This window comes from Gallinula chloropus (genome assembly GCF_964237585.1).
Source record: "Gallinula chloropus genome assembly, chromosome: 19".
In the NCBI taxonomy this organism is placed as follows: domain Eukaryota; kingdom Metazoa; phylum Chordata; class Aves; order Gruiformes; family Rallidae; genus Gallinula; species Gallinula chloropus.
This window is the reverse complement of record NC_140104.1, coordinates 4,312,802-4,384,159: the sequence shown is the minus strand read 5'-3', so window position 1 is coordinate 4,384,159 and position 71,358 is coordinate 4,312,802. Positions and strand designations below refer to the sequence as shown.

Here is a 71,358-nt window from a genome sequence, read left to right as displayed (position 1 = left end):
CTAGGGCAGAGGGGGGGTTGGAGACAGAGCAGAAAATCCAGACCCACACTGTGTCCCCCCCTCCCAGCTGTGCCTGGAAGTACTGTCAGGAAAAAACTTCTGGGGATGAAAGAGGAAAATTTTGGGGGGTGAAAGCCTGCCTTGCTCCCTGCCTTTCCCACCCCAGCGCAGGAGCTGCGCATGCGCAGCCCTTTGCATCCCTACTCGGGCTCTCCATTGGATATCCCACATGTACATGGAGGCCAGGGGTGGAAAGGACCCACCCAAGCCCCCCTGATGGACCGGAAAGCAAAACATCTCATCTGTTAAACACCCCAACTGAAAGGAGCATTAAAATGCTGCTCTGTTATGAGTACCGGGGCTGGAGCATAAGTTTAAAGCTCAGCAGTTTATAGAAGGCTGTCTGTGTTGCATCTTTAGGGGTGTTAGGTTTATCTTGGAGGTGATACCTGGAACAGAAGTGGTCAGTGCCATGGCATGGCCCAGGGATCAGGCTGAGCTGTGTAGTTGGGGCAGCCGGGTCTTCCAACCACATCGGTAGCATTCAAGCCACTGTCCTGCTGTCTCCTTACCACGGCTGCTGCGATGCTGCTGGGTCAGGTGGTACTTAGGAAAGAGTTTCTTCTAAATCTTCAAACCAAGGAGTTTTCTCGGTACTCCTCCCCTCTGCCTTCCCTTCGAGCTGGCAGCGAGGCTTTTGCCAGGATTTTTAGAAGCCAGAACATCCCAGAAGAAATGAATACAGAATATCTCACCTCCAAATTGTATGACCCACCGTGCCGGCTCCTCCTACCACCCTCCCAACACAAACTGGGAGCAATCCAAAGAAATTAGTGACATTACCCTCCAGTAGCCCTGTGACACTTATGTTCCAATCTTCAGAAAAGTGACTGCAAACCTGTGGATGTGTCTGCCCAGCGCTGCAAAAGTCATTTTAGAAAACTAGCTGCTGCATGTTATGGGCAATACTTTGAGAGCCATATGTGTCAGCGACCCGCTGCTGCGTCCTCTGACAGAGCTGCAGAGCACTTCATTCGTCTTGCACTTCCAGCCACAGCACTGCCAAGACAAGAGTCTGAAATTTTACTTCTTATTTAAACCTTTTTTCCCCATTTTTCCTTCTTTTTTTAAATACTTATTTCCTCTGTGACATCTCTGTCTGTCCTATCTGGGGACAGCCAAAACGTATAACCCACCTCTGCCCCAGCACTGCTGCCTCTCCACATCCTGATCTAGGATCCTGATCTAGGAACCCGTGGCTGCACGGGCTGGAGCAGAACTTCATGATTTCCTGGAAAAAAGCCATAGTTTCCCCTTTAGTTCATCCGAGAGGATGGCGTGTGTGCTTGGTGCTCACCAGGGAAGGGCCGGGCATCCCACAGTGCTGGCCACCAGAAAACAACTATTTACAACTCAAAACTTTTCTTGTTCATTAAAGACATAGCAGAGGACCGAGCTGCTCAAGGAGTTAAATGTATTAAGCAATTTACAATTAATATAGAACTCATTCCAGAGATATCTACTAGAGAGTACAACAGGGCAATTAACCCACTAATACACTAGGCTATTACATCGCTATGTCTCTTATTTTAGCCTGAGGTGATTTGAAACGCATTGGATTAAAGGATATTACAGGAGATAGCATGAAAAATAGCTTAATGTAATGAGCCATCCCGTGATGTCTGCTATTAAAGATGATTTGCAGTTGAAAACTACAACATACAGTAGTTCAGCCATTTAGAAACACGAGTATATTTAACCCTTTTCTAGCCCCTGTACCTTAGATGAATCGATGCGAAGAGTTTCCACCTCTCCTCCTAACCCCCCCCCCCCACCCCACAACGCCTTTATATGAGGATTATCAAGTGCACCTTATTAAAGCACAATAGTATCTTTGGGAGATCAGTGCCCGAGGTTGATAGAAAATCAGTAATCTGCTAATAACTTTTAAAAATAGATCCCTGAGAGAGTAAATAGGCTCAGGTGGAGGGGAGGCTGTTTGATGGGCGACACATTTGCAGAATGGGAACTTGTAAGAGATTTCTGTTCCAGCCCGAGGCCTGTCGTATCAGTTTCAAATGGGAACTTGGAACGGGGAAACAAAAAGCACCTTATCTTAAAATCTATAACTGTACAGCTAAAGCAGCACCCAGGGAGAGGAGGGCTGAGTGGCTGGAGAAGTTCCTGCCTGCGGAGCAGCCATGCCATGGAGAGCTCTTGGATAGCTTGGGCATGTTCACTGATGGGTTTGTACCACTGGTCATCGGCTCCTCTGCCCTGGTTTAGTCTGGCTTTGGTCAGGAAACCAGCACCAGCAAGTCTGGGCATGGAATAAAGGCACCTTGTTCCTGAAGAAAGAGAAAAATCCCACCCCACGCCCGGGTGAGTGCCATGCTCTAAGTGCATGGTTTTTGCTGTGGGCCACCATTGTCCTCACCAGCAAGGCTGGAGCTGTGCCACCGACCCGTGAGGTGGCCGGCAAGCTGGCCGAGGGGCAGCTGAACAGGTCCTGCCCACACAAGAGCCCTGGATCCACCCTGCTGCCGAGGTCCATCCCCGGGTGGCTTTAGCACAGCTATGTCCTAGCAGCACGCTCTGCCAAGTCACAGGGTGGGAACTCACCAGCCAAACCCAGATCTCCTCCACAGATGACAGATGAGGAGGGTAAGGAAAAGCTTCATGGTGCTCCTGCAGAAAGTCACTGACTGAGGGATGATCCGGCTGCTCAAGGCCCTTCTGATGAATTTTAATACTCACCAGGGATGAAGATTCCCTCCCACCAGTTCTCATCGCCATCATTTAACCCATGTATTTCTTACATCCAATTGGAATTGTATTTGACATCTCATCTTCTTTCCTTTTAAGACCAGGTAGGGAGACCTACAGAAGATCCCTCCAGCCACTATGTCTACTGAACTTGGAAGAAATCAAGTATTCAGCAGGAACAAATGAACTCAGAGTGGAACCATCCCACGGCCTCTCCCAGAGCATCAACCTTCTCTGCAGACCCACTCAAGCCAACAGCCTCTGCTCGCCTGGACCAAGCCAAGGAAGCAAATCCCAAACCTGTCCAGGCTCAGATCGCCCACGGAGGAGTTACAGAAAACAGAGGAGAGGGAGCCTGTCCCTTGGTTTGTTGCTAGTAACTTTTTGTGAGTGCTTTCTGGACCTAACACAGGCTTTATTATTTATACCTGTGCATATGTTGGCTCAGCTTGCTGCCTGTGAACCGGCATCCTTCCAGTTTCCACCTGGATAATGTGCATTTTCCTCTCTGGCTCAGGATGCAGAACAATCATTGAATCTGTGCTCTCAGTTGCGACGCTTTTCACCTGTGGAACAGGTAAGATGCAGGAATGTGTCCTGAATCCAGCATCCCTATGGACATCTGCTCACACCAGCATCGCTGAGGGATTCGGGCTGCCAGTGCAGGTTCCTGCTGATGGTGAAGTGCTCCGGCCTTCCTGGGGAAACATCATCTCCTGAAAGCCAAATTAAAATACATGGTTATAAAACAAGATGTTTTAGAAGGATTAAATGAGGGGGGTTGTGTTTGCACAAAAGCAGAGGAAACACTTTGCAGTGCAAACCAGACCGGACTGTTGGCACATCTGATCCCACACCTTAGCAAGATCCTCTTTCCACAGGGGATAACTCCACCCGTGGCCATTCCTTTGGATTGTTAACCCGTGCCCTGGGATTCAAAAGGTGCACCCTGATTTGCGCTGAAGTTCCGAGGAGGATGGGTGGAATCGTTATGGCTCCTCCTTTGAAAAAAATCATGAGGAACAAGGAAAAGAAAGAGAAAACAACAAAAGACAAGAAAAAGGCCCCAAGCTGAGACATTTCTGCACCAAAACGGGAACAGAAGGCAAAAAAAAAAAGCCTTTTCCCCAGCCAAAGCCCCCAGGTAGCAGCGTTCAGCAGGGATTTTAGGCAAGGGGTGGTGTTTTCCACAAACAGGGTGGGAAGGAGGAGGTGGTGGGGACCTCTTTCTAATCAAAGAACTTGTCACTGTCGCTTTGGTGTTAGCAGATGCCACGAACAATAAGCAGGACCCTGTGCCTCTGAAAGGCGTTATTAACAGGCTGCATTCATCACTACCCACCCCTACCCCGACCGGCTTCCCTTTTTGTTTCACTCCGGGCTGCCTGCATCCCAAGCGGCACAGGGACCTGTCATTTCTCATTTCCATCCAGAGGAACGAGTGATTTGGGAGAAGGGGAGAGGATGACCAGGGCTTTCTGACCTTTTCTCCTTCAATTTCATTCCTCTCCTCGGCGAGGAGAAAATGGCAATCACGCTAGGTGGAACCGACAAACTCATCTCTGTGTCACTCCCTTACGCGTACAATAGCTGTGTCACTTGGTATCAGGGACGAGGAGGCGGTGACGGGATTACGGGCCCATGATGGCCCTAATCTGTGAGCAGATTTAAGCCTTCCCGCTGTTCTCTTAGCACCAGTTTGTGGTTGGGTTATTTAATTGGGAGCGTGGTTACATGAAGCACACCAAAAACCTCAGTGCTCTGTCCACATCTCCTTTCCAGCTGGGGTTGGTGTCACCCTTCACTTGCAAAATTCCTCCTCTCCGCATCACTTTCCACATTAAGTTGAAGCTATCTCAGGTTTACTATAGCGATAGGGAAACTGAGGCACTGACAAGTAATAGGGCTGCCCCAAAGTTGTGCCATGAGGGTGCCATGCACTCAGGTCGCTGCACCACTCCCTCCAGGTCAGTACCACAGCCAGACAGGGATGAACAGCATGGGAAGGCAGCCGGATACCCAGCAACAACCCCTTCTCTGCGATGCCCGCCCTGTACCACTCCCAAAACTGCTCCCTCCACCTCTGACAGCAGTTAACTCACAGGGTGAAGATGAGACACATCTACAGTCCCCTCAAAGTCATCCCCAAAGCCTCATGGTTACAGCACGAAAGAGAGGAGGGCCTGGAGCATCGCAGCCGCATCCGGAGAGCCAGCCCAAACGCGCTGCCAGCGTGTTGATCAGCAGAGCAATAAATTAATAAAAAGGACAGCAGGAAGAATAGCCAGAGAAGAGAACACTGTGCCAGGACTGCCACCTCTTCACCAGGGCTTTGCAGGCCACGTCTGAGCCCTGCTTGTCAGCTCTCCTCCGTCTTCAGAGCGCAGCCCTGGCACACACCAGGTGGTATAATTTATCTGGCTGTTCTGGTATCGACACACAATGATTTGCCATGGGAGAGCAGCCGGCTGTGCCTACGGAAGGCAATGCCTCTTGGGTGCTGAGCGCCGAAGGCAATGCCATTTGGGTGCTGAGCACCAGAGCTGCCGCAGCCCCAGCACCATCCTGGCTCAGCCCTGGCACCATCCTGGCGAAGGCAGCAGAGCCACTGCCAAGGTTTACCTGAACCATCAGCCCTTCCTCTTCGCTGGGGACTGACAATTCACGTTTCATCCTCACACCTCAGGGTGCATGTGGGAATGGTTTATGGTAAAGCAGAGATACCGTGTTCAAGGGGGTTCCTCTAAACCATTCTTTGCCTGGAAAGAACAGAGCCTGACACAAACCCGTGAGGGACAAGAACAAAGAGCATCTCCAGCATCATTTTAGGCAGTTGTAACTAGTTGTAGATGAGAGGTGGTGTCGCAGGACTATATATCCCTGGTCGGTGCGATGCAAACCGGCTGATTACTCCTCAAGCTTGAACGGAAAAGCACAGGAAGGCAAGGGGGGGGGAGTGGAGCAGGGGAGGAGGTTTTGTACTGAGAGATCTTCTACAAGCAAACTCCCTTTTTGGAGGGTAGGAGGGATATTAGTTGGTAACAGCAAGAGCATAGATTTGTGCACTCCTATAAATCATTATTACTGGAATGTCCCTGAGGGGATGAGAAGGATGAATCGGTTGCACGCGTGTGCGCACAGACACACACACAAGCACAGAGCCAAACTTTTAGATGGAGAAAGGAAAAAAGAGAAAGAAGAGGGGGAAAAAAAAAAAAAGAGAATTGGAGGGAGAAAAAAAGAAGACAAAAAGAGAGAAGACTGAAGAGAGGGGGAAAAGAGAAAGAAGTGGGGAAAAAGGGAAAGAACAAATGAAAATAAGAGAGAAAGAGAAAAAAGTGGAAGAGACAAAGGCAGGAGAAAGGGAAGAAGAGAGGGAGAACAAAAGGAGAAGGAGGAAAAGAAAGGGAAGAGCGAGAAGAAGGGAATGAATGAACTTTGGAAGCAATTTATAATTCCTTTCACCTACATCGTGAATTGAACATGCAAGGGAAAAAAAAAAAGAAGGGAAGGGAAGGAGGGAAAATATTCCGCCCAGCATGCAGATTATCATTTGAAAAGATTCTGTTGCTATGTTTTTGTCCCTGGGTGATGAAAATGAAATTGTCTGATGTGTGCGCCGTGTTAGATTTACCTTTGCAGGGTTCACCCACAATCAGTAGAGAGGGGTCATGCCACAATATGTCATCTCACAGCTCCATCACACCAACTCCAATTTATACGAGGAGGTATTATGCATTTCAAAGGAACCCCCTGCGCGTGGCTCTTGTTACTGATCTATATCACAGCTCAGCTGAGGGAAGATTAGTTCTGCTGCAAGGGCAACGAGACTTATTTGTTTATGATTATATTCTCCTTAAAGATGCACTATTCCTTCTCTTTTTTTTTTAACGTCTAATTTAAAGCGTGCATTAAAGGGGTTGGGGAAGGGGGGTGGGATGTAAAAGGTGAGAGAATTCTCCACTCTCCCACAAGGAAATCTAATAGTCTTAGTCTCCCATGCATCCTGCTCATTAAAACAAAAAAAAAAAAAAAAAAAAAAGAGTAAAAAAAAAAATCTCCATTTAAATGCAAATTTGAGTTTTAGCTGGGGACTCCCCCAAAAGCTTCTCTTGGAAGCACCAGGGAAATAGGATTCAGAAACCTAAAATGGCTGACAGCAGTCGCATGCCCGCAGAAAACACTTCCCATCCAAATACCCTTGTCCTTCCCCCCCTTTCTGCAGCCCGATGCCCCCGGGTCCCCGCGTCGCGTCCTCGTACAGCCCGGCTGGCTCAGGCGCAGCATCACTTATCACCGCTCTCCGCCGCGAGATTGTTTTACCTCAGGCAAACACCACCCCAGCGAGCTAAAACTGATAATATTAGCCTTTCAACTCCTGCTCGCTGTTGCTTTAATCAACGTTTTCCCAGAAAGTCGACGGTTTTGTCCCTGATAAAGGCTCGGAAGGATTTAATGAGGCCGCTGAGCGCTGCAGCCCCCAGGAAGCCCCGTGCCGCTCGGCACAGCGCCTGCATGACCCTTTAATTTTGGGGGGGTTCCAGATGACAGTGGGCACCCAGGATGCTGCCAGGCAGCTGATGTAGATCTGGTGCAGTCCAAGTTTTGGGGGGTTGGCCAGGTAATCCCCAGCATTGAAAAGCTATTGAGTCCTGGGAAGTTTTTACAGCGGAAAAGGTGGTTGTTCATGGGGGAAAGGAGAGGGCGGTTAGACCTTGTGGGTCTGTGTACGGCGGGGGGATGTTCAAAGCTGCTAGGGAAACCCCATAGTCACTACTGAACCTGCACCCTCCTCCAAAAAAGCCAAATGTTAAAACAGAGTCAGGGTTTTCTAGAGGAAAAAAAAAAGGAAAGATGTGGGAAAAGGGAGGTGAGGATGCCTGTGACCACTCTCGCAGAGGAAGAGCACTTGCCTTCACAGCCAGAGCGGGGCAGGATTCGTGCTGAGCTCACACGCAGAGACACTTTTGCATATCCTCACTGGGTCCATTTCCGACTCCTCCACCCACGATTAACATATCACTGGTCGTAATAAATAGGCCCATTCCCATCTAGGAAATAAACGGGTCCAGTGGGGACCCATCGAGATGCTGCTCTCTGGCCCCATCTCTCGACACTTCCCAGCCCCTCCATGGAGCAGCCAGTGGGGTTTACCAGGGGGGCTGTGGGGTTGCCAGGCCACCTCAAGCTTGTTCTTACTGTTTTGCTGAAAGATTCTGCCTAAGTTTGCCAAATCAGCACAGAATCGGGAGCATCGAAGCTGCTGTCACCTTGGCTCCAAACTACCATCAGCCACGTCGATTAGATGCTCACGACCAAAAGCAATGCCTGTCTCCTTCCACGGTGCCACTGGCACACTGGAATGATAGAGGAACAGATAAGTGTATATAGAAGAAAACGAGCATGTTAATTAAGGGTGGAATTGGGTCCTATTTCACTTGAAGCATACCCTTATGTACACGTGGCATTCCCCTCACCCAGGGTTTGAGCACTTGGTGGGGTGGCGGGGTGACTGCGGTACCCATGGGGATCCCACCCCAAAGAGCTGCCGGTCCTACAGCACACCCCTCACACCATGGGGGCCTGATCCTGCTTATCCACCGCTGGGAACACCCAGGGAACCCCCCAGTGTTACTGTACCCCTGTGCATCCACATGAAGGGCCGTGCTGGGGAAGGAGCGCTGCCAGCAGCTCAGCGTTAAATATTTTCTGCTTAAGTGCAAAATCTTTACAGTACGGCTCATTGAGCCTCTCCCTACACCAGACCTTCACTGCAGAAGGAGAACCAGAGAGGCCAAGGGCCAGTCGTAGGTCCCCAAAAATCCAGGTTTATCAAAAAATAAACCAGGGCTCTGACATGAGCAAACAGCCCATCTGCACTGGGGATGGCATCACTCACCACCCCCCAGGTGAGAAGCTGAAAACCTTGGAGAGGCGGGGAGGTATCCATCCTCAGTCTTCCAGGAGGTCCTGCTGGGAAAGGAGCCAGCCTTCCCTCTCCCGGCCATTTCCTCCCTCGTTCTTTGTAAAAACCACACTCATTTCACTACTTTGAAAGCTCATAATATGATGGGTGAAAACAATTAAATGGAATAGACTGGTAATACCCATGGGAAAACATTTTTAGATATGATATTACAATCTTGTTTCAAAATTGGATTTTGCCAAGAGGAAATACAGTTTATTATAAAACACATTTTCTTTTAATTTAATTATATAATCTTTGGCTTCAGAGAAGGGATGCTTAAATCAGACCCATTTAATTTTCAAGTGTATTCACCCATCACCTAGGGCAAATTGGTTTAAATTAGCAGGTGACTATATAAGTTCTAGATATGTGTCAGACAAAAATTTATCTGCGAACTCCGTATAAAAGCCCATCTAACATCAGCAGCAGAAATTACAGGGGAGGAACAGACAAGCATCCGAAGAGGAGCACTTGCTCTGATTTCAATGATACCTGCTACAAAACCCGATCCAGGATTAATTTATATATAATATATATATATTTTTTATCTTTGCTAATGTTTTGCCTGATCAGTTCATCACACCGCACGTCTGCACTATGCCAATAAAAACTGATGACCTGCAGTTAGTTTCTACCAGGTGCATTAAATTCCCATAACACCAACAGATCTTGCTAAGTCTACCATAGCCTCTTCCTTTGCGGAGATTACATTTCCAACCTCATGACAGGAGCGGTTTGTTCAGGTGCTGCAGTCACCCAACTCTTCCTCTGATCCATCAGGGTGACCCGGCAGGCACCGAGATCTCACAGACCAGCTCTGAACGGACAACACTCTGAGTTGGATCACCGCGGTTCCCTTCCCATCCCACCCTTCCCCATCGCTGGGTTGAGCCCGCGCGTGGTTCGCCGGTGCCCGGCGTTGTAAAGCAGCCCAAGGAAACCCCTCCAAACCTGGTGGCGACGCAGGCAAAGCTGGGTGAAGCGCGCAAGCTGCATGTTTACAGCACCCGGAGCTTAAAATCCGTGCTTGGCTGCTGCGGGATAATCACTCGCGCAGGCAAGAGAGGAAATTCTGCAGTGCAGTCAGGGCTGACTCGGGGAGAACAGCATGGTAATAGTAAATAATAATACGGGGGGGGGGTGTCACAAGGTGTTTGTCATCACAGGTATCGAAGCACTGGCTGGGGGAGGACAAGCCGCTCCGGTGCTGTGTGCCAGCCTGGTTTGAGCATCCTTGTACCTGGCTGGAGAGGGTCACACACATTTCAGAATTCTCCTGGGTTCTTGAACCCACCTGAGCCCCTGGCTGGGCTCATTCCCTACCAGCCCTGACCCATTTCCACTCTTCTTCCCAGCAAACACGTCCAGCTTTGTATCCGCCAGAAGAACTATCGAGGTGATGGCACCATCAACAAGTACAACCACCCCACCGTTAAATGAACCACGAAGCACAGAGGCTTCTGCCTCTGCTCAGTGCCAGGAGCCCAGCCAGCGTAGGGGGACGGGAACCTAACGCAACACCCAGGCGCAGACGTGTTCTCGTGGCTTTTGCCGGGCTGGTTTGGTGGTGGCAGAGGACAACAAAGCAAACATCATCGTGCCAGGCAGCGAGTATGGGCCCCTATAAGCGATGAAGCCTGCAGAGGCTCCCGCTGCTGTGGCACCAGCAGCAAATAGACATTAAAATGTATATAAATATATATATACACATATATAATTATAAATATATACATGTATCAGTGTAGGGAAGCTCTGGAACAGCAATGCAAATAAAAGCATGGCTTAAAGGCAAAGAGTAAAGTCCATTGAAACATTATTGGCAGGAAGAGCTTATTTTAAGACACAAATCCCAACTCCAAGGTCCAACCCCATTAGACGCAACTGCAGCATCTTCTCATCAGCACAGCCCTCGCCCTGCGGCACGGCCAGGGTGGAATATGGCAGGTGCTGGCTCTGCACCCACTGGCAGCCCCAGCACTGCCTGGTGCATCTTCTCTGGGGAAGTGCTGCATCTGCAGCTCTGGGGAGCATCGTGCTTCACCTGGCTTTACTACTATACATGTACATGGATGAATGTGTGATCCTACTAATCCAGGTAAGCCACGAATAAATACACGTGATTGTTTCAACAGGTGTTGGACATCCACCTCCCTCTGGGTCTTCAATGCTCTCACCCTCAGCTACCCAATTTGGAGAGGGACCTGCTCCATCCCACAAAGCCCAACCCCCTGAGCAGACCGAAATGCAGATGTACTTCTGAGTGTTACGAAAACATACGATCTCAGCCACGTCTGGCAAATAAACATTACAAGGGGCTGTTTCAAATCTTTGTAGTAGCAAATCTCAGCACTTAACTAGTAATGCAATAAGTCCTATCAAGAGCACGCTGAAAGGTGGAATAAATTTCCCAGAGAACAATGTGGGTGATGTATGCATATGACCAACGCACAATAAAACTGTAGAATGGGAGGAAAAAAATGCATACAGTCAATACAATAAAATCACCACAAATAGAGACCATGTAAGCAAATAAATCTAACAATCCAAATATTTTACAACACGCTCCCACGCAAAACACTTCCCCCCCACACACACCCCCCAGAAATCTTTGGGTGAAGGGGGAGAAAAAAGGAAAAAAAAATTAAAAAAAAAAAAAGAAAAAAAAATTAGGCTGTTTTGCATCTCGGTGTATTGTAAAGGCATCAGCGGCTGTCTGCACAAATTACCATTCATCTAGGCGTTGTTGTGGAAATTTTCAAGGGATTTGCAGTAATTATATGACAAAATGCTTGCAAATCTCACTCATTGCTGAATAGAAACACACGGGTCAAAGATTGAACACTCTCAGCTTGGTAATTTGTAAATGTCAATCAGACGGGGGGCCGCGGGAGGCACACAGGCGTAAGCAGTGAAAGGCAGAGTGATTCCGTAGCAACCAGAAAAAGCCTTTTCAATACAGATTATAAAAGGCACGGGATAGTTTTACTTTTCCAGAGCTTCCCCCCCCCCCCCTTTTTTTTTTTAAACAAACTGATCACCTTGCACCAAGAGGAGGAGGGAAAAAAGGATGAGGGGGGGGTCGAATAGGAGGAGGGAAGTAAAGAAAGGAAGGAAAAACAGTTTAAATAAAACTGGTGAGATTAAATTAACTGATACATACATTCACAGAGGTAGATCGTTTGCTCTGTAATAAATATGGACTCCTATCTTCCCTTCTCCGAGACAGCAAGGAAAGCAAAATAAAATTAAAAGATATAACAATAAAAATTATAAATGCATTGCAGTCCTGCAGACCAAGGGCTTGTAATGAAGGCTGCTGCGGAGTTGGGTAGCACGTTATCTCTTGGGATCGTAAATAGGTAGAGGGAGGCAAGGTGAGAGGGTCCGACATTCCCCTCCCAAACTGCACCCCCCCGGGCCCCAGCCTCCCGTGGGGACACAGACCTTCTTTGAGAAGTCATGTCCATCTTCTCCCCTCTTCCCACAGAGCGGGATTCAAAATTAAATTGTTTTAAACTGTAAGTGAGAAATAATCCCAACCTCTCCCGCTCCACAGGGGAGATATGTTGAAGCGACCTGATTCGCCTCCAGAGAGGAGCATCGCTCCTCCATGAGACACAATCCCAGGTTCCTCAGGCACCCAGAACTCATGGCACTTGCCCTTGAGGGCGCCTGGCTTTCCCGCAGCTTGCCCTCTATTTCAGTGCTAACAAAAATGATGGGTTTTGTTTAAAAACGGCGATGCTTGGGGGCTCCTGAGGTTGGTTGTCTTTGTTTTCTAAAAAACCCAAACAGGAATAGCACCTAGAATGAGAAGATGCTTCTGGTTTTGTCCCAGAGGCTGCAACTTGAGGGCTGAGAACCCCAATCTGGGAGAGCTGCAAACATCCAGGGGAGCCATTGCTGCTGGTGCTGGGTGCCCCAGGGTCTGGCTGCTGATGGGGCAGGGGCAGAGCTTTCTTTCACCTTACTCTTGCCACACCACTGTGAAACTGGGCAGCCCAGGCTACTCCAACCCAGGCTCCACATGCAATTTCACCCACTCTGAGCGGCACACAGATTTTTCTTAAGTTTAGCATCACTTTGGGCAAGTTTCAAGCACAGAACCCCAGTCTGATGTGGGTGGGAAGGAACCTTAAACCCCTCCCAGACAACCCTCAGCCCAGGGTGCCTCAAGCCCCATCCAGCCTGGCCTTGATCCCTGCCAGGGATCCCAGGGCAGCCCCAGCTTCTCCAGGCACCCTGTGCCAGGGCCTCCGCCTCCCCAGGAAGAATTCCTGCCTCCCAGCCCCTCTCCCGCAGCTGAAGGCTGTTCCCCTGGGCCTGTCACCCCCAGCTTCTCATCAACCAATGCCCCCAGGCTCTTCTCCTTGGAAGGAAGCACCGAAGCTGACAAGCTGCAGGGAGGACTCCTCTGTGCACAGGGTCCCTGTGACTGCAGCGAGATGCCACCCCGCGCCAGGCAGGGCTGTGTCAGCAAAACAGCAAGAGGAGGATTTAATGCCCTCAGAGCTTCCAAAGGTCACCACTGCTACACGGCGCCCACCAAACCAGAGAGCTTGTGATAAACGGAGTGCAGCAGGGCCTGCAGCCAAGGGTTAACATAGGAATGGGAGAAATTCTACAGTACTTAGGCAATGCAGAAGCCCAAGCTGTCAAAATACCCTTTGGTTTTACACATGAGGCTTCCCTGCCCCATGGTTGTGGGAGGGAGTGACGGGTTTATCACTGTAATCCCACCATGGAAGGGGCATACCCATGGAACGAAGATGCTGAGCAGCACAAGAAACATCATCTGACTGCCTCCTTGCCCACCCAGCACATCCATCCTGCCCAAAGCCCAGGAGGGACCCCACAGGGTGGCTGCAATGGGCCAGGGTCCCTCCTGCACTTGGGATACCAGGGAACCAGGACATTCCACTAACAAATATTGAGGCATCACCATGTGCTCCACACTGGGCAGTGACTGCTCCCCCAAGAAAACGGGGTCATCTGCACCAACAGAATAACCACAAGCAGGTGACAGCTCCCAGCCCTGCCTCTGACTGGCAGCGCTTGGGTGTCCATCATACCTGCTCCCTGCTTTTCCCTCTTCCAACTGTGTCCCTGCCACATGTGATATGAACTGACCCTGGAGCCACCCCCTGCTCTTTGTGGGGGGGGTTACAGACTGCTCCGTGGCACTGGGAACACACTACCTGCTCTGCCATTAGCTCCACCCTCAACTAGATTTAATGAATCTGAGAAAAATTATGAAGTACCATAAAGCCACAAGTATCATAAAAAGTATAATAAAATTGAGAAAAGCTATTAAGTTATAAATACAACCAATACATGCAACATCACTCAGGTGGCAGAAACTAGCTATAAAATAAAGTCATTTTAAGCCATCATTCTACAAGTTACCAAGTCTCTTAATTCACAAGTCACACGTCCCTTTATGGCATCCGATCCTATTGTCTGTATCTGGAGCTGTGTAACAGAGATCTGCCCACACCGGTCACACACGTGCCAGTGTATAGAAGGAAGGACAAAGGATGCCAGCCAGGGCTGTGGGACCTCTCCCAGCCTCCCAGGGAGATCTCTGCTTTGTCCCTACGGGACGTCTTATTTAACCAACTCCCTAAACAGCTGGTGGGTGCAGAAAACACCTTCGAAATCATTGCACCGAGCGAGGATGCTGTGGAAAGAGGGTTTGAGAGAGACACTCCTTCAGCCCAAACCCCAAAACCCCAACCCAAACCTGGTGGTTTTACAGGCATAAGTCATGCTGCCTGCAGCACCGTGACACAGTAGCAGGATCTCCCTCCTATTAAAATCCAGCGTGAGGATCCCTCTCCTATTAAATCCAGCGTCAGGATCCCCCACCTATTTAAAGCTAAAGTTTTCCCAGACGTAACCAGCACCCTCTGAAAGCAAACAACTCTCTAATAAGCTGCTCAGTAAGAGGTGTATTAATTTCTTAAATATATATATAGTTATGTATAGAGCATCCATGCAGCTGAGGGGGTGCTGTGCAGGGGTAGTTCATTCTGCTCGCTGATTTAAAGCCCAGGCTCAGCTTATCAACCTCCAGATCGCCCTGAAACAATTTCTCCTCTTTATTTACTCCAAAGGTCCTGGGTGTTATGAATATTCATTGGAATAATTAAACACCCTGCTCACAGCTTATTGTGTTTACTGCCAGCCCGATAAAACCCGAGCAGGTTAATGATGATCTTTAATACGGGGATTTAATATCGCTTCACCTATATATCGGCTAAAAGTTTAGCTTCCCCTTTAAGCCTCATCAATTCACTGAAAATAAGCAACCACCATAAAAAGGCGCTGTGGATGGAAGGTAGAGGCTCGTGCCTCTATATATTTGTCTTCTGAGCTTTGCTTTGCTGAATTTCTTGTTGTGGTTTTGGCTACAGGACTAGAGAAGGAAAAAGCAGGGTGTGATTCCACCCCCTTCCCCCAGAATTCTTCACGTGATGGGGAGTTTGGTGCCATTGGCATGAGATGCAGGTGGAACTGGGGCACAGCAGGGGAAACCCCCATCTCGTCGGGATCCTGCACTCATTAGGAAAATCTATTTACCAAAGATCACATCTGAGTGAGGAAGCCAGAGAAAGAAACCCGTGGCTAAGCTTCTCCCCTGGGATGGAGCAGCCACGGGAGCATCCCGGGCTCCCCGGGGAAGGGCCACCCCAACCAGGGCTGGGACATGCTCATTAACCTCCTCCGCTGAGACCTGACAGCTCCCCATTAGCTGTTTAGAACAGGCTGTCAGAGACACACAGTGAGAACTGAAAGGGCCGGCACAAATCAGGAGAGTTTACGAGGATAACTTACATTAATTTTATCCTTTATAGGCAATAAACCTTTGCTGGTTCATTACTGGCCACTGTTAAGTTTTAAAGGAGTTTTTTAATGCATAGGGGAGGTGCTGCCCGTCCCTGTGGGTGCTGCAGGGAGGAGGAGAGGTGGGTTTTGGGGGCTCGCTGATGGCACTGGGGAGGACATGCTGCTGGTCTCACCTCCCAGCATGGGGGGGGCTATCACCCACCCCCAGGGAGGACTTGCTGCCCTGGTCTTGTCACTGCTGGGGGTGCCCAGGACATGGTACCCCGCACCAAACCGGGTAGGGTCCCAGCTCAGCACCCCTGAAATCTGGTCTCTGCTTTTGGGGAGGCCTAATTAACCCTTTCCTTTCTGCTTCCAACAAGACCTGGGCTAGCACCAGCAGCCCAGAGATGCCACTGCATGCCCAAATCCCAGTGACCAGGGATTATACCGTGATAGAGGCGCAAACACTGGGGCTTCCCATTCCTTTTCCCCTCCCCACGCTGAGTGTGGCTGTCAGGAGATGAGCAACACCAGACATAATCAGAAACACATCCCAGAGGGCCAGGCTGGGGGGAGCCCATCTCCTCCTCCTCCTTGCCAGGCATCCCCAGCTTGTTACCATCGTGCAGCAACACCAACCCTCACCCTGCTTTAGCTGCTGCTTACCTTGCTGGGCTTAAACACCCAGTAAAAGCCAGTGCCATTGGGTCAGAAAGAAATTACAGCGCAAGATCTCAGTCTGTAAGCAAAAATGATACTAAAGGTGTAAAGCTGGGGAATAAAATGGGGAAGGGAGGGGGGGCAAAGCTGAACACACCAGCACTGCCTCGGCTCTCGCTCCTTGGCGACTGAACAGTGTTGGCTGGACTGGAGACTCTTCCTGGGCCTTGAGCATTAGAGAAATACTCTTCTCTCAGAGCTACCTGAAGTTTTATTTGATGCAATAAAAGCTCATTTTTGCTAGGAATTAGCCCTGAAATAGATGACTATTAAGAAATGCTGGGTGATGCCCAGGTCAGTCCTCAGAACTGATGAGCTCCCAAACACTTTGTGGTGAAGCACAGGGGATGGGGGCTATGATGCTTTTCTGTCAGAGAGGTGGCTACCAGAACAAACAATTAAGAAAACATCTAATTTAGCACAGAAATTAACAGAGGTGGCAGCAGTTACACCAGTTAAGCAGCTGTTTCTCCACCAGATCTTCAGGGCTTTCACCGACCGAGCCTAAGCAAAGTTCCTTCCCAAACTGTCCAAAGACAAGAAGAAACTAAACCCAAAGCAAAAAACAGCCCCCACCCCAGAAAAAAAATATACAGAGCAAGAGGAAACCAAAGGTATGACCTCTCTTATGGGTTTTACAGGGTGTTTTCTATTAATAGAATTATCAGCATCATTTAATGAGTTTATTCCCAGGGTCCCCTCCAGCCTTAACCAAAGGTGGCTACTGCTAATTTTAAAAAAATGACATCAGCTGATTTTTCAGCTTATTTCCTCCCAATTCTTAGCACCCATTTAATAAAGTGAAGGAATTCAGAGCAAACAGAGAAGAGGGGCTAGAGCTGGGCTCTCAGAGGTACCCCTCACATCTCCCAAAAAGTTCCTCTTTGCCAGAAGAGAACAGGGAAAAATCAGTAAAACAAACCCAGCAGCAAAGCAACCAGCCCCAAGCCCAGCAAAGGCACCAACAAACCTCTGATTCCCTTTGGAAAGATCCAAGCTGAGGAGAGGAAATAAAATCACTCCAGGAAATAATCTGGATTTTAGGCATTCATCATCCTCAGTGATCCTTGTGTGGAACTGAGTGGAGGGGGGATTGAGGCTCCCAAGGAAAAGCTCCACGGATGGCTAACTGGGAGCACCTGAGTGCTTCCTCCACAGCCAGCACTGACAAATTAAGGGAGAAGTTCATTTAGAAATCAGTTGTTTCTCTGTAATCTATTTAACCCTGCACACACCCACCTCAGCAGCAGCCAGGGCAGCACTGTAACGAGCTCCCTCAAATCTTTGTCTGTATAAGAGGAAAATTAACCCCATTTCTAGGAGGAAGAGGGTACAAGGGGAAAAAGAGAGTCAGTGCCCCCCCTTCCCCCTTCATGTGGAGCTTCACTTTTGGGTAGTTTGACCCAGAATCAGTGTGTTTGGCACTGGGGCTGCCCAGAGCATCCCTTCCCACCCTGGCTCTGATCTATGGGGGCCAAGTGAAAATTTGGAGATCCAATTTAGATGACGGAAAGCAGCCAGGTCCAGACACAGGAAGGCAGCTCCTGCCCAAGGGGTGAAGGCTGTAGCTTGTCCTTTTTAGCTGCCTATATAAATAAAAAGGCTCCTCCTTGTCTCCATTTCTCCCGCCGAGCAGCTCGTGCTCAGTGTAGCAGGAAATGGAGTTCTTTAAGAAGGTGTACGGGAGCGACGCCGGCGGACACCATAGATCACAGGGTAACACAACACAGTGCGAATGCAGGGCCTGATCCTGCTCCCCAGGGCTGCAGGAAGCTCTGGGAACCCACAAAAGCAGCCGTGCAGGCAGGGATGTGCCATTGGCACCTGCATCACCACCAAACCTGGTGCCGAGAGCCCAGAGCTCGGAGAAGCCCAGTGGTGCTGGTGAAACACAATAGTGACAGAGTTAAGTGTGCCTGGGAGCCAGGACGCTGCCCAGCCAAGCTGTGCCCAACCAAGCTCTGCCCTCTCTCCAGATTCCCTCTGCTGCTGTGTTTCCATTCCCACAAAACAAGGCCGGGGGCTAAGCAAGGGCTGCTGCTCAAAATAAATTCATATGGAAAAGCGTGCTGCAAGGCATTGGGACTGGAGTGGCAGGTACAGGGGGTACCTCCACCCAGCACAACAGCATCCTGTCCTGACACACACGAGTGCAAAGAAAGAACTGACCCTTGAGGAGCAAACCTGCTCCTGCAGCTGGAGGGGAACAGCACTGGCCTCACACAGCCACATCCCTTGTGGAATCCCATGCGGCATTCCACACAGCATCCTATGCAGGATCCCACATGGCATTCCTCATGATACCCCATGCAGGATCCCACATAGCATTTCTCATGGTATCCCTTGCAGCATCCTTTGCAGCATCCCACGCAGGATCCCATGCAGGATCCCACATGGCATCCCTCATGGCATCCCTCGCAGCATCCCTCGCAGCAGCCCTTGCAGCATCCCTCACAGCATCCCTCGCCCAGCAACCGCCTCTCCCTGTCTCCCCGGTGCCAGGGATTTTGGCTGGGCAGTGTCTCTGCCCTGTTGCATTCATGTTTCCTGCGCACAGGGCTGCAAAGCAAGAAACCACCAACGTTCTTTCCAAACTCTGGGATGAAGCCAGATGTGTATTCACTCCTGGATGTGGAGGTTTGCAGCAGGATGACGCTGGGGGCACCCCGGGGTGCCCCTGCCCAGCGTTACCCTCACACCCCGCACAGCAATCCCCCCACCCCCTTGGCCATGGGCAAGCAGAGGTTTTGTGGTGAGATTTAAAATGCCCCTTGGAACATCCCACATGTTAAGGTAAAGCCATCTGGAGCATGCTGCTGCCATTAATACACTCTCCTTTATGACAAATAATAACGTGTATTTATAAACATCTGTTGCTGCACAAATAAAAATAGTTCTAAAATAAAGAAACCCAGCATAAAATGAAATGACTTTTTAACTTCAGGAATTCAGGTGTGATCATGAGAAACAACCCATTCCAGGCAGTAACAGGAATTTCTGTCTTTTTTTAAACACCAGCCAAGCACCACCAACCCAACGGAGCCAAAACCAGGAGATCCTTGAAAAGACATGCAGAAGGGGAGGGGGATGTGCTTTAAAATTCCTCTCTTCTCTTGTGAGAGCTGAGCAGAGAGGAGCAAACGGCCTGAGCTGGAGATAATGACGAGCCTGGCTCCTCTTGCTGGGACTGTTCCCAGCTCAGACATTTCCTTTAGGAAACTGGGAGCTGCAGATTTTCAGACTGGCTAGTTTGAGAAAGAGGAGAATCCCCCCCAGAGCTGGAAACCCAGCTAACCTAAGCACATATGGATATTTTTTCATATATTTATATATAGAGATAGATAAATAGATAGATATAAATATATATTATATATATATATTAAAATATAAATACATTTTATATATATTTCTACCTATCTATACTGTAATTATAGTAATCAGCAACGGAAGATACAGATATCTATAATTTAGGTATCTATTTGTTACTCTAATTAGGGTGTATGTATAACCACCAGAAAGGTGGCTTTGTCCCTCTGCCAAGCCCCAGCACGTATCTCAGCACAGCCCTGTTCCAGCCCTGTCCCCCATGAGAGGGACGTGCCAGCAGCCACGGAGGAGATGGGCAGAGCTGGACCACGCTGGGACCTTCCAAACCCAGACTGGCTGCATCCTGCACCCCAGCCCTGCCCCAGCCGCTCTCAGCCAGCATCCCTCAGGTGCTGCAGCCCTTCACCAGGGCGTGCTGAGTCCTCTCACACTCATCACCCTGCAGCAGGAGAAAGTGCAAAGCCCCTTTCCCACTGCGCTCCCCGGGTAACGCCGGCTGCCCCTGGACCTCGGCGCTTGGGGTTTCCCCTCCTGCTCACCATCATTTTGTCCTTTGGGGAGACCGCAGGGCCCCGGGGCTCACCCGTGGGTGGCGGGTGGGTGCCCACGCGTGCCCATTGCCTAATATCAGAGCTCCACCTAGCGCTGCGCAGCCCCTCCCGCCGCCCAGGGAAGGGAGAAAAGGGGGGGTGGGAGGAGGAGGGGGAAAAAAAAAAATTAAAACATATTAAAGGTGTTAATAAGCGACTTATTTAAAGGGAGTATCACATATTGAACATTAATCACCTTGCAGTAAAAGTGTAATTAAGGAGTCACTCTGCCTTCTGGGGAAGGCTCGCTTGGAAGCCGGGAGAAAATGGTCTCTTTATTAACACAAATTATTTTATTTGGCTAAAGGTAATAATTCTAAGTGAGGTCAACGGGACTCGCGCACACGCGAGCGGCGCCGGGTCCCGGCCAGCGTTTCCATGGCGACTGAGCCAAGTTCATCCTCCGCGGTAATGGCTTTGCTCTCCCACCACCGCTCGGGAGTGTTTCTTGGGGAAAGCAGCCCTGGGTCTGACGGCAGCATCTCCTCGCCACACCCCGATGGGGACCACGCAGGATAACCACACACACACACACACACACACACACCCTTTTCTGTAGGCCTTTCGGGGTGGCTTTCTGCAGAAGCGCTGTGTTTAAAGGGGGGCAGCACCGTCCCCACCAGCTGCTCGATGCTGGGGGGATGTGGGATGGCACCCACTAAATGGTCCCGGAATGGGGATGCTGGCCCTGTCTGGGATAATCACTACAGCCCGAGGTGGCTGTAGGACAGTGGCAGCATCAAATCCATCCCAGCCATGGCAACACTGTTTTTTCCCCACCGCCTTCCCCAGGGTGTTATGGGGGCTGCAGCTTCCCAGGGAACTGCAGCAAACTGTGGACCCACCAGGAAAGCTGTGCCAGGGATGTGCTCCCATATGTTTTCCAGGCAGAAATACATTTTCCTCCCCATTTTGGCACAGCTCTAAGTAATGCCTTTGGCATCTCAATGGGCAGCAGGTTACAGCGAAGTCCTTTACCTGCAAGGCTCTCACAGTAGCACCCAGCATCCACAACAAGCAAGGAACAGCATATTTTAAAATACATCTAATTTCATAAAGCTGAACTCTTAACAAATGTACCAGTAAAAAGCCAGAGAGGGTTTGGGCTGTAAAACCCCCTTTTTCCCAAGCACATTCCTATGCTCACAGAACTCATGTGTTATTCTGTCTCCCGCAGATTATTGTCTGAACGCAGCAGTGATTTATCTGTCTCCCATGTCATGTCATCCGTTTATGTACAGTATTATATGTAGAGTGCGGCATTAACATTTTACTATTATTCTTACCTTTCAATGCAAAAAGATAAGAGTGTAAATCTGGGAGACAAGGGATGTGTCAACAGAGCTGAGCCGGCGTGTGCGGGGGCTCATCCTCCTCCCTCCGCGCGCCCAGCCTCGGCACTGGGGATGTTGTCAGCACCAAAAAGTGGCTGGAGATACCCCACCCCCTTAAAACAACCCCCCCCCACCCTAAACAGGAGCATCCCTTCTCCACACAAAGCATCCTCCTGTGAGGATGCCACGCCAGACGGAGCAACAAACAGCCTGTTCGCAACTTACGGCTTGGGCCCTCGTAACTTATTAACACCTAGTCAAGATTAATCAAGCAGGGGAAGCTAAAGCAGGTCCCTAATTAGTTGCTGATGATAACTATATTTGTCATCCTCTCCCAATTAGTCTACTGTACATTTTGGAGTTTAATTGCACCTTGTTCTTCATTTAAATGTCATCACGTGCATATATTCTCCTCGTTCTTTAGTAAATTTGAGGGGAAAAAATTGACATTAAATATAGATTATCTTTAGATTTTCATAATTAACACAACTGAACTGTCTTCAGCCTAAATACATCTCCTTACGCTATAAATCTGGCTGTCCCCTTGGAAGCGGGTATCTCTGGGGGGGCTACAGAGCCTGGTCTGTGGCCCTGTGGCACTGGGGCCAGGCACTGGTGGCACTGGTGGCCATGGTCAGGCTGTGACCTCGCAGGCCACCCCAAAAGGAAAGGACAGGGCAATCCTAGGGGTTTCTCTCTTCCTGATTTTCTCCCTTTGTTGTCATAGCTGACGACATTCCCTGGACACTGGTTTGCAGATGGTGGGGCGGATTATATCTGGGGAATGCTGGAGGGGAGGGACTGTGTCACCTCCCTCCATCCCGCTGCCAGACCTGCCCTGGGTACCGTGGGGATGGGCAGTCCTGCTCAGCCCCACACAGTTCCACACAGCCCCACTTGGCCCTGCACAGCCCCACCCAGCCCCCCCCATCTAGCATCACCCTTAGGAGAAGATACATCTGCTGCTCTACATAGGTCACACCCAGTTCCTGATATTCAATGTATTGACACACAAAGTAAACTCTGGCCAAAGCTGCTGCATGGTGACCTGCACCTCTGCATCCCGCTGCCTTTAACCTGCACCTCTGCATCCCGCTGCCTTTAACCTGCACCTCTGCATCCCACTGACTTTAACCTGCAGCTGCTCCCAGAGCTCTCTGGCTGGGCTCGACCTCCATCCTGCCTGTGCCTGGCTCCGTGCCGGTTTTCTGCCCCAGCTTCCAGCCCAGGAGCCGTGTGTGCTGCGGCAGCTTGGAGGGAGCCAGACATGAGGGACAGCTGCTGATGAGCCCTTCCTTCTCATCGCCACGTGTGAGCACGGAGCCTCCCTCCTGCCACGGCCACCAGCCCCAGCTGGGCCCTACCACGTCCCCCCATGAGCTCCCCTGAGCTCCCCACCCTGTCTGGGGCCAGACCAAGCCCCGCTGCAGAGGAATCAAACCAACGTGATGGCCCAAAGCACTTGAGCTCAAGGGCTGGGGCACAATAGGATGGAGCAGCATCAAGGTCGGCTGACGTGCCAGCCCCCCGTGTCCAGTGGGGTGTCCCTGAGTGATGCTGGTGTCCGAGGACACAGGCATCCAGCAAGGCATCGGCACACAGGAGCTGCTCCAGAGCTCATGCTCATCAGTGGGGGAGACTGAGGCTGGCAGGAGCCCCCCCAGCACAGCTGGATTTGGCCCAAGGGGCAGCTGCCACCACGTCCAAGCACCCAGCAAGCTGGAGGAGATGCTGGTGGCCAGCAGCTCTGCTCACAGCCCCTGCCACCACAACACTGGCATGGAAAACAAAGGTCAGGCTTACAAAAAAAGAAGAGGAAAAGCAATGAAGGAAGCTGTACGGTCCTACCTGTGCCTTCGGAAGAGGCTCAGCACACAGATCATCGCTACCACCTATTAGGAGTGAAAAAAGAAGGAAGAAAACCCAACCCCACTCCAGGATCTGCATTTCATAACTGCTCTTCATGGGGCTCGGTGTGTCCAGCGTGGGGACTGCAGCCGCCCGCTTCCCTGGGAGGAGGCAGCTGCTGTGTGAGAGGATGGGGAAGGAGAGGAGGAAGGAAAAGTGGGGGGAAAAAAAATAAAAAATAAAAAAAAAAGAAATCAAGGAGTAGTCAAAAAGTGTATTAGAAGCAAATTTGGAAAGAAATCAATGGCATGTAATTAGATTTGATTTTTCTTCGCGTTTTGTTTGTCTGGGGGTTATGTATAGACTCTATACGAGCGGAGTGGAGAGATTAAAGCACGGAGAACAGGTGCTGGCTCATGAGCCGGTGGCCACCAAAGCATGACAGCTCCATCACTGCTGTCAGGAGCCGTGGAAAATAAACATATAAATAAATAAAGGGGAAACCATGCAGGGAGGAGACGGGCTTATTTGCTATTTTAGCTGCTGCTCCCCCAAGCTGCCTGCACACAAACCGTCCCGTCAGCAGGAAAGGGGCTGTGCAGGGAACTGGGGATGGTCCCAGTGCCTGCCCGCTGACCCGGTCCTGCAGAGCCCCCCCACCCCAGGCTAAACCCCCCTGACGGGTGCCATGGGGGACTGAGGTGAGTCCTGCCCTGTACAGAGGGGCACACACAAGATAGTGATGTGCCAAAAACCACATGGAAGGACCTCATGTCCCCACTGGCAAGGATCCTCTCACATCCCCCATCCTTCTCCATCCTGCTGCGGGCATCAGTGTGAGCCCAGAGCATCGGGAAAAGAGAAGAGCCCCCACTTGTGCCAGTTCACCCCGTGTCTCTAGGCAGCAGTGACACACACCCTTGAAACCACAGTTGATTCTCTTGGAGGTTTTTATTTCCCCTCCTCTAAACGGGAGCGACCTGCACTGTGCTCGGAAAGCGAAGCCGGACCCCTGCACACCGCGGCGTGGGCTGCACACCCATCGTTACTCCTTAGCCAAATACGTGGCTGAAAATCAGCTGGACTGGATAAACCCAAACCAGTGGTGATGGTGAAGCTCAGCCCCCACCCCCACCCCATACCAGCAGCGCCAAGAAAAAGCAGCATGTAGGAAAACTCTATTTTCTTTGGCATTAAACCTGCTGCCAAGGAAACTTCACACAGCCAGAGGGAGAGTCCCATTGCACACAGCAGCGCTTTTCCAGCCAAAACTTGGGAAAAGGGAAAAACGTCTACACACACAGAGGCTTGGATGCAGGATGAGTGTGTGTATGTCACCCCCATATATATATATATATACACACACACTACATCTATCTCCCCAGCAGAGTTTTCCTCAGTGAGTTGCCAACCGTCACCCCTTGCCCCCCAAAGTTGTGAGCTGGTTTGGTTTGGGTTTTGTTTTGGGGTTGTTTTTTTTTTTTTACCCTTTAACCTTGAAAATTAACCTAAAACACAGGGCGCAGTACACATGACTTCCTCAAATAAATTGCATCCTTAATTATGAACACCCTCCGCTCCTGTGTGCTCCAGGCCACGCTGCCCCAGCGGACACCCCCCTCCTGATGAGTGGTTATTGAACACGCGAACAACAATCAACACTAATTAAATACTCAGCTGTTGAGAGGGGACAATGTTTATCAAAAAATGCAAGAGGAGGGGAGCGCATCTTCTGTTTTCTATAATTAGTTAGCGATATTCCCCAGGCAGTCGTGGAAATCGAACTCGGGTTTGCTCACATCTGTTTGGCACAGGCAGAAGACAAAGGCCACCATGGCCCTGGCTCTCCCCCACCCCCCGTCTGTCTGTCTGTCTGTCCGTCCATCCCCAGACCTACACCCCAACGCAGTGCCCACACGGTGCCACCGCAGCATCCCTGGCCGGCGGAGGAAGGCCACCCACCCTCCTCACTTCCTCTGTGGGTGTCACAGATGGGTATTAGGATATTCAAGGAGGTTGAAGAGGCAGTGGAGTGGCTGCGGAGATCCCATCCCAGGGAACCTCAGGGACTTGAGCAGGGGAGGCACCCCAGCACCACAGGATCTCTGTCCCCACAGGAGATGCTGTGGGCTCAGGGAGGGTAGCAAGTGAAGGGTGAGGGCACGAGGTGTTTGCACCTCCCCTCACACCCCGCTGAAAATGAACTCCTAGTTCAGCAGGAAATAATTTGAATGCAAATTTAAACCTTTTTAATTCCTTAATTCCTGCGCAGTTTTCAGCTGGGGAAGGGGCAGGACGAGGCTGTTCCTTCCCCTCTGCCTAACGTTATTACCGGCTTAAAGATCTACTCAGCAGCAGAGGACAAGAGTTAAAATTTCCCCGAAGGAGGGGAAGTAAGGCGATTAGCCATCGCCGTGGGCTGCACGCTGAAGCCTGGGAAGGGCTCCAGATAAGAAAACGCTGGTTTCATACCTCGTACATGAATGAGGAACAACAGGAACAAGAACTCCTCTCCATCATACTCCACGCTCGGGTATTTACCCAGTCGCTGCCCTGTAGAGCCACCCTCATGTCACCCATCTCTCTACGCCGACCCTACAGCCAGCCCCGAGTGAAGCCGCGTTGGCCCAGAACAACAGAACCCCGATCTCAGGCAATGCTCCAGAGTTACTACATGAGTAAGTCCTTTGCATCCAGCCCTATGGGAGCTGCCAGGCTGTACAACACGCCTCCCGCCCTCGCCGCAGGCATCCCCCCAAGCAGGCTGTGCCCAGACCCACCCAGGTCCCTTCCTGAGGTCTATTCCGCTCCATTAACAGTTCAGCTTTCCGTGGTCTCTACATAATTCGATAGGAACAAACATTGTCCATGCAGCACCATCCCCAGCCCAACCCCGCAGCAAGGCGGGGCTGCCACAGCCCCGCTCCTGGAGGGGATGCTGGGGTGATGTTGGCTGCCAGTCCAGCGGCAGCACGAGCCCTGGGGATGCCACTTTCACCTCCCACTCCCTGCCAGCAGCCGTTGCTTCCCAGCCTCGGCCCCCTGCTCAATCCATCAATACCAGGCAGAGTGTGTGGGAAGGGCAAGCGCAGCCCTGGCCCCGGCTCCTATCGAGTCCAGGGATGAGAGCCCATCCTGCAGCACGGCCAGGTCACACTCCTGGGCTTCTTCATCCATTGCTCCTGATGCTGCTCATCACACACAGCCTTGGGTTGTAAAATACACCAGGAATGCTAAAGTTCAGCACAGCTCAGGGCCCATGTCCTGCACACATACGGGTGATGGGGGCTTCACCCCCTTCTCAGGCCATCTTGCTCCAGTCATCAAGAGCGAAGGCCGGCTAGGCATCAGCATGTGGCTTCTCTGGGTGAGTTTGGAGCTCACCATGAACAGCAAACGATGCTTTCACAGTACTTTCCATCTTATTGGCAGCAGGAATTAATCCTTGCTGCCTCCCTACAAGACTGAGGACCACTACCCTCACAGAATCACATCTGGAAGGGACCTCGAAAGCTCATCCAGTCCAACCCCCCTGCCAGAGCAGGGTCACCCAGACTAAATCCCACAGGAACACATCCAGGCAGGTTTGAATGTCTCCAGAGGAGACTCTCCAACCTCTCTGGGCAGCCTGTTCCAGTGCTCCATCACCCTCAAAGATTCTCCTTATGTTCCCATGGAACCTCCTGTGCTCCAGCTTGCACCTGCTGCCCTTTGTCCTATCGCTGCCATCCCTGAGAAGAGCCTGGTTCCAGCCTCCTGACTCTCACCCTTCACATACTTACGGACATTAATAAGGTCACCCCCTCATAGATGGGGCAGCACTGCAGATGGGGCAGGGGATGTCACCAGTGGGAAGAGCTGGGAGGAGCCAGGACACTGGCACAGCCTCTGCCACTGTGGAGGATGTGCTTTCTGACTCGCTTAGCTCAGTGGCATCAGCACTATGGGTTTATATAACCAGGCTCCGAAACCCGTACCTTGCCCTTATGCTCTGCGGTGATCTACCCTAAATACCTACAATATTTCTGAGAGTAAACAACCTCCAAGACTCATTTCTTAGAGCAGCAGCAGATGGTCAAGAGCATTTCCTGAAATTGAATATTATAATGAATTTAGGATCGAAAAAATTTACATAATAATCTGTTTTAGATTCTGATAGTGAAGAAACCTACACAGAAACTGCTTCTTTTCAGCTATTTGAATTAAAGTATAAATCTTCAAGTACTTTAATTATAAACAAACTCTTGGCTATTCCAGATCCATGAAAGAAATTGAAAAATTAACTACCCAGCGAAGCTCAAGGCCACATGTCAGGCTTAATTCATCAGTGAGCTTACCTCTCGCGACCCGGCCAGCGGCGGGGCTCCTCCGACGGCGGCAGGACCAGGATGCTCGGGGGCCATCGCCCACTCTCAGCCGGGGTCCTGCCCATTGTGCCTGAGCCAACTTGAGATTTGGCTGGTGCCATCGAGTCCCCATCACACTGCACGGCTGGTACAATCCCATGATCGCTCAGCAATGTGCAGAGCTGCTCAGGGAAGGCAAGAGCTCTTGGTTTGGGGGGGGTATTATAGATTTTGGGCTCTTTGCAGCAGGGGGTCCCCGGCTCTGCACTCACAGCTGGGGATGGGGGTGGAGGTGGGGATGGGTGGGGTGGAATGAGAGGGGAGGGATGGGATGGCACGGCACAGATGGGATGGCACAACACAGGCTGGATGGCATAGGATGGATGGGATGGGATGGCTGGCATAGCACAGGTGGGATGGCATAGGATGGATGGGATGGGATGGCTGGCATAGCACACGTGGGATGGCATAGGATAGATGGGATGCCACAGCAAAGGACAGGACCGTGCTGCCCTGGGGATTAGCCATGCCCAGCTCCAGGGTGAGGAGGGCCCTCCAGAACACGCACAAAGCCCCCAGTTACACCCAGTCACTGGGAATCAGGTCCCACTATCCCTTCCCATCACTCCCACACACCCTGGGGATGCCCGTGGTGATGCAGTGGCACAGACGCCAACACGGGTGAGGTGGCAAAGGCCCAGGGGGGTCACAACCCTGGCTGAAACCCGTGATGAACCTGCTGTGGGGGCTGTTGGTGGCTGGGGCTCTGGCAGAGACACCACATCCTCTCCATGTTGTTGGACCACAGGAAAATACATCTTCCCACCCTCGTGCCAGGAGATGCAGAGGGCCTTCCCTTTCAGAAAAGCAAATATTTAGTCTAGATAAAAAACCCCGAGAGCGTTTTCCCCAGGTAATACTAGTAACTAAAATAATCACATTCACTTTGCTGGTTTAATTTTATATTTCCATTTCTACCTTATCTTTTCTCTGCAAGCATCATTAAACCACACCATAACAAAAATACATGAACTGTTATTCTTTCAAGAGAAGCCATAAACCACCTCAAAGCTTTTCAAGTTTATTCTTATCTCGTACATCTTCCTCTGGTTCTTTTTTTTTTTTTTTCCTTTCCCTTCCCCTTCATGCATTTCAGGAAGGCAGTTTTCCCTGATGTTAAGAATAGTTGCATTGAAAATGAGATGCTGCCTCTGAAAAAACCCCTCTGGAGGATTAAATAAGTAAAATATAGCCAGAAAATAAACTGGAACCTCATTAAAATAATTTTGCAAGGAGAAATCCTGGTTTACAATAGGTTTTCAATATCACTTAGAAAATTCTTACAGGCATATATATATATATATATATGTTCTTAATTCAGGACCTTCCATTAAAAAAGGCATTAAGGAGGGAACGGAGAGGCCATTTAGCACCCTTGTTTATATAAAAATGCGTATTAGGCACAGATGCAATCTCCAGGAAGGACTCGGGGTGCAGTTGGAACAAGCTGGAAGGTGCTAATGAGGGTTGGCAAAGCTGCGAAGCCGCTGCCAGACACCACCAGCTCCCTTGTCCCACTGGGCAAGTGAACCCCGCGCGCCGCTCTCACACCCCCCCTCGCTTTTGACTGGTCTCCCATTCCTCCTCCACGCTTCTGGGGAGCAGGGGGGGTCACCCTGAGACTGTGTTATGGCACTGGCGTGCTCCATCCTCAGCAGACAGGGATGGGGCCATGCCAAGCAGCTTGGTCTGGGGTCCCAAACTGCCCGTGGGCAAACTGCTGCTGCCCATGGGATGCCAGGAACGATCCCGAATGGAAAAGCTGGACCTCTCCTCACTGGAACTGAGGGGAGCTGAGCTGGCAGCAAGGGGCTGGATCTGTACCGGGGTGCCCAGCCAAGCCTGCAAATGGGGGGGAAGTCAGCCTGACACCTGGGAGCAGGAAGGGAAAGGCCCATCTGCAGCCACAGCTTTCAAAACCAGGAAAAGTGTTGCCATGTTGGGCGATGGGAAGAGGAGAGGAGGGAAAACATCATTTTACTATTCATCGCCTCCTGCAGAAGCAGGCAGCAATTGCTCCTGTAATCAGTTAACGCTGGAGAAGCGCTGATGATTTCTATAGACATGGGGGCCTCAACACAAAGCCCTCCCAGCCCTCAGCAGTGCTGGTCACCCCAAGCTGCTCCACAGGACCGAGCCTGCCCCCTCTCCCCATACCTGGGTGTTCAGACACGTCAGTAACCCCATGGGCTTTCTACAAACCTTTTGGTGGCAGCTTTAAAAAGGTTCAGAATGAACCTTTACACCCAAATGCAGGCGGTACAGCTCCCTTCTGCAGAAGGGGATGTGGCAGCATCGGGGATGGATCTGTGGGACACGCGGGATGTCACTGGAGTTCGGATCTTCAGAGAAGACAGCTGAGCTCCAGCTCCCCAGGTACTGAGTTTGCAGCTTCAGGAACAGGCCAATGGGGGAAAAAAAATAAGAACTTGGCAGGTTTAGGTTTGCATCAATCCATGGCACATCATTATGTCTTGACAGTACCTAAAACTGTCGACCATAAGCGAGGCAATTAGTCCTGCAGGGGATGAGGAAGGATCACGCAACCCACCCAGTTGTTTCACACCAAAAACCTCCCTCAGAGGGAAATCCCAAAGAGGAGGCTCCTCACACGCATGGGGCTGGAGGCCTCTGAACAAGCATCATGGTTAAACTGTGAAAATTGCCAAGGTGGGAGCAGTTTTGGACATCCTACTTAAGGAGAGGCTATACCATGGGCAGCTCGAGGATGTATCCCTGGTGTACCAACACACTCTTACCTCCAGAGGCTTCAGAACCCCTTGTAAGCATCGTGAGTATTCGCACACCCATTGAAAATGCCTTCAGCTACCACCAAAACCTCTGTCATTTTGCACTGGGCCTCTAAATCCCTTCAGTAATCCCAAGGATGAAGCCCAAAGGAGGTTAAAGCATCATCCCTGAAGGAAGATGCCCTCCCTGTCTCCTGTGCTGACCCCTTCGCCAGTCCCTGGGATGGTGCCAGCACAAAACCCGAGCCAGAAACACCTCCACAGTCACCAAACCTGATCACATGCGGTACTTGGGCAGCGAGTTTTGTACAGAATAAATATCACACTTCAATTTCATGGTAACTTAGGAGGGTTTACTGGCAAATACCATGGCTTTTACATGGTTCTCCCAATTACCGAGCAATTACACGTAACCTAGATCTGGAGGACATACGGTGGCAACACAATGCATTCCTCCCCGTGCTAAGAAGAAAAAGGCACTTAATAGAAAACACTTTTTTTTTCTCTTTTTAAAATCACACCCCCCTCCACAATATTCCTGCATGGTGTTATTAAGACTCCGCATCGATATCAGACCCAAAGCAAAGGCTGCCAGCCCATTAGCACATCAGTAGTGGGATGAGGGATAAAAATTTCCTTTAACCTGCACCATATGTTGCACCCCACAAAGTTTTGTTATTTGGATTCATCAGGTTTGTACCTCAACCCCCCCACCCTGGGCAATTAAATCCCATTTAGCAGCACTGACCTTCAGGTTTGAACTCGTCATTCCTACAGCTGGAGCTTTAACAGCGCTTTTAAATAAGGAAAATCAAATGTCTGTGAATTAAGAGTGGGGTACGGGGAGCCCTCAGCTGGGAAATCCCTCCTGTGCCGCTCCCCCTGCGATGCTGTAATGGGGAGAAGGGGGGGGGGGAAAAGAGAAAGGGAAAAAACCCACCCCAACCCAACCCACACAACAAAGTGCCGGCACATTTTAACATGTTGTAGCATATTTGTAAACATCATTAATCACGGATTAGCAGATGGTAATGTTAATTGCACCTGTGGAAGTAACAAGACCTCAAGGTTGATTACATTTACAAACTCGGAGCGGGGCTGCGGCGCGGCGGAGGATTCCCCACCGCCGGCGAGGAAGGTGTCCCTTGGATGGTATTTCCAGCCCCAGGACAGCGCTGTGCCCTCCAGCCACGGGTTCCTCCAGCTTTGTGAGGACAAAGAAGGTGTTTCTCCATCCCAAAGCCCCTCAGGGAACCTCACTAGGACCCCACTGATGGATCTGATGGAGCATGATTTTTTTGGTGGTATCAATAACCTGCACACAAAAGTGGGATGTGGGGCACGGGCTGAGCATTTCCTGCAGCCGTGTCACCCCAGAGTCGATTCTGGGGGGATGAAGAGATTTGTGTTCACCCGCATCTGAGGATAAAAAGGCCAAGACATGGGGGGCATCTTCTGACCCAAGGAGGACAAATACTTAGCCACCGTGCTCAGTGACACTTTGACTATTGATAAATCAATTTGGAAAGGCGATTACTAAAATTTAAAAACCAATTTGGTAAATAAGCTGCTGAAAGGAAATCCACGACGAGCAGCAGGGAGGGAAGAATTGACTTTCAAATTACACACACACGCACTTTATTCATATCTAAATATCAAAGAGCCTGTGTGTACAAACAGAAGTAATCAGGGAGTGTGTTTTGATCTTGCTGATGTACACAAAAAATGACAATTAATGTCCTCCTTTATGATATAAAGCTGGGAGTTTTTTACAGTTACATTACAGGGGCGATTATAGTCAAGCTTAAGGCTAAAAATAATGAAAGACTATAAAAACTACATTTTAACATTTAAAAATATCCAGGAAATTAACTGGAGAAGCAGGCAATGATCCAATTAATGGATCACATTTATTAGATCAGGGGCAAACCGCACAGCACACAAAACTCCATCTCCAAAGGTGTGAGTAGAGGTGCCTGTGGCTCCTCACCGACCTCAGCCCGAAGCGGGATGAAGCTGGGGCTGGAGGAGGAGGTGGAACCATGGGAAAGCCAGCTGGGTGACAGCAGAGTGACATCCCAGGGCCAAAAGGTACCTACAAGCAGCAGAGGTGTGAGGAGCGGGATTTACTGTGCATGGAGAAGCCTGTAGTGCAGCTCCCAAGCTAAAAAAAAGGAGCTGCAGCCTTAGTTACAAAGGCAAAATCCTGTCTCTTCAAGCCTCATGCAGCTCCCAAAAAGCCACCTCTGATACTCCAGAGTCCAGGTGAGGTGCTGTGTGGATACAGTGGCTGTCAGGAGGGATTCAGGAGGGAGTTGGGATGGGTGCTGGACTGATGGACAAGCAACTGTGGGACCTTGAATCCACCTCACTCACCCCATCCCAGAACCACTGTGGGCACCCACAGAGCTTTGTGGGAAGCTTCCAGAAGTAAAGTAGCTACTCCATCATTACTCACCTGCTGCCTCTTTAGGGGAGGTGAGCAGCAGAGCCAAGTGCAGTCCCGCAGCGCCCTGCTTTCCCTACCACAGGCAAGGTGCTTCCTCTGTTAAAGTACAGCTCAAATAAATGAAAGGAGAAACAGCAGTTCCTGTGGCATTGGAAAAAAAAAATATATATATACTTACCTATGGGTCAGGAATAAAGAAATGGCTTTATCCTCATCCCTGCTGCTGCAAAGGAAGGATTCAGTTAGCCCCAAGCGCCGGCTTCCCTCTGCAAACAGGAGCAAATCTGAGCCACGGGCACCCTCTGCCGGGAACCCACTGCTGGGATCAGCTCTCGAGGGGGTGGGGGTGCCCTGCAGCCTCCCTGGCCCGCGGGTCTTTAATTTCAGCACTGAAACACACCTTCAGCTGCAAATTCCAAGCATTCCCCTTGCCCAGAGCTCCAGCCCCAGCAATGGACCAGTCACTGTTACTGGGAGCCACTCACCTTAAGCCCAGGCATAGCACCTGAGGGGAGGTGAGGGGCGGGATTTGGGGGTTCTCTTTTTCCACAGGAGAGGGGGAAAAAGGGCAGATGCAGCTCAGGGTCTCCCACTCCCACCCACAGCACCACCAGGCCAGGGCCTCCCAGGGACACATCTGAAAAACCTCCACATCCAGACTTCATTTAGCTCAAAGGAAAGTCCTAATTAGTCACTCTGAGTGATTTACTTGTTCATTTGGAAGGGGGGGGGGGAAGGAGGAGACTAAGCTGAATTGTTTGAAATTATCCCTAAAGGGCACTGTAAATTAAGTGTTAATGAGGAATCCTATGCAGAGGGCCACAGCAGCTAAATAAAATAATTAAGGTGGTAAGTGATAATGTTCATTTGATTCTCAATAATTTAGCCAGCCTGGTTTTCAACCAGGATATTTGGAAACGAAGGCACCCTGGCCCTCTCCCATGCTGTCAGCACTGGGGCAGCTCAGCATCCAGTAAGATCAGGCCCTGCATGGAAAGGAAACTTCCCTGGAAGAAGAGGACAAGAGGACGATTCCCCTCCCCACCTGAGGGAAGTGTTCAGTACTACTCACAATCTGGATTCATGGATGACACAGAAAGGATGGAGTCAAGACTGCAACCACTCCTTACAGAGGCTTTATTTCGATGGGCTGCTGCCTTGTGCCCCCCTACAGCTCATGGCTGTGCTTTGGCAGGGCTGCAGACCCACAATACAATGTGATTCCAGACGCTCCAGCAGCAACACACAACACAGAAACCCCAAATTACCTTGCAAAGGAATCGCTGCTGAGCAGCCCTGAGTCATACCTGGTTATCACCAGCTGCTAAGGGGTCAAAGGGCACAGGGTGGGCACAGCTGCTCCCAGGGGCAGCACCACCTCTCACCTACAGCGCGAGCGATGGGCAAAGCACCCCGTGCAACAAGCACGACGCTCATGGCCATCACTGGGTGTTTCACTGCAAAATTGGAAGGATTTGGCACTCTGCTTTGAAAATTTGGCTGTGCCTCCCTTCCTCACAGCCGCTCCTCTGAGGTGCAGTGGGAGGTGTGACTGGGTACCTGCAGGTGTCTGACTTCAGCCGTTCTTCTGGCAGTACCACGTGTCAGCCACGGCGCAGCTCGGGTCAGGGGGGTTCTCCCAGTATCTTGCAGGGATGGTGATGAGGCTGGGAAGGGCACTGCCACATCCACACCAACAGGGCACAGCCTCGGAATGCCAGCAGATTCCCACACCAGATAAAAAAACCCCATTCAATCACTGTGCCTCAGCTTTTGGCTGCAGATGGAGTGCAGGAAAATACCTGTAGGGAAGGAAAATGGAATTTAAATATGAGATCTTTTCATAAACCACAAGAAAATTGTTCTGCAGGCCTGGATGTTTGTTGGATCTTAAATACAGAAGTTTTGACTACGATGCTGTTGTCTATCAGAACTGTTTTTACCAGTAGCAACAGAGACGTTCAGTGACTCGATCCCAGGATGAAGCACCCTGCCAGGGGGTATGGACAGCATCCGATGGCACAAGAGCTGCGTCTCCAGGGAAAGTCCGTCGCCTTCGTTACCTGCAGAACAAAGACAGTGCTTGGGTCTGCTCACAGCTGCTGCCACATCCCTTTCCCCCCAGCCCAAGTACAGCCCTTGCCCCTAACCTCACCAGCTTCCATGCAGCAGCAGCCATGAGGTACCAACCAGAGGCGAGACGGGCACCTTACCTGCCTGCCCTCCCCCTTCCCAGCTCACTCCAACCTTCCCAGAGCCATTCTCGAGTATCCAAAGCGTTTTTGAGGAGTATCTGTGCACACACAGCTCAGAGACTCGTAGCCTGAGTGCAAAGACCCCCTGCACAAGCAACCCCCTGTCCACATACACGGGCTGCTGCCAGAGGAACAGGGCAGACCAGAGGTCACAGGCCTCCTCCACCCATCCCAGCAAACCCCCCATCCCTATGGAGAGCCTGGGGTTCCGCCTCCGCAGCATGTGGTACCACCAGCCAGGCCTTGTGAATGCAGACAGTTTAACCAGAGGCTTCAATTGATTAGTTGTTAAACCATCCAGCAGCCCTGATATGTTTGGGCTGATACACCAGTGAAACAGAGTTGAAATCTATCCCAGGTCATTAGTAGTTGTTTGACTCACACTGTCACAAAGGGAAATGGAAAGGGAGAGGCTTTAAACAATCCTGTGCGCAGACAAGTGAGAATGCAGAAGACCACAGACCTCCCAGCCCGCTCAGCTCCCCAAAGAATTCTTCCACCTTCATTATTTAGAGCTACCCAGGCAGCTACACTGCTGCAAGAATACCCAGCTCACTCCACAGACGTGCTGCCCTCTGACAAAAGCAGCTCAGTATGGTGGAGGCCAAACGTTCCCCTTCAAGAGCCTCACCCAGAGCCCAGCTGAACCCCAGACTCATCCAGGGACAGCACTGCTTGGCCAGTGCTGCATGACCAGTGCTGCTACCACGGCCTTGCTCAGCTAACTGGAACTTCCCTCGAATTTTCACAGGGTACATAGATGCTCCAGGTACTTTCTGTGCCTGGAGACTGACTCCTCTGTAAAGAGAACAAGCTCCTTGCTTGGCTGAGTGGCCACAAAATCCCTCCTGTTGTGTCCCCAGCAGGCACTGTGTGCTCATCTGTGTGACACCCCTCTGACCACACAGGGTAGGAACGTGCCGTTATCCCCAAGCTCGTTTTTCTGGCCTCACCCTACCATCAGGATCTGTTTTGCATAAGGAAAAGAATGCTTTGGGTAATCTTCCATCACCTTCCCACAAGAAGCAAGCCATACTGGGACAAGCATCCTTTGGCTGATGTAAAGGAACCAGAAGAACAGCCAAGTCCCACCCCAACCATTATTTTCTCCCTGCCATAAGCCAGCAGTGCAGGCAAAGCCTGGGAGAGTTAGCCAAGGGAATGCTGGGTGGCACCAGGATTGAAGCCAGGCCTCCCACAGCCTGGCCTTCCTCTTCATCACTTGACTCTGGCTCTCTAGGGATGCTTCAAGAACCAAAAAAAAAAAATTAAAATAGATTTTTTTAAAAAAGCTATCCTACTTCTTCCTGATTTAACACAGAAAAGTTTTACAACTTATGGCTGTATTTGCCTCCTGAGCCTCTCAAACCACTCCCCTGGGTCTCTCCAACTGGGACAGCAGTAGCTGCCAGAGGTGCCATGGCTCCTGAAGCAATCCTCTCCTCTCCCTGATAAGGGCCTAAAGATTCTTAACAAAGGCAGCAATTTTGCTTCTAGCTTTTACAAAGCTTTTTTTTTATAGCTCTGGCTGCTTAAAATAATTAGGAACCATAAATTCAGGGCAAAAAGACTTGCAGAGTGTGATATGAGGGATGGAGTATTGAGTGAGTCATACTAACTCCTAGTTAATACTGGTGAACAAACTACTTCCCACTTCAGATCTCTGACTTCTGTCTCTCAGCTTTGGCCCTCTCTGACCAGCCTCACAGACCAGCCTTAGATGCCACAGGTCTCCTGCCCTGGTTATAATTAACACCATGGTCACAAGTACAGTTTCCAGTGTGGGAAGTTCATCTCCCAGCAGCAGCCACCGTGCTGGCAGCACAGAGAGATACACAGAATGAGCATCTCACTAAAACCCCCAATTCCAACCCCAAGCTAAAGACTGAACCACCTAAAAAGAACAAATTACCCAGAAACTCTTCACGCTCAGACACCTAAACTGCTCCCAATCTGTTCCTGCACTCACAAGGCTCGTCTGCAGGGCAGCCAGCCTGCCTGTCACCTCCAGCAACGACTCCAGTGCAGACAACATTAAGCTGGACTGTCCAAATCACTCTCTGCCAAGCCAGCGAGGATGCCAGGAGGGTGAATTCCAGTCTGCAAACGCTTAACTCACAAGACAATCTGGGAAGCTCACTGCTGTGCTAAATTATCCCTGCTGCTCTGTGTTTGTGGCTGCAGGTATGCTACATATTCAGATCTAGGACGTTTCTTCAAACAAACCCCAGCATCAGATGACTGTAATGTTCAATTTTCTTTTCAGCGAAGAGTTAGTGCTCAGCAGAGAGTTGAAATCATTACTGCTGCAAGGTCCGGGAGCTCTCCTCATGCATCTACCAATCAGCCTCCAATCTCCCTTGACAAAAGGATATTTGGACTTTTTCCTGGAGAAATCTCTCATAATTCAAGGTAACGACACCACTGCCACTTTCACCCCCTTCCTTTCTCCTGGTGTTGTCATCGTTTCTGGGATGCATTTCTTTGTGGTCCATCAGCAGGGCTGCCAGGCTCCCTACTCCCTTTACAATATAGCTCCACACATCTTGTAGAGATGCCAGATTTGCAGTGTTGTCTTGTCAGTATTTCTAGGAGTTCAATAAACATTTTAATTAAAGGGATGTCTTCGGAGCCAAGAAAACCGCAGCACGGGGCAGGATTACAGCCCCTCGATGGCTCATCGCCAGCACGACACTACTTCCAAGTGAAAAAGCTCAAACCAGCCCTGGTGCCAGGTGACACAAAGTGGGGGGCTAGGGCATGGCCACACGAGGGTGCCTAGAGCAGGAATTCCCAGATGAATTTCTTTCTCTAGCTGCCACGAGGCCATTACTCCCTTTTCCTTCACCTTCTGGGAGGCTGCACAACCCCAAACTCTGCCTACAACTTGCCTTGCAAGTATCCTCTACACAAAGACACAGGAGAAGCAGAGGGCCCTGAAGGAATCACTCAGTTTAGGTGCTTGGGAAGCAGCACCCATGGCTCAAACAGCACACAGGTCTGGCAGGGAGGAGGCTGCACCTGCTCTTCCTGCTGATAGTGCAGCAGCCACAGCTCCTGCCTTCTCCTTGGAGTACAAAAGCAGCCCCTGAGTGGTCTCTGTGGTGGTCTCTGCACCACAAAGCCCACCTTTGTGCTCAGACCATGCCCAGCAACAGCTCCTCATGCTTCTTTCCAGACCTGGGCATGGAGATACATATTCCTGAGGGGTTTTTTTAAGAGGAAACACGACTGACCCTGTGCAGCGACTGAACTCCTGTTCATCTACACAAACTGGTTTGTCTTTTCCATTCCTACTGGGAGGTTTCTCTGCTCCCCCTCTTCTTCTAGGTGCCCATTTCACTTGCAGCCAGGTCCTTCTAATATTCTTTCCTCAGTTTCTCTTTTTTCCAGACCAAAGCAGGATGGATGTAACAGAACAGACCCACAACTACCTTTGGAATGAAGCATCACCCTCACCATCCCCTTGCACACATGCTTCCACCAAGCCCAGAGCTCTGCAAGGTGAAATACCTATTACTATAATAACAGGTCTACTCCACCGAAATTCCAAGCAACTGATGACAGGAACATTCTCCACATCCTCAGGCTTGGCGACCGTTCCCACGACTTCCCAGCCTTCTGCAGTTTTTGCCTAGAAAGGGAAAAGAAAACAAATGTTAAAAACATTGTCTATTTTTCAAGCCTAAAAAGAAATTAAGTTGTGTATACAAACACATTTTTCTTAAAAAAAAAAAATCTTTCCAGTTAAGCCAACGTTTTTTCTGAGGTTTTTTAGCATCCCTTGAGTTTTTCACACCAAAGTCTTCCACATACCCCACACAAACCTTGATTTAATTAAAAAAAGAATTAAAAAAAAGGTAATTTTCTTTCTGCTGTTTATTCCAGTTCAGCAAGCAAACAAACAGCAACTGAAAAGCCTTTTTTTTTTTTCCTTTTGCCCATATGAGAGTTGTAGGAAGGTTTTTTGCCAGGAAAGCAGACAAAAAGAGTAGTGTTAAACAAATTAGCATAAAGCTAATCCACCCAGCGATGCAGGGGAAGTTCTCAAGTGCAGGCTGAGCCACCAGAAGCCCACAGTAACATCTTCAGAGCACACATTTCCAAACTCAGGTGCCAAAACCCCCTGCTCAATACAAAAGGCAGGGCACTCCACGCTCAGCGCTGCACATCACCACAGAACCAGCCTTCCCTCTTGTGCCCGAGTAAAAAGAGCCTTAATTATTTGTCTTGGAAATCCATTTTAACAATGAAAGAGCCACTGCTTCTTGCCAGCTTCATTTCCTGGGAAATTGGCACTTTTTACATGACGTTATATCAAATTTACACCAGCCAGGCAATGCCAAGGGTTAGGCCAGGGAATCTGGGTCCAATTAAATGAACTGCTGCAATGGCTCAAAATGTTAATAACTCAAGCTTTACAGTAACAGAGCCATTCTTCCAGCTGTTTCAATTAAATATCGATGTATTTCCTATATCTTTCATTTCACCATCACCCAGAGCTCCAGCTGCCCCAGACCTACTGTAGTACAGCTGGACAAGGGTTTTCCAGTGCTAGGTGGGGTAAGTCCAGGCTTACCTTGAGCTCGGCCTCCTCACTATAAGGAGCTCGTCTGTAAAGGGACACGGGCACGCAGCGACCCTGGAGGTGCCTCTGTTCCCCTGAGGGGTCTGCTGGCTCTGCCCCCACACCCTGTGCTGGACCTGTGCTCCCACAGATCTGAGGGATCCCCCGCATGATGAGTGTGGTTTAAATCACGTTTTTCCAAGAGCATTCCCTGTCCTTTTGCAGGTTGTTCTGCGAAGGGCCAAATCTCACCTCGCCGCATGGTTACAACGTTGAAAGATTCCCAGCGGCTCCCACCAGCCTTGGTTTCTCCTCTCTCCCTTGCTCCAAAGGCTGCCCAATGCTGCCATCGTGTGCCTGGGCCCTGGGATGCTGACTCCACAGCACACCAGGCGAGACCTGCTGCAGGCTGCAGCGCTACCTCCAGACCCAACGGGGAGAAAGGGAGCCAGTCCCTGTCTTACCGAGCTCGCAGCCTGGACAGCATCCTGCTGTCGCCATCCGCCAGGAAAAAGCCCACCGCTCAGGCTGTCACCCCACGGCATGGGACTGTCACACGTGGTCCGACAGCACAGACCAGCGGCGGCAGGCAGGGATGCAGAGCAGGAGCACAGGGCACTGCAAACAACCTCTCTCCCATGCATGCAATATTTGAGGTTTATTGAAAGGAAAAGGAAAATAAAACCAACCCTATAGATTGTTCTACCTTCAAGAAACTCTGGATATCATCTGTGCCGTAGACATCCAAGACTTCCATAGCTCCAGAGCTAGCTTTGCTCACTGTTGGAGTCAAGGGGCAGCTGCAAGGCAAAGAAAAGAAAGGAAAAGTGTCATATGAGAACATTTTTGCTTCTGGATTTCCTTCTCCTCCCTCTGCAGCCCGGTTTCAACCAGTCCACCAAAGATTTTGCTCACTATAGACATATTTTCCTTGGAAAGCTCAGAAGTTACCCCAGGAAATAGACTGAAGGAATTCTCTGCACAGATGGACAACTGAAACAAAGAACAGCTTAAACCAAAAAGTACCCAGGGGGTTATACACCAGCCTGGAATACCACGTCCTGCAGCCTCCCTGCCGAGCACAATGCAAAGCAGCAGCTAGCCCCATCCTGCTCTGAAGCTCAGCCCTGAAAGCCCTCTAAAGCTGAGCAATGCAGGCGAGAAACTTCCTTGGAAGCGAGTGGGAAAAGGGAGAGAAAAGCTGAAGGAGCAGATAACCAAACCCATACCTGTTCCTCAGGCTTGTCACCACTCTGTCCACCCCCAAGAAGTATGCAGAGCGCAGCAGTGCCCCCATGTTCATGGGATCCTGGATCTGCTCCAACACCAGCCAGATCAACTGTTGCTTCAGATTCTCTTTGTCCTCCAAGCCAGGCTTTTCGTCTTCCTCCAAACTCTTGAAAGGGAGAGGAGAGGCCTCCAAACAAACTCCCTGGTGGACCCCACCCTTGCAAAGAGCGTTCATCTCTCTCTTTGTGATGTGGTGCACAGGGACTCCCTGGGCCATGGCCTGAAGGACAAACTCGCTCATGATGAGCTGCCGAGAGCCGCTGCCCTCCTTGAGGAACAGCCGGAACAGGTCCCTTCTCGACTGGGAGAGCGCCATGGAACACGGTGCGACCCCAAATAAGATCTCCGAGCCTTTAGTCCTCTCGATGAAGAGAAGCTTCTCTCCCAGCCTCTTCCTCGCCTGTGCGGAGCCACCCCCTCCCGAGCTCCCCGGCCTCGGCCCGGCCCCTCTCTCGCCCCAAGGCCGTGGCTGCTTCTGCGGGGCCTGGCCCCCACGGGAGCCGGAGGAGCGGGTCACGGCCCGAGAGGCCTGCGGGAGGCCCGCTGCCGGGGGCCGCTGCTCCCCAGCGGAGCGGTACCGCAGCCCCCACGGCCACCGGCCGCAGTTGGCGAGCGGCAGCGCCGCGGCCCGCCACGCACCGGGCTTGAGCACTTGCTCCATTGGTGACCCTGAGGCCCTTCCCGACCGGCGGCCGGGCGGGCGCAGGGACCGGCGGCCTCCCCGCGGGAGCTGACAGGAGGCGGCTCCGCACCACTCACGGCCGCGGGGGAGGAGAAACAGCGAGCTCGGCTCCAGCGGCAGCCCGCCCGCCAAGCCGGGGCGGCGCCAGAGGCACGGCGAGGCCGGGTCCGCCCGCTGGGGGGGCTCCCGGAGCGGCAGCGGCTCCGGGCGGGCGCGGACACGCGTGGAGCCCGGCACCTCCACCCCGCTCCTACCGTCCGCGTGCGCCGCACCACCGAGAGGGAAGTGGCCCGCCCCGCGCGGCAGCGCCGCTTGGCGGCGGGCGGGGCCGCGGCCGGGCCGGGCCCCTCCAGGCTCCTGCCGCTGAGGGTAGCGGGCGGCCTCCATCCGCCCCCCAGCACCGGGCGCCAGAGCCTCTGTGCCCCGGCAGCGCCCGGGGGGAGCCCCTGCACACGACAGGGAGGAGCTTCCGCAGCTCTGGGCCGACCTGGGTCACCCCACCCTCAGCGAGGGCTGCAAAGGGCAGGGCTGGTGCCGCCCTGAGGGGAGCAGACCCTCAGCCTCCGCTGTAATTAACCTTAATTAACCACAAAACACCTCTCAAGCGCTTCGCTGGGGCACCTCACAAAGTCCGATCCCACAGACCCCACCCCGAGCAGCCGCTCCCACCCCAGGCGCAGCAATGGGCGCTGGGCTTTGGGAAGCCCTGGCCTCACCCGTGTAACGGGCACCTGGACCACAGCTAGCCCAGGGAGGGGGATGTCCCTCTGAGCCCACTCCCAAAGGCCACGAGTGTGCAGCTGGGCTGCAAATAAAACCCACGGACAGTGGGAACTGCAGACGGCAAGTGGACCTTCAGAGGGACTCCCGAATTACATCCCAGGCTTCTCTGACCACAGGCAGAAACAGCTCCCAGAGCACCAGGCAAACCCCAGGCCCTGACACAGGGCTCCCATTCCGTAACCTCACATCAAAGCACCACTCTCTCAATTATGTGCTATTTTATATCATGAAACGGCTTTGAAAAGTTCAGGGACAATAACTAAAGTGTTTTCCTGCTTACCGAAGGTAACGGTGCTCAGGATTCTCCCCCCTTCAAAAAATGGGAGCAGAGAATGGTTCCTGAGATCATCTGCCTGGCAAGGCTGCTGTACCTCCAGCACAGGTTAATATAACTGATGATACATAGCATCTATGACAGAGGAAAGCATGGAGAGAGAGGGGGAAAAAATGGTTTGAATCTTCAAATGCTCTCTACTTATTTACAAGGTATCCAAAATATCTGCCTCAAATCCAGCAATGGCAGCCAATTTGGCTATTTGTTACTTATTTGTAAAAAAATTGTATTTCAGTGACAGCAAACCAGAGCCCAGGAACATGCCTCTGCACTGGGAGAACCCAAAAGGGGACTGAGAGAGAAAAACGCCTTCAGTTGAAGATAATCTGACAACAATAAACAAGAGCCTGGAAGGGTTCAATACCCAAATCTGAGCACTAACAGCAGGTCATCCCTCTCATGACTCAGTCAAATCCACCTGTTCCCAGCAGCCTACCTGGGAATTCCAGCGAAACCCCATGGAGCGCAGCTTCACTTGAACAAGGACGGCCGAGTCCAACCTCCACAGGTTATCCGTGAGACAACTGGATGCTATCCAGCTCTAGAAAGCAATTACGTTTTTTTCCTCACAAAGAACCAAACTCACACGTTTCTGTCTGAACTCTTCACAAAAGAAAGGTTCAGCTGCAAACAGTAACAAGGATGTTACGTTTTAACACAAAGCCTACTATACAGACACAACAAAAGAACCACAGTGTGCCTCTCTTTTTATTCTTTATTTTACAGTTCACAATTAGAAACCTACTGATAAATTACACGTTCACCCTCCTGTTTGGGGTTTTTAAATGCCTCAGAATTGTGCTGCCAATCCCGTCTCATCCCAGGAAGGTGGCTCAAGGTGCCAGCCGGTTACACGGGGCTGGCGTGGGTTGCTTGGCTGCTCTAACCTCTCTGCAGGTTGCGCTTCACATGGGAAGTTAACGGGCAGCAGGAATGATCCCCTAAAAACATATCTGAAGTGGAAAAATAGACTGGATATCACTTCAAGGTTATTTTCTACACTTGCAAATGTTACAAATGTTCTCATTGGGAAAAAAACCAACAAACCAACAGGCTTCCAGGGCTACAGGTCAGCCAGGTCAGACTGGCAGGGAGCCACTGCCCAGACTGGCTCTTTTTCGGGCCCTGACACATAAAGCAATTCTCTCCAAAACTCCTTTTACAGAAAGAGCAGGAAGATGCCAGGTCCCTCCTCAGCAACGCATCTCACCATCTGCTTAACTTTGCACACAGTTGTGTCACCAATTCAGATTTTCCTTGGTGCTACCCAACACCCCTGCTCATTTTTTCCCCCCTGCTTACAAGTTCCTAATTTCTCAACCATTTTTTCTTTTTTATTGGCCTCCAACTCCTAGTTCAGCCACCTTCTCTTAAAAAGATGGCACACACAGCACTGCCTGCTGAATTTCAACAAGCTCCTGCAAAAGAAATCCTATAGAAAACACCAGGAGTTCTCACATCAAGTCTGTCTCAACATCACAGGGGTGTTATAAGAAAGCACAGTAGTGCATGAACCTTCCTTAGCCACGTGCCATCAAATCGAGGGTCACCCTGGCACGGGGACTGTAAGAGCTTTTCCAGCTGGCACAGGCTCTCTACTGCAGTGGGAATCACTGGCTGCGTGCTGACCTGGACCTTATCTAACCCAACCCCACGGGTGAAACCCAGCTCTGTGCAAAGAACCCCCTGAAGCCATCGCCTTGGTAAGGTGGAGGAGGGCAGTGCATTACAGTGGTGTGAGACTTCACCACGGGGCGTGAAGTTCTCTCACAGTAAGTTAAGAGGTCAAATCCAGAGACGAGCCTATGTGCGCTTGGCCAGTATAAACTGGTGACAGATGAGAATGGACAGAACACACCATGAGCATGTATTTATAAAGAGGAAAAAAAAGGGGGGGGGGGCAAATTGCCTGTTTTGCTATTACAAAGAAATGTTTTACCAGTTTTGTCCTTGTATCCATCTACAGTTGCTCACCTTTGGCACAAGGAATTCTACGTATCACAAGATTTAATTAATAATAATACTTCATATCAACACTCAGCACTTACATAGCGCTTCTCATATTCAAAGTGCTTTACAAAAGTTTGTGAGTCCTCACAACACCCCTGTGAGGTAGGTAAGTATTATTATCCCCATTTTACAGATGGGGAAACTGAGGCAGAGAGGTAAAGTGACTTGCCCAAGGCTATACAGGGAGTTGAAACTCATAACGTAGTGGCCCAATTCCGGTCTCCCTTACGGTGGTGTAACACAGATGAACTCCCACAGAGCTATACTGGTGTAAGCGAAACGATCCAACCCAAGTTCCTCTGGCTCCCAATCTTCTGCTCCAACCAACTGCCCACACCTGCTCCACCGAAACCAACGCTTCACCTTCCCAAACACCACAGAAAGTCCAGAGCGCAGCAGGAGCGAGTCTGCAATCTTAAGGCAACGTGTACGTTAACTACTCCATCGCCCCGCAGCGAGTTGGACTACACAGAGCCGTGCTGCTGCCGCGCTGCGAGAGGCTTAAGACAACTCAAGTGAACTCCAGCTCTGTGTGTATCAGCTTTGAGGCCGATTCTCTTCTCCCTCGAGTTAGAATAAATCCAGAGCAAAACAACGGGGCTGCACCAGCCCAGAACTAGGACAAGATCTGAACCAGACCTTTCACCTGCTGCTTTGTAGGCGAATGCCCCTACTGATACCTGTTCATTTTGGACAGCTTCCACGTGGTTCATCTCACTCTCCCTCTCTCTCTGAGTTTGTGTATCTGCATATAAACAAACTTTCCAACTCATCAGCACCAGCATTTAAACAGCACCATACATCTTCCTAAGACCAATCAATATTTCCAGAAAAGTGTCAATGCATGCAAATATCACATACAGAAACATCAAGAGTGCTGGGAGATGATACCGAGGAGAGAGGTGATCACAAGACAGCACACATTTAGTTTTTATTCAAAATACCAAACAACTCACTCTTACTGTAACTATGCCACTTAGATGATCATTCTAACCTGCAGAAGCACAGGTGCTTTTCCTCCAACTATTTACCTACCTACCTAGAAAGAAAGAGAAATAGCAAGCACACACATTTATACTTCCTCAAACTTGGCAGGCATGATTCGTGTGAATGGGAAAGGAGGGTTTGGGGGGAGGTGGGTGAGATCCTACACTGGGTTTGGGGCAGTGGAGTACAAAAGAAGTAGAAAATATCACATGCATCATTACCATCAGTAATCAACCTGATGAAAATAAACCCGAAAATTTGATGGATTCATGTATGACATCCACTGAAAATCTCAAACCCTAAGCACGCTGAAGCTGGCAAACATCTTGTGCCACTTCACCTGTGTCCAGACACAGCATCAGCAAATAAGATCAACCAAACCTTGAAAAGAAAGCAAAAGGAAGAAGAAACCAGCCTGGAGACAACAATCTTCCACAAACCACTTCCCTGCATTATTTTCAAATACATTTTACTCTTAAGCAGTTTCAGAAAGGAGTGGGGGAGAAAGAGACCCACTACTATTTCCTTTTCAAACTGGCTCAGCACCAGCACCAGCTCAGAGAGAGGGAGAGAAAAAAGAATTCTTCAAACATGATCCTTGGTACTTGATTAAGACGTTGCTAGCCAGCCGACGATACCCTAAATTGCCAGAGGGTTCGAAGTGGAGTGGATACACGGTGCTGCTCACGGTCCTCTTCATTCGCTATGATATCTGCTCCGTGGGCCTCATCTGTATGTCTCCAATCTAGGAGAGACCAACAGGGGGTTTTACTGGGGGGGCTGAAGTCCATCTTAAATCCTGCACTGGGCACTTACATGATGCACCATTACAGTGCCAAGAGCCATGTGAAGAAAGTCCCTGTGCCTAGAAATGAGCCTGCTTAACCGAGGTACCAGAAAGAACTGAAGGTGAGCGTGGCTGTGCTGCCTGTAACAGAAGGAATTAAAGCACAAATGCACACAAGAGAGTGCAAGGTGGCACCGACTGTTATGAACTCTCATGTTTGGAGCCTTTCATTTGGTCCTGCTCACAGTGGGCCAAGCAGAAGCACTGCTCAATCAGCCACAAGCAGAGCTTTTTATCCTCTTAAGACCAGTTATCACCACTGATCCACTGTCAAGACGGCCACTTCTTGCTCCAAAGGAGCAGAGTTCACGTGAGGGACTGCTAAACCTCTCGTGATCAAAGTTTGCTTTTGCAACAGGAACTCTGATGTTGCACACACTAAACTTTGACACTGCTTCTGCCTCCTGGCTCCAGCTCAAAGCTGGTCACTTATCTCTTTGTTTCCCAGGAGGGGAAATCCCTCTGGCAGCACAAGCATCTCACACCACCCTTGGGGAGGTGCACAGCCCTTGGCAGGATCAGGCCCAACATGTTATTTGGCAAGTGGCAGAACCTGGCTCGGCTGCAGGATGATCAGTAAAACCAAGATGGCACCATCCAAAAGGGCAGAACGTGCCCACATCCCTCCAGTTCCCCTGGCCTTGCACAACCCTTCTCCAGGGTCCAAGCCCTTGCTGTGAGCAGCCAGAGAGGCGCAATCCCGTAGCTGCCATAAGGGAAGAGTAAACACATGGGATTGCTGCTAATCCCCAGCACAGGCTCTGCTAAGCACAGAGCTGACAGAGCGGCTGCACCACTGATTAGCAAATGTCAATGCAGCAATCACCCTCTCCACCTTCAGCCACCCACCACAGACTCCTCTGACCCCACCACAGCCTACCTGTACGTGAGGTGGGGCACTGAGGACATATATGACAGCATTAGCCATATCTTCGGCTTTGAGACACTGGAAAGACAGGGAAGAGATTCTCAGCGGGCACATCAGAAAGCTAAGCACAAGATCACCCCTTCCCTGACCATCGATAACGGCAGTATGGCTGGGGCTTGTCCAAAGGGGGCAAACAGGCAGGAAGAGAGACATCCAATAAAAATTTAACAAAGGACATGCCTGGTACTGGTAATTCTCTGTTTGCTGTGAATAACCTTACTACTGGCAGAGGAGTTCTGCCAGGTGAGGCACTGCCATCCTTATCAAAAGTTACCAGAGACACACAAGAAACTCCATGCTCACCACCTGCAAGACAACACTCCCATTTCATCTTGTGTAGGCATGTTTGCTTATTCTATCCTAATAAAGAGCTCGGTCTGCCAAATGTCAAGGTTGAGTGATACTTAGTTACAGGAACATCAAAATAAAAGGCAAAAATACAGGGAGTGGGGAACTGAACCTGAATAAAGTCATGCAGCCTGTAAGTATTGGGGTGAAATTGGAGGTTTCGAGTGCTGGGACTTTGGGGATGCTGATTAAACCCTTGAAAGCACTGGACACTCTGCAGAACTAGTTCCTTGTGCTATTACCCAGGAGAGAGACTGACAAACTATAATCAGAGCCACTCCCCTCTGTCTCCACTTCTCCATGTCCTACCCGAATGCTCTCATAGGTTGCAGCAGCTCTCTCGGGGTCATTATCATGAAGTTTAAAAGCAAATCCCGTTTCCACCAGTCCTGGAGATATACACTAGAAAAAAGCAGAGCACATCCTAACATGATTTGTAATTCCCTTTCCATGTAAGAATTAAAAAAGGAGAACTTTTTAGCACTGAAAAAGCCAAAAAAACCCCCCCAAATCCCAGCCTCCCTTCTATTGTTCTCCTTCCCCACCTTTTTTCTAGAGGAACAGTTTAACAGAACGGACTTTGCCTTAACAAGGCAGGTACCTCAGGGGAACTACTGATGGGTACTTTCCTCTCCATGACCCAAAGGGACTGTGAAGCAGAGAAAATGATGAGAAAACCCAACAACTTGCAATACAAATTAACTTCTGGACACATCACTTCTGAGCTGGAGGTTCTGAATGAGAGCAACCAGCCTCACTGACTGCCTCTCTCAGCTGTCATGAGCCCCTTCACTCCTGGACAAGCAACTACCCACTTTGTGCACCCAAAATGTTTGTTCCCTGACACAGCTCCTTGCTGCTGTGTCTTCTGTTCCCCAGTCTCTCTCTACCTGGGAAAAAGAGGTGGCCAGGAATGGTTGGCTGTGGGACTCAAACATTCCCTATTTTCACATTTCCTTGTCTATTTTTTAAAGGGAAAGCTTCTGCCCCACAAAGCCTGCCAGCTCTCTGCCACCCACAAAAGCCAGGGCTGGGAAGGAGGGGACCCCACAGTACTCACTGTAGCACGTATATGGGTCTTTGCTTCTCTGAGCTCTTGCCTCAGCCCCTCCGTGAGGGCTGTGACCGCATACTTGGTGGCACTGTAAAAATGCACCACGGACTGTGGCACGACGCTGTGGCCATTCATGCTGAGGAGAGAGCAGAAAGGGGAGTGCTGAGAGGTGGGAGGTAAGCAGAGTCCTGCAAGGGAACGAGCAGGATACCCAGACCACTATCATGAATGCAGAACATAGTGCCTAGGTGATGGATTCCCCCTCTCCCGTGGGAAAGGCACATATTAACGGCTCCTCTGGACACTGATGTTTTCTGGAGCTGGTCAAGAAGTTTCAATCTTTAATCCTGCACCATCACAAGTGGTTGTCATTATCCTTTTCTCCCTGGTTCAGTCTTTCTTGCATTTAGACCAGCAGAAGTTAAAAAAAAAGTGGCTTGGAAAAACCCCCAACCGTCGCAATCCTTGGAAAAACTCTTCTTGGACAGCATTAGCTCACTCCAAGATTACAGCTCCCCTGCTTAAATCCTCTCTAGGAGGCAGGGAGGAGCAAGCCTGCACAGCTGATCCCTCAATTCCTCCCCTGCATACCTGTTAATGTTAATAATATGCCCATCGTCGATGTTTCTCTCCTTCATGGACTGGTAGGCCTCTCGGGTGCAGATGCTCACGGCCATCACATTGACCTTAGGGAGAGAAAAGAAGGAGGGATTAAGACTGCTTCTTGCCTGGCACCCTTGGACAGCTTATATTCCCTGACCCATGGCAATTCCTGCAAACGCCAACAGAGGGAAATGCACATACACACACTGCACGCCTTGCCGTGCACCCTACCTTGTGCTGGGACTGATGTGCCAAGGGATTTGGACAGGGGAGGGACAGATTTGTCTCGCAGCTCTGTGAGGCCTTGGCCTCTGCCAGAGATAAAGGGACTTAATTGTTTTACAGGCGAGTGTAAGAGTCTAAGAGTGGAGCGTGAAGTAAAGGAGAACAAACCCACTTCCCCACAGTCAGCACTCTGTCCAGGAGACAAAGTTGTTTATTTTGTACAGCACAGAGCACACTACAGTTTGGGCAGCTGATAGGACACTAACAGCAGGTAATTAGGTCAACTAATTAATGAGGAAAACCCCAGATACTGCCCATCAGAGAGTCAGGTGCTCAGGGGCACCACAAACCACACGGCCAGCAAAGAGCTTCCCAGGCACAAACAAAGCTGAAGATCACCTAGAGCCACAGAAGGACCCAAGTGAGCAAGTGACCCTGCAGATAGGAAAGCCACCGATCTGCCACGGTCTGCTGACATCTTCCTCAGCCCTAACTGGACGAGCCAAAGAGGAAAGGACATGGCAATTCACCCAGCACAGCATCCAGAGCTCTCCAGCACACCGCAGCTCGGTTAAACTCAAGTCGTATCCCCTCTGCAACGTGCTGCCACTAATGCACAGATGCTCTGAGCATTTGCTGACCATAAAACACAAGAGTCAAAGTTTCCAGGAAAACAGAGATATGGAAATTTCCAAGGCTGCAGTACAAAGCACCCAGAGGTGTGTGCAAGACTGATGAGCAAGCCATCTCAGCAGCAGGGCTAAGTGCTTGAGTCTGTAGTAGTTTAGATTTGGGAAAGCAGCTGACAGCGCCTGCTGAAGCTCTCCAGAACGGACGTAACCATTTCAAAGCAGGACATGCTGGCAGGTCACTGTGCTAGCTAAATGGGCAGGCCAGCCAGGTCTAAAAACACCACTGTGAATCAAATATTCAGGAAGACCTAAACCCCTAATGAATCAGAAGTCAAGTGCAACTGTAAAAGGGAGGAGGAGGAGGAACTGAGCCACATGGACAGCAAGCAAAGGATACAGAAGGACTAGATATCACCACAGTGACACTTAAACAAGAACAGGGCAGGATCTGCTAGCACCAAAGGACACCCAAGAGAGGAGCAGTAGTTTGGGGACCAGAAACTACGCAGCAGAAAGGGATGGATTTGAGAGATGTAATTACTGAGCAGCGCACAAAGGATGAGGGGTCAGCTAGAAGGGTCTTGTCACTGTTTTTGCCTTGGTCATTATTTCTCTTCACTAATAGAGGCCATGCTTATAAGTTTTTGTCTTGGCTAAGAGCATGCTTATCTGATCTTGGAGTATCCAGGCAACACAACAAGTAGAGTCATCATCCTCATTCAAGTGCACTTTGGTTGAGCACACAGTCACTGCCGGATGTGTCAGTCATCATACCTGGAACTACAGAGATAAATTCCCTGGCACCAGGTTGAAGATTTACCTTGCTTGTGCAAGGAAGAAAAAGTCAGCAGACATGTCAGCAGAAGTGGCAGTGCACAACCACCTCAGCACTGGAGCAATGCCCACAGCAGGCTGGGCATCTGGCGGCTTCTAGATTTCACAGGATGGTCAAGAAAAGCAGGAGGAACCTGCTGCAGTCTGACACACTAACCAAGTGTGGAGCCACCCTTTCACATATGGATCTGGGCACGTGCCAGCATAAAAAGCCTTTGTGTCAAACAACATCCCAGCTTTTCTCCCTGCTTCAGGATGCCCCAAGCCCACCAGGCACCGTGTCTTTGGTGCAGTTACTCCACGGCTCCGCTCCATCCCTTAGAGACCCAGCTCCATCGCTGTGACTCACGCTGAGCAATACTTCCTTGCGTGGGTAGAGCTACAACATTTTGACAACTACTGGCAAAGCAAGATACTCATCAACAGCCACAAGGGAAAGTCCAGAGCCTGTGCGATAAGACACCCTGGTACAACAAAGCAACAAAGGGCTGGAGTTGGGATTGCCTCGCTGCCTTTTCCAACAGCACCCACAGCATTTCAAAACATGGAACTGGCACTCAGGAACTTAAAACTGTGCCTGGAAAATAAGCATGTCTTAGGGCTGCATCACTCCAAGAAACAAGCTAAAGGCTACTGATACAATACCCACCCCAGGCATTTTTCAGCCTTGTTCCTTTTTTAAGAACAAAAGGTTCAAAGGTCCTTTAGTGAAGGTGGCCAACACATCTGCACTGGTGCTGCACGAGGCACCGGGTCTGGGACCTAACACAACAGAAACAATGAAGGCCCATTCTCCAGTAATTAATGAGTTCCAATTGCCAGGTTGGGAGGACATAAAAGATCCTGTTCCTGGAAGCGCTGAGCATTTCACTTCCCAGAATCAGCCTTTTCTAAGGCACCAAAATGCATCTCCCAGCTCCTGAGCACATCTAAAAGATGCAGGTTACAGAAAACATATCCCAGCACAGATGGTATAGAAAAGCAAGAACAGAGCCTTGCTGGCTGACAAATTATGCCAAGAATCAAACCCATTTAGTGTCCAGAAAATGAGTGCTGCAGTCCTTTGTGCCCTGAACAGCGCAAATGGAAAGTTCAGCTTGAATTCCTGGCTGTAAAGGTCAGTAGGTAAAACGTGAAGGAGCTGTTCCAATCCCAGAGCCTGGAGCACCCAAGCCTGGCTTTCTCCTGCACGGATCGGGGACGGCTGGAGGACTTTGCTCCAGCCTCACATCAAGCACAACCTCACAAACAAGTAGAGAGAAAAGTGGGGGAGAAGGCTGCGAACTGAAAGACAATGGGGTTGGAACCTTCCTGCAGGAACGTGTTCCCTCCCTGGAGCCCACCGAATTTGCTGCTGCCGTAAAGCGACAGAGATGTGATTCCTAATATGAGATTCCTGCAGCCTGGGGAGATGCAGCTCCCCCTTGGGAACAAATACCAGACAATCTGGAACCAGAATATTAAAAAAAAAAAAAAAAAAGGAGGAATAAATAAATGGTAACAAGATTTCAACTGTTAGATGCACAGCAAGAAATTTCATGGAATATGTACATCAAGAGGGGAGCCTGGAAGGAGACAGAGCCTCAAAGCTCATAAAAAATGCATGGAAACAAAAAATCAAATTTACCAAAAGGAAAAAAATACCTTTAATTTAAGGCTCTAATGGCTCCTAAATCAATAGATTGATGGCTGCTTAGAACCTTCTCCTGTCTTGCAGCCCAGAAGTAGGCTGAAACTCTACAGCAGCATCTCCCAAACCCCGCTCGCCAACACCTTTCTCTGAGGGACCTTTGGAAGAAGCCTCCCTGCTCCTGCTCAGCTCTGCAAAGCCCAGTGGCCCGTGAAAGGCACTGGCAACCTTCCCCTGTCCTGACCCTGCGAGAGCTTCGGAGCATGTAGGAGAAACGGGCCCGGGGAGCGTTTCCCTGGGGCTGGCACGTCACAGCAGGAGAGCTGTCACTGCAGATCCCTCCCCAAACCGTGCTGGTGCCTGCACAGCCACAGTGTGCTGCGATGAAGAGATTTCCAAGCAGGGAGGTGGCAGCCCCTAGAACTGAGGACACAGAACAAAAGGAACAACGCTGAGACCTTTCTGTCCCTTACTAACAGGCTGAAAATCAACACCCCAGCTCACCAGGCTGCACAGGCTGAGGTGGGTGAAGCATCTGGCTCTGGGTTCCAGGGCTTAACCTTCACATTAAAGGTGCAAGTGTTGCTCAGACTTTACACAGAGCAAACCCACCAGCTGTAGGGAAGCTGGTGAGAGGGAAAAATAAATCAATCTGGCAGTATATGAAGAGAGCTTGGGTGTCTCAGTCTCCTCCCAGTGCTACAACAGCATTTTTACCAAGCAAACAAGAGCAGGTAGAGCTGTACAGATGGCCTCTGGGATAAAATATTCCCCCAGCTTGGTTTCCCAACGTTGTCCTTGTGCAGCCACCACCCTGCTTCTCCTCCCCGCAGCTCCAAGGGGTGCATACAGCAGCACCCAAGAGGAGGGGATTCCCCCAGACTCCCAAACCCCATGTCAGGCGACTGCAAACACTGACACAGAAGTTTCTTGTACAGGAAAATACCCCTTCCAAAACCCCGCTCCTGAAAACTGGTGTAAGGTGGGACAAAGGCAACACCACCACCTGAGCCCACCTTGTGGAGAACAAAAGCTGAGGAGAACAAAGAGAAGTGAGCACGAGGGACACGCAGCATCCACAGAAGCCTCCACACAAGATGTGATGACAGCAACCAGGACAAGGAGCCTACAAGGTGCAGGCGACCCACAGGGCCAGACTTGCAGCGAGACAATGCTGGGACGTGCCCTGCTTTACACTGTCTCAGCCTCAGCTACACTTCACGTAATTTTCTTTAAAGACTCCATGGCAACCGGGGACAGGGAGATGCAACTGTGCAGTGACCCAGGCTGGGCAACCCACAAAAGCCTGGCTAGGCAGACAAAGCTGAGCTGAGCTTGCTTTGGCTGCAGTCACAGCAGTCAACAGACCAGCCAAAATCCTAACAAGAACTTAATTAGCCAGGATATGGCAGCTCTTGCCCTGGCAGCAGGAGTCTGAGGCCTGGATGTGCCTCTCTCTTTTGCATTACAGAACCCCTGTATCTGTCGCTGGCTGAACAGTCACCGGCTGCCGCAGGAGCTGACAGATCCTGGCTCGCTCTGCTGTCAGATGTAGCAGCCCCCAGCCTTCAGCTTCGGGCAGTTTTTCCAATAGACATGTCTTTTCCTTCACTGGGACAAGGTCTCACAGCTGCTGGAGGTGCTGCAAGGTTTATTCAAACCCATGAATTCAACCTTTTTCCTATGAGGACGACACTTTCATGCACATAGGTAGCATGGGTGGGAAAAATCGCCTCCATGAAAAGCTCCCATTTCAGCATCTCAACAGCCAGAGCTGTGGGAAGGCCAGCACAAAAAGGCCATGACAAGGACATGTAAACTGGCCTGGGGTCCATCAGCCACAGCTGCTGCCGCTGTGTGTAGAAAATTACTATCATGTACTGGCAAAAGATGGAGAAGGCCCAAAAAAGATGCACAGCAGCACCTCAGGGCAGCAATACCCAGGGAGAAGTGCTGCTAGTAAACAGCATGGACCATTTGCACAAACTCCCAGTCTGGCATATGAAATCGCCTCGTTGGCATCCAGCTCTAACCAGATTATGGGCAGAAAATTAAGCTATAAACACAAAAAACATTACAGGTCCTTAAGCCAAAAGGATTCTGCCCATTTTACAACCCACTGCTACAACTAACAGGATTAGCTACAAAAGCCAGTGCTTGGCATTTAACTTGCTATTTCATTGAAGGAAAAAAAAAAGAAGGAAAAATAAAGAAGTGAGGCTCATCACTCTCCAAGAGCCACAGAGCTCTAAAGGAATAAATGCTACTGAAGGCACTGAGTGTTTTTGTACTCCAAGGTGAAGGCAGCTCATGATGTCCTTCCACTCCCCATCCGGCACACCCAGGCAGTGTCAGAGCCAGATGGGAAGCAGGTCTGCAGCTCTGCACACGTGAAATAAGTAGCTGGGGACAATGGTGCTGGTGGCCAGAAGAAACAGAAGTCTAGCACAGTTCCTGATCTCCTGGTGGCACTACTCACATCTATCATCGTCCGCCAGCCCTCCGTCTTCCCGGAGAGCAGGGGCTCTGGGCGAGCCAGCCCCGCGTTGTTGATGCACACATCAACTCCCTGATGAAGGGTCTTGATGGCAGAGAACATCGACAGGATCTCCTCTTCGTTGGAGAGATCACACTTGTATGGGATGAGGGTCCCCAGGTAGCCGGCACTCTGGCATTCAGCTGCCAATTTCTAGGGAAGAGAAAGGAAGGAAAGAAAACAGCCATCAGCCTCCTCTCCTTGAGGAGCAGCTCACCCAGCCCTTTGCTTAAAAACACACCCCAGGGCTGATATAACATGGCAGCTTCCCAGTGAGCCTGTCCTTAAGAGCAGGCACTCAGGAAGTAATTGTAAATGCTAATGAAGAAAAAAGAAATATCAATATATGTGAGACCTCAAGCCCTTCAGCCTTGAAGTTACCAAACCTGAGGACATACTCTGTGCTCTTCCATCCCTTCAGGCAATACAGGTTGAAGTGAGCACGTGCTGGCAAAATACAAACAAATACTTCCATGGCACCATGCTGCTGCACAGATAGAGGGATGTGGGGATCACATGCCTGAGAATTCCTCGTTACCTATTACCAACAATTATTCCAAACATCCTGATCTTTTATAAGACTAGGTGATAGGAAGCAAATGAAAGGCCACGAGCTGCTGCTGGCCGCCTCTGCGTTAATGATGCGGCAGGCACCGCACCAAATCCTCCGGAGGATGCCTTTTACTCCCTGATGCTAATGAGAAGCAGCATCTCATCTCTGATGTGTCATGTTAGTGACAGTGACAGCTTCCAGCGCGAGGCGAGAGCCACGTGATGTCTGGTTTCTGCAGAGAGATGGACTCTGGCTACAAACGTCCACCAAATCACTGGGACGCCATCACCCGCGGCGGTTTCACCAACGTGACATTTCAGGGGGTGCAGTGAAGCTGGTCTCCTGCCAGAGGCAGCCTTCCCACTCCTCCCAGCTCCTCCCTGCGTGCCAAGGACTGCAATTCACAGCCCTTTATAACAGGAGGAGCAAGGCCAGCCCGGAGACCCCCTGTTTGGAAGCAGAGGGTGGTGGGACGGTGATTGCACATGAAGGCAGCAGCCACACATCCCGGTCCCAGGTGAGCACCTGCCCCAGAGCTCACCCGACCTTGGCAGCAAACAAGGATGCAGGGAAGCCAGGCCATCCACCACAGCACCCATGACCACCCAAACCAGCACCGGGAAGCTCAGGTTGGAGGGATGCTGACTTGTTTTGCTTGCTCTGAGGTACAGCATTGCCTTCCAGCCTGGCTCAGCCCCTCCAGAAAGACACATGGAGAAATTCCCACATTTTGGAGAAGGAAGAAACTGAAACCAGCCCCACCATCTGTACTGCCATGGGGAGGAGCCTGGAGAGCCGCACTGGCCTCACACACAGATCACTCTAGTGAAAGTGGTGACAAACCAGATCATTAGAGGTGGCTTTCTCCCAGGTGAAGCCCCGGGGTCCCCTGTCCCTTTCACTTAGCAGAGCTGGTCTTTTGGTGACTGCTGCAGGGACAGACTCGCCCCCCAAAACACCCAGCATCGGTGGTGACATCTGCAGTTTTGTCAGTCAGCCTGATGTCCAGATTCCAAAGAAAACATTAGACAAAAGAAAAAAAATCCAGCATGGAACATAAGGAAAAAGGGAAAGAGAAGGAAAAAAAAAAATCAGAGACAGCACAGCTCCTGCTCCCCCAGCACAGGCTGGCAGCAGAGCTCGTGGGGCTGCACCAGTTCACTAACACCACAGGACCCAGTAGATGCCCAACCAAACCACAGGCCCAACTCCCACCCAGACAGTCTCCAAGACATGCCATCCTGCAGGTTGGATGCCAGCACGCCCAGGAAACCTGCAGGTCCTGATCCCTGGAGTTATTTTGGAATGGGCTGCATGCCACCAAGTCCAAAAAGGAGAAAAAATTCCATCTGAAGAGGCGAATTGGATCCCAGCTCCAAATCATAGTGCATGCTCTTCTTCAGCAGCTTTTTCGGGGACCAACTTTCTCCTAGCCACGTTTTAGACAGAGCAGGGCTGAGCATCCTCACCGGGAGAGGGTCAGACAAGTCGGGATCTCCAAATCCCTCCCTGTCTCCCAAGCACAATTATTTTAATTACTTTGGGGCAAGTGGCTTTGCTCAGTAAATGACTTTAAACCTTTCTCACTACCTCGGACTGCGCCAGAGGTGGGCTGATCCCCAAATAGTGAGTTTAAGCTCTCCTGATCTGTGTTTTGCAGCCATCCACGGCTTTCACAGACTGCAGGCTGAATCCAGCCCAGGTCTAACAGCCTGGTCCAGAAGCTGCTCTCCTCTCTGGGTACCACTCTGGTGAAGGCACTGCAGCACCACAAGAATTATTATTATTGCTCACAAAGCACCGAGCGAGAAGGGGACGGACATGCTGAGTTCAGCCTGGAGATCAATACATCCCAACAGCATCGTGCTCTCTGGAGAGCTCTGCTTGGGCTGAGCTAGACAATATTTCTGCCTGATGGAGAACAAAGGTGCCCCTGGGACTGAATCGTACCTCTGTGCCCTCCCAGGGCTGCTTTTGCTTCGCTATACATGCAATCTTGTTGACGATGTGCTGATAATGGTTGAGAAGTACATAGTTTGTAAAGATGGGAGTACACAGTTGGAGGAAAAATCTGCAGGAGCAGCGTTTAGAAAATTAAAAGCAGGATGAAAGGCTGCTGGAAGGTGCAAAACCACCCCAGGGATGGGGGTCTTGTTCCTGCAAAGGTAACAGGAGGGAAAAACAGGCCCTCAGCCATGCTCCTCATAGCCCAGCACCAAGGGGACAGCTTCAGAGCTCTCCCTACCCCACTACCCAAACACAAGCTCCCAAAAGAGATCCAGTACGTTCAGTATTCACTTGTAAAGTACCACAGCTCATGTCTGGCACTTTGTCTCCCTAGTTCACCATATCAGGGCCAGGGGTATGGTCATATTTGCTGTTGGAAGAGGGATGGTGTCCTGGTACTTCCTGTGATTTCCAGGCTGTGCTTGGCTTGCTTGACCAAAAGCTGCCTTGGGTTATCTTGCCCCCAGCGCCTCCATTTCTCACTGCTGGTGTCAGTGCTTGTCACAGGTAAAGCAGGGTGTTGTCTTTCCAAGTCAGCGTGCCCCCACACAGAAAGGAAAAGCAGGATGCACATCGCATCCTGGCGCTGAGCATCACAGTGGACCCCAGAGCTGTGGGGAGGAAAGCTTCACAGCAGGAACTGGTCCAACCACACTCAGCCCTTCTGAACCAAAATCAAGCAGTGCCAGGGACGAGCAATACCAGCAGGAGGGATTGGGATGAGTGTCGTGAAAGAGGACTCAGGCCCAGAGAGCTGGCTGGAAGGAAGAAGAGCATGGACAGGAAAGGACAGACAAGCTCATCTACAGCCCAGAGGAAAACGCCATGTTTAATATCTCCATTCCCATGTTCAGCTGTCACTCTGCACTACAGAGAGAGAGCTGTCCCTGTTCCAGGCAGCTCCTTGATGGAGTCAGACAGGGTCAGCACGCTGCGGCGCAGCAAGCCAGGTGAGGAGCAGAGGAAACAAGGGATGCTGTCGTGGTGGAGCTGCATGTCCAGTCTTCCCAGGCAATCTCCTCAGCTCACATCTTCGATACACCAAGAGAAAGGCTCCTGTGCTACAACTGACCAGAGAAATCAAATATCTCTCAAGATCCTTCTTTTCCTGGCTGGTGTCTCGCCGCCTCAATGGAGGCTCAACACGGATCCTTTCATCTCTCAGGCTACACTTGTGTTAACAAATTCTCTTTGAAAAATGAAGTGCCGAACGCCGCTGACATCCAGGCAGAGCTGAACGTGCTTCACCCACCTCTAGATAAAGAGTCATCACAGGCTCTTCAAAGAGACATCAACTGCGGGTGAGTTTGAGAGAGAAGACTTATGTAAAGCAACTCTCTGAATTAGGGAGCTCGCGACGTTTTCTCTGAGCATCCGTTAAGTCACTCGAGTGACGCTCGTGCCACTTGAAACACACCCCACACGGGAGGAGGGGGGAAAGAAAAGAAAAGCTGTTTTTCCACATTTCATAAGCAACTCGAGAGCCAGTGCTAACACAACACCAATACAGATGAAGGCCATGGTATGTCCAGACCCGAGCATCTCTCCCCCACATCACTGGATGCCTGGAAATGGGACAGCCAGGTGCTACAGCTACTGGGGAACACAACTTAAAGGGGAGATAGAGTCCCTCCGTGTTTAAAGGTTTAACCTAGAGCCATCCACTGCCATGGGTGCAAGTTCCACAGCACCCAGGAAAGACCTTGGACACCAATTTTTCCATTGACATCACAGTGATTTACCTCAGCTTCCAGCCACGTTGGAGGAACGAAGGAGCAAATGAAAAAACCCAAACCAACTAAACCCAACCACCTACCTACATGTGGGGCAAAGAAGAGTATCTGCTCATGCTGCTTACCATTCACTATGTCTGCTTTTAAAGGTGTAAAAGGATGTGTTGCATTTACAGAATGTTCTCCATACGTCAAGAACATGTTGGTTCTCTCAAGAAGGGGTTAATGCTTTTGGTGTATCCGACACTTGGAATGGGCACAGTGCCATGCATTTGGAATTAGGCTTGGTAAAATGGTTTTACAAAAACTAATTGATCCAAACATTTAGAGGGACTCTTAAGGGGAAGGGGAGGAAAAAAAGCAGCGAGTCACGTAGGGCTTTATTTGGCAAAGCATCCTATTAACTTCAGACACATTTAGTTCAGAGAGATTAAAGCCAGAAGAAACCATTAGGTAATTTTTAATCTAACTTGCCATTCATCACAGGTACTTGCATCCAACTGCTCTAGCTTATGCTTAAATACAGAGCTGCACCAAGAAAGCAGCTGGAAAGGAGCCAAAGTCACCCCAATTACTTTTGCCATCGAAAGGAAACGAAGGAGAAAAATCCCAACAAACAGCATCACAGATCTGAAAGAAAACCGGGGGCTTAAAAACCCTTTCATTTTACTGACTGGCAAGTTTCAAGCTTCTTTTAATTAAGATTTAATACCGGCACAACAGCATAACTCAGGAAGAGAAATATAGTGAATAAAGCAGCAGACTGGGGGTTGCTTCCACAGCATGCTCCATGACCATGGAAAGATCCAGAGGTGTTCCCCCAGAAGTAAAACAGGGACAACCATACTGATCACCTTCCCAGAGCCGTGGGGTACCTGGGGCTTTTTGCCCATGTGCGATCCAAGGACGAGTATTACTTCCCATTTCTTCCAGTTCCCTTCCCCTGGCTCCAGGTGTCTGGACAAGCAAACCCATCCCCAGGGCTGCACAGGGGCCAAGCAGCATCTCCTGCTCATCTCCTTCCTCTCAGACAGTTCCATCCAGGCACTGAAGCCAGACTCCCAGCTAACCAGGGGTGCAGCTGAGCAGTCATGTCTCTCCAGTACTGGCAGCTGACATCCTGGACTGCTCCAGTCCCATCCTGCTTTTCTCCAAGCCCGCTCTGCTCTCCCTGTGCCTTTTCCATTGTTGAACATCCAAGATGTTTTATTCCAAGCTCACTTAGTTTTAAATTCCCAGTGTCATTCAGGACGAATCACCCTGTTTACACTGCCCCAACCGTCCCTGCTCCCCTCAGTCACCCAAACCACCACTCCTCACATCAAGGCTGAAAGCACCTTCTATTTTTTTGATTTTTAGCTGCTTGCTCAGACCCCGTTGCTACAGGCTGGCATGGGGGAGGAGGAAACACGCCGCTCCTCGGATGACAGCTCATTAGAGCAATCTCCCTCACTTATCCTGAGCTACAACTACCTTAAACCAAGCATCACAGGTGCCTGTGTGCTCTGACATGCGTCAAGCGGGATTCCACACAGCCAGGCACGTTGATGCTTTCCTTCCTCAGAGACTCCCACCCAGTACCTTTGGCCAAGGCTGAAGTCACCCACGGGGTGTGTGTGTGTGTGTGTGTGTGTGTGTGTCCCAGCCCTCAGCCACCTTCACAAGCAGGGTTCAAAGACCGCATAGCAGCTCCAAGACGCCCAAGTGCCTGCACACAGCAGAGCCAACGGGCCACGTGCCGCAGGCTGGATCGCTGCCCGTTCCAGCGCAGATTTCCAAGGCAACCTGCAAACACAGTGCTGGGAGGGCAGAGCCGAGCTCCCGCCTGACAGCCTCGGATCACGCACGTGCCTTCTGTGTCATCCCCACCACAGACACACACACACCTCCGCTACGCTCGGGGAGCTGAAAAAAACCTGGATTTATTTATTTTAATCACATCAAACTCCACCTAATCCTGCAGCAGTGAAGGTCTGAGGTTCCCAGCGATGCCCTGAGGATCTAGGGTGCAATCAGAAGTCTGGCAGCACGTGCCCAGCCTGACTAATGTATGTTGTTCCCAAGGATATGGCCATACCTGGTAGGAAGGACTCAGGAGTGCTCCCGAGGACAGCCAGGACCTGTTCCCAGCTCTGCCACAAGGTCACCACAGGGTTCACCCCTTCCCAGCCCCAGCACCCCCACCTGCCCAAAAAAGAGCAGCAGAAGACAACCCACTGGTGAGCTCCTTGCTCAGGGACCCAGGAACACCCAAGCATCAACCACTGGAACACCCCGCACCCCCAAAGCACCCAGCGCTGCCACCCAAAGCTGTACCGGAACGGCAGGGATGAGCCGCCACACCACGGGATCGGCCTTTGCTCCTCTCAACTCCCTCCATTAGCAGGCCTGGCCGGTCTCCAAAGGTGGAGCTGGGTGTTTTCCCACTTTCCCCAGCATCCTGCTGTGAGGGCAGAGCGAGAGCCATGGTCCCCGCACATCTCTGCCCCATCAGCCGATCCCGTGCCCGTGTAATCCTCAGCCAATCCTCTTCCGAAAAGACAGATTAATGCTTCCTTGGAGGGGAGCCGGGCCTTCTCCCACCAGCTCCCAGCGCTCCCCAGTACCAACATGCAGACGACAGGCCCTGTATTTTAAGATGCCCCCGATTCACACCCTGCTGACAAGCGTAGCAAAGGCTCACACCCATCCCAGCACAGCCACAGTGGGAGCAAGCAGCAGCAGGGATTACCCCTCCTGCCGCAGCAGCGGGTGCTGCGGTGACACATCTGTACTGACGCCAACGCCGCCGGACACAGTGGGCTCAACGCCGCTCGCATCCACGCTGACGCTAATCCCCAGCTAAGCTGAGCAGAGCTGCAGCTGATCTGCACGAGCCCAGCAGGGAGAAAAGGCCAGCTGAAGGAGCAAGACTGGAGGTCCCTGGGGTCATTGGCTCCCACGGCACCCCCATCTCTCTTTATCCCACAGAATCAGGGTAGGCACAAACCCACCCAGGGCTGACCGAGGTGAAATCACGATGTTGCCAGCCAGGAAACAGCCACAAGCACTTCCCAGGTAGGGAGGGTTAAAGCTTGAATTTGGCACAGCCACTGCTGTCTGTGGAGCTTTACCCATTAACAAGCTGCTCAAACATCACCACTGTGCTTACTCCCTGACTGGTCTGTGTCCAGACCTCCCTGCCCCATAAACTCAAAACACAGACCAGAAAACCCCTCTGTGTCTGATCGCTGCTCCCATATAGCCCTCCCACCTCTGCAGGGCAGCATCTGCCTGGCTGTACATGGGGAAACTGAGACAGCAGAGTTACCTGCTCTGCCTTGTTGCGCAGCACCCACTGCGTCTCCTGAACCCAGAAAAGGCTGTTATTGTTCCTTTTTATGGCTGTGAGTGTGACATTCCCTGGTATCACTGTTCTACTGCAAAGCCAAAGGGAATGGGAGAGAAGCAGGCAAGGGGGATGCTGCAATAAGATGTTTTTAAAGCACCTTTTTGGGGGAAGGAGGAATCCAGCCCAGTTCAAAAGCAATCCCCTTAGCCCACAAGATTTCTGAGCTTCAAGGAAAACCACTGGGACAGCAAAGTATTTGTTCCCACTACTCACTGCAGCAATTATGGGATCTTTTGTGTTTAACGAGGGAAGGGTCTGGTCAGGGACAAGTGGCAATAAAAGCACCTCGGAGGCCTTGAGTACCCACCATCCCTGAGGCAAGGCCCTGACCAAAGACAAAATAAGCCCTTCCAGAAGCCAAGGAGATGCTGAAGGTCATTCATCCACACACAGACCATGCCTTTGGGATTATCCTGCCTGGAGCTGCTCCTCCTGCCTTGAAAATATAACTCATCAGGCTACCGTGCCACTCTGCACACCGTGAGAGCGACGACTAGGGGGAAGAGGAGGTGGGGAGTGATGAGATCCACGATGAGCATTTGGAGACAGCGGCTCCTCCAGCTGCAGAGCCCATGAGCAGCCTCAGCCCCCAACATTGAGGGCTCCCCAGCGCAGCCACCAGCCCGTAGCTTTAAGGGACAAGATTGAGACCACATGGGTGTGGAGGCAAACCTCTTGGGAATGCCCCACAAAGCACAGTCATGGGGCTGGGGGACAGACCCCTCCACAGACACCCGGCACTGAGGGACATCCACAGCTCAACCTCATGGGCAGAAACCCACAGGGAGCAGCCAAAATTTTAAACCACTGACCTCCGAGCCATCAGTGTCACCTGCACACTGTCTGATTACATTGCACATTCAGGCACCACAAAATAATTTAGCTGTTAATTAACTGCCCCAGAGCACCAATGGTGTCGAGGGCCCCCTTGCTTCTTCCATCAGCGGAAGCGACTGGCCAGCCCGCAAATGGCTACTCAGGATGCTCAGGTCATGGGAGGAAGGCTCAGCTGCTTCTTCTTCTTCCCACCCCACCACAACACTGCTTGGTGAAGAGAGCACCAACCTCTTCAGAGATCAGGCTGCTGGAACCTGCAATCGATAGCTCAGCTTATCACAGGCTATTCCTTGAGCAAGATCTAACCTTGACAACACAGTCCCTGGTTATAAATGTTACCTTTGATCAATAACTGTCACAAATGCATTAGAATTAATCGGTTAAACCTTGTATTTTAAACCATATTTATTGCTTCCTGCACAGCTCACGCTCTGCACCACACAGAGCAGAAAGAAAATCTCTTATTTTTCCAGAATATGCCATCCACTGTTAAATCTCTGCAACGTTCTGAAGCTCTGAGAGCCCCCACCTCCCCTCCCTCACTGAAGTGACAGCAGTAGGTCCCCCATTCCCCCACCACCCTGCCCCTCCAGCAGCACAGCCAGGCACCTCCGCTCCAGGGGATGCCCCCAGAGCATCCAGACACCTCACCTTGGCAGCAGAGCCAAGGCTTTCCCATCACAGACCGGGATCCTGGGGAAATCCGTACAGCTCCGTGCGCTCCAACCCTGCATCGCCGCCAGCTCAGCTACTCCCAGCGGTGATGTGAAGGGCAGCAGGAGCCCGCTGCCTTCCCACACCTCTCCAGGCATCTCTTCCAAGTGATGAATTACCAACCCTCAGAAGGTGGTAAAAAAGAATAAAATTAGAAAAAAAATAAAGTAAATGCCCAGGGCACCCTACAGCAAGGTACTGCAGCTGCTGGAAGGTGTTAGAGATACCAAGCACAGCAGCATTGGGTGCTGCCTGACCCCAAACAGCTGGAGCTTCCCTCCCCCAGGGAAGATGACTCCTGCCAGTACTTTTGCACCCTCTACAACCATAAAAATGAATATAAAAGTACATTAAGTGACATTTTCTTTGTCGGAGCGCAGTGCTGAGTGTCAGCCACAAACTCTGTGCCAACAGCTCCCTGGAGCGAAGGAAAGCGCCAGAGTACTTTGACTTCTTCCCCTTGCTCTGAGCCAGATCCTCCATGTACCAAAAACCCACTCCTCACATCTCCCCCCACCCCAGGGGAAGGACACTGCCACCTGGCACATGTGCATCAAGCTCAGTAAGAGGCTGGGGAGGATCAGACACACGTGTTTTGTTCCCTGCAAGGGGAAAATCTCTCCCATTTTTGTGCTGCTGCAAGAAGTCAGACATTAGATAGGAATTTCTGGATAAGGTTAGGAAGAATAACATCGAAGGGCATTAAAGAAGCTACCAAAAGTGATGCTCTGCCCTTTATCCATGGGATGGAGGGACTCTGCTTGGCATGCTGGCACGTGTCAGCTAAGCTGTAGCAAGCCACTAGATCACGGTGAGTCTTCCTGTACCATGGAGACCCCAGATCAAGTGAGGGGGGTCAACATGAAGGTGATCTCATAGGGAACAACTTCCACCAGTGCTCGGACTCCTAAAAACCCTTCATTAAGCACTGACACTCGCTCCTGACTCTGTCTGTGTGGGAATCCCAGAGCAGAAAACACTCCACAGGAGCACATGCCAGAACGCCGGTGACAGCTCTTCGTACCTCGAGGCTTCTTATTTAAAACACGCTCCCCACCCACGGTATCTCCTGGCACACACAAGTAAAATAAAGCTGGGTTTGTTGTATTTTATTCCTCCAAGTCTGACTGTCATAACATCGTCACTGTTGGACAACCCACGCGTGGTCTCCGCTCACGGGAGCAATGTGATGAGTGGGGAACACAAGGATGCTCGTGAGCACGAGCTGCAGGAGGGTCGGTAGACACGGTTATGGAGGGGAAAGTCAGGCTCCATAGCCTGTCATTGCCATGTCTGCATGTACAAAGGGGTGAAAAAAGGAAAATAAAAATCAAATCCAGTTTCAAAAGGATACAACCGAAGTCTAGCGGAGCACTAACTTGAGGCAAATCAAGCGCTGGGCTTTTCTACAGCCACCAGAGGAAAGAAAACCTCCAAAAATAAAATAATAGTAATAAAAAAAAAAGAGACTCTTGCAGCTTTTGTAAGCCAGTGAGGTTTTAATTTCAGAAGTCAGACAAAGAGCACTGGAGTCATGACACAGGTTTAATAACAAAACCACAACTTTGCAATTCCTTCGTTATCTCGCCTCAAGCCCTAATCTGATTTTCCAAGAGATTAAGAAATCTTGACACAGCATTTATTGCCCGAGTTAAATTCCCCACAAGACAACATACTCTTCCCGTCACTGGGTTATAACCAGCAGTTATAAAACCCCCAGACAGAGTGGTTCCAGCCGCTCTACCTTAAAATGGACAGCCAGGGCATACCAGCAATGGAACCCCATACTTCTGTGCTACAAAACGAGCAACGCTTTCCTGGCTTTAAACCACACCTTTTGCCCCCTTTCCCATTTCCAGCTGCTGCCTGGATGTATTTTTTTTGGCTTACTCCTCTGTGCACCAGTATCTGTAGCGGGATTTAGCGGACTGTTCAGTTTTAATACAGCAATGAGACTTATCCCGCAGCCACGATGCTCTAACCGCTCCTCTATCCGCATCTGGCAAGACCAGCAAGCCCTCAGCTCCTCCATATTTCTGTCCCCACATCCCTCTGTCACTGCTCCCCCATCCTGCCCCTCAGGTGTCAGCACTCCCCCCCGGGGTGGTGCATCCTTCCCGAGGATGCCGTCCCTCCAGCTCCTGACCAACACCGACTTGGAAAACCAGCAGCCGGAGAGAACAGATGATCGTATGCTGCGGATAGATCTGGTTATACAATAACTAATCAAGGTAACGACGTGCTTGCAGAGCACTAACAGCCAAGGAAACCTTTGTGTTTCCTTCCTATCGTCCAGAGCATCTGCAGCCCCTTCAGTGGGCCTGAGCCCCACCAGCAGCATCCAAAACGGGGTCCGGCTGCATCGCCCGCTGCAGCAGCCACGGCACCATCACCCCCCGTGGGCAATGCCAATGTCTGCTCCTCGAGATGGCTCCGACAGCCACGTCCAAAGTCCCAAGTCCCAGTGTAAGCTGAGCAGCCTGAAGCCTGAATACCTTCCTCTTCCTTTTTTTTTTCATTTTAATAAAATACATAACAACTCCCAAGGGGAAGCAGCAGGAGGAAAGCTTCGTTACTACAAACAGCTCCGCTCCGAAGGCACGGTGGAAGCCTTATCCATGCCAAGACAAGCATCCCTGGCATGGACCTGTTCCTGAAGCGACCCTGGGCCACCTTCGTGCTCCACCATCATCCCCTCCCTGAGCAAGCGGCACCACCGGGATCTTCCGCCTCTTTTCAGAAGCACGCTTCACTGTAAAGACAACCACAGCAAAACACAGCCCAGACACCTACCAAAAGAAACACACCTTGGTCCTTAGGGAGGTTGGGAGGAAGAAGAAACCAGGGACAAACCTGTTTAACCCCAGGTTTTGACACACGACAGTAAGAAGAGACTGGGAAGATGCTGAATAGTCAGCCCAGCTCAGTACACACACGTACCTCTGTAACCAGGACAAATCATCTATACAAAATGAAATGGCACTTTGTGTGGATTCAGATAAAAAGGCAACCCCTTTAAAAGGCTTCTCTTTCTTAAGTCCCTGCTGTATTTTTGCCTGAAAAGTTTCAGAAACGAAGGCTTTGGGGCTTCAGAAAGGGAGGAAAGTCCTCTGTAGCACTGAAGGAAAAAACAAGTTTGAGTTTCTTTACCAAATTAAAAAAGCAAAAGATTTCAAAAGAAATGGCAACACTGGAAATGGCTTTTTCTCCCTTTCCACAGGGGAATGGGAAGGGATGGCATCCTTTACAGCATCCTTAACTGGACACTGCGAGGCTCCAGCAGCCTCATGAAGCCGGCGAATGAAAGTGCCTTCAACACTGTCAGCTGCACACAGGAAAATCTTTGGCTCATAAACCCCGGTATCAAAACGCTGGGAAATCCAAAGTTAGCTGCACACCCCAATGGGCAGCTAAATAAACTCTGCTGGCATACATTCCCCTCTCTGCAAGCGGTGCCTTTCTCGTTCACGAAGAACAGAAAAAGTCCTGTTTATTCTGAGTGTTTCGGTACTTCACCCCCCTCTCCACACCACCAGAGAATTTTTTTTTTGGGGGGGGGGGGGGGGGTTGACACTTCATTCTTGGTGTGTTTACATGTGCGGAGCGAGTCCTTCTCTCCTCTGCTCAGGAAACACAAACCCTGGATGTCCATATGGACCTCCTTTGGTCAGCAGGCACCACGCAGCCAGGACAACAACGTTTCAGGTGCCTGTAACTTTTTCCTCCCTCAGAAGACGTCTCCCAAAAAAAGCCAGCGAGCTTCAGCTGGGGCATCTCGAGCTCGAGCCTGCAAGTGCCTCCAGCCACGAATTAGGATCCCACAGGAACTATTTCACCTCAGCATCTTTACGCAATCGCTGTGAGGTGCGTACTGGGCTCTAGAGATGCTCGTCGCAGCGGTAGGTAACACGTTAATGACCGCAACCCTATTTTAGCATCACCTCCGAAGAGCATCCCATGTCCGAGAGCCGGCACGGCTGGCTGCATCCCACCGAGCGGGTCTAACGCACCCTCGCACAACCGTGGGCTCCCGGTAACCCCGGGACCGGGGGGGGTGAACCCCGCCCCGAAACCGAACGCGTAACTGGGGCAACTTCCAACCGCCCGGTCCCGCTCCTGGGGGCTGGGACCCCCCCGGCTCCGTGACCGCGCCCCGCCCGCGGCCCATCCCACCTCAGGCACCGGCAGCGCCCCGCGCCCAGCTCCTCTCGCCGCGGACCGGCGGGGCCGGGACTGTGGAGGGTACCGGCCCTCTCCCACCGGGCCTGGCGGCTGGGACGGCCCGGGAACGCTCCAGCCTTGGCCCACGCCGCGCCACGGCCCCCGAGCCGGGCGAGCCGGCGAGCGGCAGCCGCCCACAGCTCGTCCCGCGGCGGCCAGGCACAGCCCCAGCCCGGCCCAGCCCGGCGCGCCGCGCCCCCGCCTCACGCAGCCGGCGGGCCCAGCCCCTCAGCCCCAGCGCCGACAGCTCTCCCGCCCCAGCGAGGCCTCGCAGGGAGGCGGCAGCAGCGCGGCCTCGGCTCAGCCCGCCCGTGGGGCGCTCCCGCCGCGGAGCTGCCTGCGCCCCAGCCGCGAGGTGCCCCCCCCTCCGCCCACCGCTCCGGCAGCCGACCCGGTACCTCGATCTTGTCGACGCTGCGAGCGCACCCCACCACCTTCATGCCGTGCTGCACCAGCGCCCGCGCCACGGCCGCGCCGATGCCCACGGAGGCGCCGGTGACCAGCGCGACGCGCCCGGTCCAGCGCTCCATGGCCCCGGCCCGGCCCCGCCGCCGCGCACAATGCACCGCCCGCGCCGCGCCGCCGGCCCCGCCCCTGGGCACCGGCCCCGCCCCCCCACGCAAGCCCCGCCTCTCCGGGGCATTGCCCCGCCCCCGAAGCGCCGCGCCCCCGCCTTGCGTGCACCGAGTTTGCCAGGGCTCTGCCCGCGGACGGGCGCCTCTCACAGCTTGGGATTGGGGTGTTTCCTCCCTCCCCCGACGGGTAAACGCCCTCCCAAGCAGCAGCGCCAACGACCGTCAGAAGCCCGGAAGACAGGCAAGAACCTCCAGAGGCAACGTGCTGCAGCCAGGGGTTGCCCAGGGACTTCCTCAGCAGGAGGCTCTATGGTTGTTTTCCACGCATGGGTCCTGCCGACTGCAGCCACTCCTCTGCCACCCTCACCAGGTTAAGGGATGATGCTGGACCAGGACTGGTACCTGCTGGACTCAGCCCAAGGACATGTCAGAAAGCCAGGTGTGAAGGTGTTTCCTCCCCTTGCCCAGGGCAAGGGTGATCCCTAAGCACCAGCCCTAGAGCAGATAGTTAAAAACACCTGAAAAATAAAGGTTAAACCATACACACAAGGAGAAACACTCCTATAAGGGGGCACGTATGATCTCCTCGAACCATGAAAGTTGGGGGGACACATTAAAACATTTAGATCAGGTTTTCAAGGTGCAGCCATCTCTTAGTTCCTCATTTTGAGTTGTACCTGTACACCAGGTGCTTGATCCAGCACAAGCTCCATGCCCTGGCTGGGCTAGGCTCCCTCTCACCAAGAAGCCAAGCCCTTACAGCCCAAGTTTGTAAGAACAAGATAGTGCTGAAAGGAGATTCAGGCAAAGGGAGCTCATTATTTTATTAATATGATGTCAGGGCACATCGAAAACCTGATTTTCATTGTGATGGGCTCATGCAGAAGTTTTAACTCTGTGCTGGCACAGTAGAAGAGAGTGAGCACAGCAGTCTCCTCGCTCCCTAGCATCAGGGTCTTGCCCAGAACTGGCACAGGCTCTGGGCTCCAGACTCCCACCAGGTCTGGTACCAGCACCAAACTGAACATGGCAGCTTTGGGTGCAGCAGCAGGATTTGCTCAGCGCATGCACACAGCACAGCGCTGCTCCAAGGGCTCCAATTTTCAGCCCAGAGTCTGGAAGTGCTGAGTATGGAGAGCCAGGCCATCATGGACACAGCCCATCCCTCTATAACCCACATGTCAGAGTGGAGCACACAGCCCACTGACCTGAAGGGTCTGTACATCTCCCGGGCACACACACCTCTGTGATGTGACAGAGAAATGACAGCTATACCTCTGAACAGCAAGACTCCTGCCCTCAAGACAGGACCATTAGAAGCAGAAACGTGCACACTAACCTTTTTACTATGCATATTAATAAATATTCTTTATTTAAATTTTGCACATTGCGCTTTAACATATTACATCCAAAACATTTTGCAAATGGATGTCTACTTTGTAAAATCTTATATTCAGCTCATTGTCATTCTGTACAGAATTATAGGTACAACATTACTTTGCCACTAGTTTGCTTTTCTTTGTAAGTCTCACAGTAAAGAGAAACATTTAATGAAAAGAGATGGCTTAAATTATAAGAGAGGCTTGCACAGCTACTCAACTAAAGATACAAGCCTGAAGAAAGAACAAAATTAATGAAAGTCACCTCCACCAGCCTCCCCAAAAAAACAAGAGGAAAAAAAAAGAAAGAGAGAGAGAATCACATTAATTTAAGATAAAATTTTGCTGTAAGTCACTAAATTAAGTTTTTGAAAGAGAAGGCGCAGTAGTCATCTTGAGAATTTCAGTGAGAGA

The 71,358-nt window shown here is 50.9% G+C and overlaps 3 protein-coding genes across 4 annotated transcripts in view; all 3 read right to left on the bottom strand.

Moving 5' to 3' along the window:
- Positions 1-34,130: 34,130 nt before the first annotated feature.
- On the bottom strand, positions 34,131-41,762 carry MRM1 (mitochondrial rRNA methyltransferase 1; the record flags this gene model as incomplete). Its single annotated transcript, XM_084273156.1, has 5 exons — positions 34,131-34,791; positions 34,933-35,052; positions 38,758-38,878; positions 40,518-40,611; positions 41,041-41,762. The coding sequence occupies 5 exons, from the start codon at positions 41,760-41,762 to the stop codon at positions 34,742-34,744; spliced, it is 1,107 nt and encodes a 368-aa protein (XP_084129282.1). The 3' UTR covers positions 34,131-34,741.
- A 4,507-nt stretch (positions 41,763-46,269) lies between these two features.
- DHRS11 (dehydrogenase/reductase 11) lies at positions 46,270-69,520 on the bottom strand (the record flags this gene model as incomplete). The annotated part of the gene is made up of 7 exons (XM_084273325.1): positions 46,270-46,642; positions 47,625-47,690; positions 48,330-48,422; positions 49,081-49,210; positions 49,666-49,760; positions 55,478-55,687; positions 69,389-69,520. 7 exons carry the CDS (start codon positions 69,518-69,520, stop codon positions 46,601-46,603), a joined length of 768 nt encoding a protein of 255 aa, XP_084129451.1. The 3' UTR covers positions 46,270-46,600.
- A 1,394-nt stretch (positions 69,521-70,914) lies between these two features.
- GGNBP2 (gametogenetin binding protein 2) overlaps positions 70,915-71,358 on the bottom strand; it is a 14,397-nt gene continuing 13,953 nt past the window's right edge. For both annotated transcript variants that reach the window (XM_084273190.1, XM_084273191.1), the window contains exon 12: positions 70,915-71,358. This exon is cut by the window's right edge and continues 223 nt beyond it. The gene's annotated coding sequence lies outside the window, so the exon portion shown is untranslated.